The 72,089-nt window shown below is 37.7% G+C and overlaps 1 protein-coding gene across 1 annotated transcript; it reads right to left on the bottom strand.

Annotated features, from left to right (window-relative positions):
- Positions 1-15,221: 15,221 nt before the first annotated feature.
- On the bottom strand, positions 15,222-71,486 carry TTC21B (tetratricopeptide repeat domain 21B). Its single transcript, XM_081141880.1, has 29 exons — positions 71,312-71,486; positions 68,208-68,337; positions 68,007-68,117; positions 66,642-66,808; positions 64,463-64,585; positions 63,752-63,909; positions 61,687-61,771; positions 60,536-60,634; positions 58,798-58,990; positions 58,267-58,364; positions 57,734-57,934; positions 54,570-54,699; positions 50,483-50,640; positions 47,645-47,869; positions 46,468-46,706; positions 44,383-44,455; positions 43,662-43,772; positions 42,764-42,902; positions 40,006-40,112; positions 38,219-38,407; positions 37,024-37,134; positions 35,953-36,034; positions 30,925-31,075; positions 30,568-30,729; positions 28,461-28,656; positions 24,694-24,918; positions 20,764-20,884; positions 16,956-17,023; positions 15,222-15,755 (listed from the first exon to the last, which is right to left on the bottom strand). Exons 1-29 carry the CDS (start codon positions 71,330-71,332, stop codon positions 15,678-15,680), a joined length of 3,951 nt encoding a protein of 1,316 aa, XP_080998006.1. The 5' UTR covers positions 71,333-71,486; the 3' UTR covers positions 15,222-15,677.
- Between the last annotated feature and the right edge of the window lie 603 nt (positions 71,487-72,089).

Genomic DNA, 72,089 nt, shown 5'->3' with positions numbered 1-72,089 from the left:
CAGTCAAGTGAGACAAAGGTCAAACCCAGATACCAACAGTTCCCATGCACTCTCCTGATTGAAATTCCTAATCACTGACTGAAATCAGGCTCTCTGATTTCTAGGAAGTAAGCCTCTGATGATGTCAGACCCTGTGGCAGACAGAATAATGGCCCCCAAACCTGTCTATATCTTAACCCCAGAACCTATGAATATGTTAACTTACATGGCAAAAAAGGACTTTACAGATGTGATTAAGTTAAGGATCTCGAGATGGGAAGATTATATTGAATTTCTAGGCCTGCCCAATATAATCACAGGGGTCCTTATTTTAGGGAAGGAGGGAGACAGGAAAGTCTGAGACTAGGTGATGATGGAAGCAGAGGTTAGAGTCATGTGGCCAAGAGCCAGAGTGCAGGCAGCCTCTAGAAAGCGGAAAAGTTAAGGAATAGATGCCCCCTAGAGCCTCCAGAAGGAATACAGCTCTACTGACACCTTGATTTTAGCCCTGTAAGACCTGTTTAGGACTTCTCACCTCCAGCAGTATAAGAAAATAAATCTGGAGAATAAAGTCTACAAAATCGAGATAATAAGGGTATGGGGCCAGATGGGTGGTTGGGGCAGCGGGGGGCCACTCTGTAGAGTACATGATTTTCTGGCCATTTTGCTGTACATCTGCAACTGGTGCAGAATGGTACTGAATGTAAACTGTGGTTGAAATAAACAAATTAATTAATTAATTAATTAGTGTTGTTTTAAGCCGCTCAGTTCATCGTAATTGGTTACCTGGGTAATAGGAAACAAATGCAGACCCCTAAGGCAGAGTTTTTGCCCTGACCTCATGTCATCACTCACATCACTCTGAGTTGTAATGGATCCCTAATGAAAGTCAGGCAGATCCATCAGAGGAATTTAAAAATGACTTCTTCTCAGTTGTATTATATATATATTTTTTACAAGTTTAAAAGATCTTGGATCTGTGGAAGGATTGATGATTTGTTCTGACTCCAGATGGTTGTGTTCTCCCAAGGACAGATGGAAGCCCAGGATAGGTGGGGCCCTTCTACATGAAAAAAGAGAGAAATGATTGATATAGAAAGGCCAGGAAGATCCAGTAACTCTTCAAAGCCCACTTTTTACTCTTCTGATTCTTCAGTAATGGCCTTTGAATTATGGATATTACATTGCTATTAATATGGAACCAACTGTTCTGTTTTTCCTCTCTTTTACTTGCTGCACTTGAAGAATTTGGAGCTTAGTTCTTCCCGCATTTGAGCAAAAATAGACTTTTTTTTTGGTTCTTTTTGTTGATTAGACATTTTGCTCTCATGGGCCCTCAAGGTTTAGCATAAAACAACGTGAATATCTGAGTTTTTTTAAAGATTAGTTAAAAGGAGCAGGACAAGATACTTTGGCTAGAAGCCAGAGCACGAGAATTTGGGACATTAAGAAAATATCTTGAATAGAAACAGAAGAGAGTTGGGCTTCACTCCAGGCAAGGAAGGGTTTCTGACATGAGGACAGATAAAAAGAGAGAAGGAAATAACTGTCATGAGCAAGGGAGCATCCCCAAAAGTAGTCACTTGCACATGTTTGTGTCTTTCCACAATGCCAGGTTTATTAAGGGGAAACCTCCCCAATACGCCGATAGAGTCCCAGGCAGGTTACACACAGAGAGGGGGCGTCTACTCAATAGAAGTGAGCAGAGTATGTGTCCGGCAGGGAGTTCAATAGGTAGAGAGGCGGGCATGGGTCTCGAGCCTGGAAGTTACAGTGGTGGTAGGCATCCGGTTGCTGAAAGCCCAGCAGGGCTTCAAGTGTGACCCATGGTATAGCCAGGCTTGAGCACTGGGTGGTCAGAGTTCTGAGTTCTTCTAGTCCAGCAGAGGTGGCGGTCCCACTCATAGAGGTGTCCAGATGGAGTCCTTACTCAAGTATCCAGACTTGTAGTTTTGGGTGTTCCCGGCCCCTCCTGAGGGTGTTCCGATTACACCCATTATCTCCATTTTGACATAACACTTGACATAACTGTCATGGCTGACAGTGATTCCATATTGGATTGTCAAAGGTGTCCAGAAAGTCCACTCTGCACTTGCTCTTATGGTATGGTGTGTATGAGTAGGCAGGTGAGGGAAAAGGGGAAAGAGAGGGTGGTTATAGCTAAGCAGCTAAACCTTTAGCAACCTGGCAATGATATTCTTGCCCCAAGCACGTAACAGAAAGATGTGGTTCTACAGTCAGTAACCTCATAGGAGTGCAGTTGTCACCGGGAAGCCTTAGTTTCTATCTGAATGAACATCTCCTGTCCCTGGGGCCTCAGTTAATTGTCATTGCTTCTGCTTCTTCCTTTTTCTTTCTTTCTTTTTTTATTAATATATCCTTATTGATTTCAGAGAGGGAGAGGGAGAGAGAGAGATAGAAACATCGATGATGAGTCATTGATCGGCTGCCTCCTGCACGGCCCGCACTGGAGATCGAGCCCGCAACCCGGGCATGTGCCCTGACCAGGAATGGAACCGCGATCTCCTGGATCATAGGCCGGTGCTCAATCGCTGAGCCACGCCCGGCCGGGTGCTTCTGCTTCTTCTGAAGATTCCGCTCCATCAGCTAGCATCTTGTTTGGGGCCTCCCTGAAGAAACAGTGCCTATGCACTTCCTTAAGTTTTGCTTGCTTCTTGTCTGACTTACTCTCACCTCACTATGCCCCAGGACATATGTGAGCTCAAAGAAGGAGGGTGGAGTCCTGGACACTTAATGGGGTGGCCTAACAAGGAATCCTTTGAAGTCAGATGAACCTGGCTTGATTTGTTCCCCCTCCCAGGATCTCCCAGTCTTTCATATGAGCTGGGATAGTGGTTTATGGCTTTCTTTTACATGACAACCAAATAATGGGTAAATATAAAAGCCATCCTGCACAGAGGAAGGAATATGAAGGCCAAAGGTCTTGTCAGCTATCAACATACTCTTTGAAATAGCTTACTAATTCACACAGAGAAGCACTGGTCTTCATGGAGAAGTGCGGGCCTGGGCAGCAATCAAGTTGTTGAGATTCTCAGCAATACAGGCCCCACTAAACTCTTAATTAACACTAAAGTGGTGTAGCCCTTGATATGTCCTGGTTTGGGTTTTTTAGACATCTGGTAGAAAGAAAACAGAAGAATTATGATTTTGAACAAATAATTTACAACGTTGAAAATTATTTTATCAATGAAAGTAGAGCAACTTTCTCCATTATTTAACTGAAATTTGTGCTTTTTCAATGTAGTAGGTCAGCTATGCTAGTGTCTGAGTGCCTTTTTTAAAATTTTTATTTTTTTACAATGCTGGATTAAGCACTGAGGAGAGAGGGGTGCAAAGGATTAGACAGCATGCTTGTTGTAGATTTGGGACTATCTGCTCAGCAACTTTCTATTCCACAGAGGTAGACCTGAGTAACCTGTTTCACTGGGTGGCCTCCCTCCACACCAGAGTTGGGGGGAGTTGGAACTAAGGGGCTGCAGGTAGGTCTCCGCATGTGGCTAAACCTGTAGCAGAGGAGCAGTGAAAGGTCTGTGAGAACTGGAGACTAGCATGTCTACCCAGTGTGAGGGTTCTCCCTTCCTCTGGCATGGAATAGGTCTTCAGTGAGTATTTGTTGAATGACTTGAACTAGTAAATGGGTGGATAGATGAGTACAGACATGCAGAAAGCAGCTGAGGAAAGGAGTAGAGTCCTGTCTACATTCCAGTCCCTGGTTCCAGTTGCTTCCTGCCTGTTATCTCCAGTGCTGATCTTGGTAGGCTTGAGATCCTTGGAACCTTACATATAACCCAGGCTGTCCTATGTTGGTTACTTGCAAATTGTAATCACTAGTAATAATGGGGAACTTGGAGTCTTCTTTGAGACAAACATGAAAAAAATCTATAGGATGTGTTCTATTTTTTATACATATATACCACATGAGTGTATATTTGTGCATGTATATGTATGTATAAATAAGGATATCCAAATGAACTGGATAAATTAATCAGCACCCCTGAACTCCTTTGCTTATACTATATCTAAAGTGAAGGGGTTAGGCAAAATGATCCAAATGTTTAAGAGGTAATGCTTTCTAGGAATTATGTCAATGATTTGTTAGTAAATCACCAGAAGGTATACTGTTGCCAGCAAAGAGAGCCCAAGATAGGCTCTTTGGGAATTCATATACTTTCCATGATATACCATCGAGGAAGCTAGTTTGGCAGCTCTTTTGGGAAGTGCATTCAGAGGTGGTGGCACATTATTTTAACTCCACCAGCGGGGGCAGCTCTCCAGCCTGAGCAATAGGGTAACTAAGGGTGTTGGTAATACAAGTTCAGGAAGAAAAGCAAAATTAGTTGGAAAATAGCAGTGGGCCTTCCCCATGAATTGGCCCTGAAGGCAGACCCACGAGGAATGCTCCGTCAGTATGGGTGGAATATTGGTGAGAGTAACACACCAAACTGAAGTGTCTAAAAGGTAAACAACCGGCAGTAGGCATCCCTCCCACATCAAGAACAATGCTGGGCACGCCCCAGGTAGGTATTCAGTGAGCACTGGTGATTGATTAAACCGAATCCATCATAACAGCTTCATTGTCTGAACCTTTATTAGTGCCGGGTGCTTTATATATATTTCTCATTGTCAACACGCCTCTTTTTAGTCCCACGTTAAATGCTAGGAAACCGGGACTTAGAGAGCTTAAGGAACTTGCCCCAAATCACACTGCTATGACCCCAAAGCCACTATGCTTTACTGCCTCTCTTTTTTCAGCCATAAATGGAGGCCAGTGAGAACAGCACAAAACATTTTGCCCTCTACCTGATTTAACTACCAATTATAATGACTCTCCATAAAATAATATTGATCTGAATCATAATGTTCTCCCGAATAGCATCAGCTGCCTAAAAGACAAGGTTAGGGGAATCATAAATGATTCAAAAAATTACACCTAAGTGTTTTACAATGTGGAAACACATGGGTTTCTAGCTGTTACTTTCACTCTGTGTTTTCAGGATGTCTGAAAGGGCAGCCTATCTTCTACAGCGCTCTTCTCTCCATGGCCCAGCTTTCAAGTGGGCTTCACTGGCATGTGTCATGCTTCTATATGCCCTAGGGGAGGGCACTTTTGCCTCCCACTGAAGTTCACTACTGAAAAGCTAATAGCTTTGGGGGAATAGCAGAGGGATTCGTTATTTATTCCAGTTAGCGTGGAGAAAAAGAAATAGAGCAGGTTCTTCGCAGATGCCTGATTTCTAGTCGGCATGCTGCTGGAGTCCCTGGTTGAACACATTTCAGCCATCCTGTGCCTAAGAAGGAAAACACCGCTCCTGCCTCACGTCGCTATGGTAACTAATGCTCAGCAGGCAGTTGCCGTTTCATAAAAGCACATAACTGGCTTTTAGAACTTGAGGGGATCATAAGTGCCTTATGACCCGGCAATTCCACCTCTGGGAATATATGCGAAGAAACCTGAAACACTATTTGAAAGAATATATGCACCCCTCTGTTCACTGCAGTGTTATTTACAATAGCCAAGATTTGGAAGCAGCCCAAGTGCCCAACAGATAAGTGGGTTAAAAAGTTGTGCTACATTTACACATGGAATAGTACTCACCTGTAAAAAAGACGGAACTCTTACCTTTTGTGACAGCGTGGATGGACCCGGAGAGCATTACGCTAAGTGAAATAAGTCAGTCAGAGAAAGGCAAGGACCATATGATTTCACTTGTATGTGGAATCTAATGAACAAAATAAACTAACAAACAAAACAGAAACAGGCTCATAGATACAGAAAACAGACTGAAAGCTGTCGAAAGGGAGGGAGGTTGGGGGGCTGAGTGAAAAGGGTGAAGGGATTAAGCAAAGAAAAAAAACACCAGACAGACAACTGTATAGTGCCTGCCAGAGGGAAAGGGGCGGGGGGAGGTGGACGAGGGCAGACGTGGGAGTAAATGGTGGTCGCAGCAGGAGACTTGCCTTTGGGTGGTGAGCGCTCAGTGCCACGTGCAGATCATGTACTATAGAAACGGACCCTTGAAACCTGTATGTTTTTATTAACCAATGTCACGCCAATAAATTCCATTTTAAAAAAAGAACTTGAGTGGAAGCTATGCTTTCATGTGAGAGAAAGAGAAATACGAGTACTGTCGTTTAATTCATGCGTCTGAATTTAAGGTAGGGACACAGGTCACTTCCAGTGTTTGACCACAGCGTGTGTAGTTCCGTTTCATATCTGGGTCAGATCTAAGGCCTCAAAGGATGAAGCATTTCTCTCATCATGTGTGAAGTGCACAAAGTTGGCAGAAAGGGAGAGACGGGGTCGGGCTGGACCCTTTGCGAAAGGTTTTCACTTTATAAAACCATCTCTGCTTGAGAATTTATAAAAGAATTGCCTCCTCGCATCCACAAAGGAGGCCTGAGAGCTGGGTTGCTAGGCAACCTGGCAGAAGGCTGGGGCTCCGAGATTAACATAGCTGACCTCCCTCTCCTGTCTCAGCTCCGCTATTCAAAAGCATTTTGTGAGGCCGCAGGACTCAAGAAAATAGATATAAAATGTAAATACAAAAATAAAGCATAGGGGAAACAAATCTAACTTTTTCAAGCAAGATCAGGATTCACTCGATAAAAAAAGGCAGCAATTTGAAAAAGCAGGTTGAGGGGGAAATGGTGCTAGTTGCTACAAACCAGAAACCTGTATTTTAAATAATCTAGGAAGGGAGAAATTTTTCCTATGTTTTTAGAAATGTTTATAACTGTCACATAAACTATCACAGCAAGGGTCGGAAAATACTTAAGGGCAAACAAAAAAGAAATCCACTTATGATAATATAGATCTCCCACGTATTTTTAACAGGCTCAGCCGCGACTCCTCAGCACAGGATGTTTGTCTTCAGTTCCAGTCTCCTCCTCTCTTTCCTGCCACTACATCACGAACGTGACTGGTCGGTGTGGGAAGGGATGGCATTTATACTGCAAGTAGATGGGTATTTGGGAGGAAACTGCAAAGCTGGCCTGTGAAGCAGAGCGTACACTTCTGTCAGCAATAAATTACTTAGTCTGATCTTTAAAATACCTCATACCACTGGAAAATGCCTATAGTAACATTTTAAGATAGGTTGTTCAATTTATCATTAAAATCAATCAAAATTGATGCCGGGGGAGGTAGGAGACAGCAAACAAATCCTGAGCTCTCTTCAGTAGGTTTGGTTTTTGTTATGAGTGTTTGGGTGAAGTGATTCTGAAGCTATTTTAGATGGACTCCAGGACTGAAGAATTGAACAAACACGCTGTGGGACTCGAGGTCTCACTGTGGAAGAGGGGACAAATGAAAACTGGGGGAAAGCAAGAAAGAACCCTATGGTGATAAATTGGAATTGGCATAATTTTGATTTCTAAAATGTGTCAGTGTGTGGGTATTTATACGCGTGTATCATGTATCTGTGCACACACGTATGTATGTGTATATGTATGTATATGTCTATTTGTTGAAAGGGTTTAGAAGCAATAACTCTAGTAGCAATGAGCACTAGGTCTTAGCACTAAGGTCTTGATCTCTAATACCATTCCCCCACTAAAGGGGACCAGGGCTCCTCGGAGAAATGGCTGATTCCAGGGCTGAAGCAGGATATTTAGAAGCCGAACCTGGCACAGTTTGTTATGCTAGAAAGTAGAAAAGTGCTTTAAAAAAATGATGGGGGCTGTCATAAGGACACCAACAGCCAGCTTGAGGCAACTCCTGTTGGCCAAATCTGAAACAATTTGAGCACCAAAATAATTAAGGACATTAATGAATTATGAGCCATTAAAAAAAGGAATTTATGAACACATCTGATATTAAATAATAAATAAATGAAATATATAAAAAGTAAATCATGATAACTAAGCAAGGGAAGGGCTCTTGCTTACAGTAAAATGCTGAGGGGCTGGCTGGTTGGTACATATGAAGAAAATGTTGATGTTAGAATATCATCCTTTATAACCATCATGGTAAAGATGAGATCAGAAAAGAATCATGTTAAGCTAGTGGCCATTTTTGAAGAGAAGTAGAATATTTGTATGATCTTAAAGTGTCTCCTCACAGATTGGTTATTACTTGCAAGGGAGAAAATAGCAACTGTATAGTGGAAAAATTGACTGAGTAATCAAAATTAATATCACCAGCGAGGCCAGATGGACACTGTGCTTCAAGATGGGATACTATGAGGATAAAACATCACTTCTGTAATGTTATGGCCAGGAATGCTCAATTCAAATCGAACCATGAGGAAATAGCAGGCAAACCCAAAATGATGAAACACTACTAAAAATAAAAAGGTGGGGCTGGAAAACTGTATTCTTCAAAAATAGCCATGTTATAAAAGACAGAGAAAGGCCGTGGAAACGCTCCAGATTAAACAAGACGAGACACACATGACAAGTAAATGCAATCCCTGATCCCAGAGCAGAACCTGACTGGAAGAGATGATATAAAGGAGATTATTGGATCAATTGGTGGTAAAGAGTGATAGATTTAAAGTATTGCATCTATGGTAAATGTACTGAAGTTCATACGGTACTGTGACTGTATTGGAGAACATCTCTATTCTTAGGAACTACACACTGAAGTACTCAGGAGTGTAGACACGTATGATGTATGCAACTTACTCTCAAATGTTCAGAAAAATATTTTATATATAGGTGCATGTATATATGTGTGTGCATGTATAAATGTATATAACAAAATTTGTGTATATATATATACAGAGAAGGCACAAATGAGGTAAAGTATTAGCAACAGTTTAGTATGTATCTGGGTAAATGGCATATGGGTGCGCTTTATACTTTCCTGTTCATGCAACTTCTGTTAAGTGTGAAATGATTTCCAAACGAAACTTTTTAAAAATCAACTAGAAAAGAAATTTTTTCTCTTTTTGTAGAAAATTTTTTTATTGGAATTAGAATAATGTTCACATTTTAAGAAATCTATGAAAACAATACCAACACATACAAAAAGATATTACATTTTATAAGGGACAGTAGAATTATGTGTTTAGCAGAGATGTGACGTCAGGATCTAGATTCAGCTCAGTCCCATTTCTTCCCCTTGCCCCTTTGTGTGGTATGTTTTCTATCATTTTAACTTTGCTCTTAGGTGTTCTCAATATCCTGAATTTTCCTATATCCCCACATCCCCTCAAGCCATCCTCTGCAGTTTGTGACTTTAGTCAATGTGAAAAAATTGGCCAGAAATTTTTCAAGAAATTACATATCAGGGAGAAGCTTTCATTCATTGACTAGAAAACTGTTTGAAAGGAGCATTTATATAACTACTTAGCATTTTAGCATATTTTTTCCCTTTCAGTGTTCTTAAACTTGGTGGTTTGTTGTTGTTGTTGTTTTTCCAAAGAAAGTATAGTCTCAATCTGTGAAACAAGACCTATCACCCTGACCCATTATAAGTGAGACTACTACAAAACACTTCACAGCACTGCTCTTCCTGTTTCGTGTATTATTTTTAAGGTTCTTACATCATTTACCCATTAAAAATAAAACTAGCCTGCCTTTGGCAGAAACTGAAATAGTAATTACCGTCTTAAAATATCCTTCTGTTTGTTTAAAACAGAGTTTCTTTTACATTGCCAAAAGAATTTGTTTGAAGAAAGATAAAAATAACATACACACTATTTGAAAACAGCCTGGTTTAAAGATTGCCATAGAGTCTAAGGTTATACCACTCGGAAGGAAGACATTTAGAACTCGCTCATTACTCAGCTTTCCTCATTTATGGGATCAAATTGCTTTTTTGGGCATTGTGCCAGATTCATTTTATGTGCACTGTAAGGCAGATTGTAGAGTGAAGCATTTGTCTAGAAAACATCTGGTTCTTAAGAAGAGTATTAAAAGTGGGTAGCACTTTTTTTTCTCTCTCATAACTATGATTTATTATGTTACAGTAACCCCCCTCTAATCTGGCAGGCAGACTTCCAGCAACCACAACCAGGAACCTGGCAGGTAAGTGAAAAATACTTCGGAGACCAAGGCAAATACAGGCCCCAAAATTCCATGCATATGAAGGAGCGGTACTGCCCTCGGGTCAAAGTCCGTTTTATTTACTATAAAACTACTGGAGCCCATTAGCATAAGGGCTCCTGAGGCTACCTTTATATGTATTACCTCTTTCTGCACTTTTGTTCCTTTACTCCCTTGACAAAAATCACACATCCCCCTGAACTCGAGTTCTTCTAAACCACCTGGGTCCCGCCCCTTTCCTACCCAGGTTTTCCTCTCTTCTATTTCTTATATCTTCAGTTTCTATTGGCTTTTACATAAATATTCCAAGATGCTCAAGTAGCCTCTATCTCAAAAAAGAAAAGAAACTTAAATCTCTCCGCTGCCATCACTCTATTGCTCCCTTACCCTCAGCCCTGGATTTAACTGAACATTTTTTTACAGTCTCTGGTTCCTCACCTTCCACTCACAGGGCTCTCACTAACCTACAAGGAAACCTCAAATTAGAAAAGGGGGTCCACTTCCCCTGGGGGGAGGCAGTTTGCAGGGTAAGACTGGAGTGTTGGATTTCAGCTTCCCTCTCCTCCCCCTCTCCTGGGTCACTGTTCAAGACACACCGTGCAACTCCACGTTGCAGCCCTGTGTGATTTGTTATTTCTACTGGCTTATTAAATTTGGCAGGATCATCATTAAAACTGTTACTAGAATAATGAACTAAAAGTGGAGAGAACCGGTTTTGCTCACTCATTTTGACAAGCGGTGCCAGTATCTCTCCTTAGCAATCTTACGTTCTCCTGTTACGATTGCTATTACCACTCCTATTACCGTTTTCTGGCACAGTCTATGTCTACTTTCTGAATCTTTATCTCTGACAATTGAAATAAACAAGATTACATTTTGTTTAAATAATTAGTAAAGTGTGGGGGTTAGGAGTTGAAAGAATGTTACCTTTTATTTTTTCTATTCATTTTTGCTCAGCAAAACAGCTTTAAAAAGTTAGCAAAAAGCAAGCTTGAGAAGCCTAATATGTAAAGAAAAAAAGAAAAAACTTATTTTTTGTGCATATTTTCATTGCAGTTAACTTGCAAAATGGCAAAGAAATAAAAATTCTCAGATATTTCATCACTCAGATATAACTGCTATTAAAAATTGGGTTAATTTTATGTAGTTTTGTGTGTCTGTATCTATGCATTTATTCACATTTTTTGCAAATATGTGAAGCAATATTTCCTGCTTTTTCATTTTTTTAGGTGAGAATTTTAGCAGTTCAGTCTTTGAAACCTTTTGAAAAATAGTTTCTCATGAGTACCTAGTACTCCATTGGGTAAACTTTAATATATTTCACCACTTCATTTACATTGAATGTTTGGGTAACAACCAAAAAACCAAGCTTTTTGTTGTTCATTTGTTTCTAAAATAAAAACCTCTACATTTCTCTAAGTGGGATTGCTTAATGAAGGGACAAATTCTTGATTCATACCGCCAGACTGCCCCTCATGCCGCACTAGGCTACCCCAGTATGGGAATGTGACGTTTCCTTCCACCTTTGCCAACCTTTCATTAAAAACAAACAAAACAGCCCGGCCGGGGTGGCTCAGCGGTTGAGCCTCCACCTGGGATCTGGATCACGGCGGGATCCCCGCCAGGGCACAGCCCGGGTCGCGGGCTCCATCCCCAGCCGGGGCGCAGGGGGCAGCTGATCCATGACTCTCGTCATTGATGTCTCTCTCTCTCTCCCTCTCCTTTCCTCTCTCTGAGATCAATAAAGATATATTTAAAAAAAAAAATTTGCTACCTTACCATGTCAACTGATGGTCACTGGCACCAATCCAATGCCAACAGAAATCCCCAATTGGGGGTGCAGTGCCCAGGGAGCCTTTATGAAGTGCGAACGCTTGGCAGGGGGGCAGCCGGCTGGGGAAACAGCGCGGCCGTGGGACAGCCGGGCCAGGCCGTCCGGGGCCAGGCCCTCGCGAGGCGGCTCCGCTCCCTGACCGCCCGATGGGCCCGAGCTCAGCCCCGCCCCGCTCCCGGGACGTCCTCGGGTCTCAGCTCCGCGGGCAGAGCCTTCCACCTTCCGCAAAGTGCCGCCCGGCGCCGGGGCAGCTGGCTTACGCACAGAACCCCCCCGGTGCCCGGTTGGTCCACCCTAAGGCAAAGGAGGGCCCAAACCTTCCGCCTGACTGGCCCAGGGGCAGTCCTGGCTGGTCAGCAGTGTCCCTCGGGTTGCCGGGAGCTGCGCAGCTCCGGCCGGGGGGCGGCCTCGGCCCTGCTGGTTGGAGCAGGGCCCGGAGCTGCTCCATAGACAGGCCGCGCGGGCGCGGTGCGCACAGGCCGGTCCCTGCGGCGGCGCGGCCTGCGCCAGGCGACCCTGTGCAGAACCGGCCGCAGGGCTCTGCTTTTTTGGGGGCCCAGTTAGCCACCCCGTGTGTTTTTTAAGTGTCTTTAGTTTCAGGGTTTACAATCAGCACTAGTACTGCTACATAATCCTGTTTTAAGGCTATTCACTTGTGGTCTCTAGACGCAAACTAGAATATAGTTCCTATCAGTCTTTATTGGTCTTTTGGTTTCATGATTCCATTATCTACTTGTTCAGCCTAGCTTCCTCAGCTGTCCACGCATAAAACCCTTCCAGAATTCCTCCAGGTTCTTGACTTCTGGGAAAGAAAGCTATTTCCTCTTAGCACCCAGTTCACCATACCAAGGTCAAAGTGCGGTAAACTTGTAACTGCTTCCTTAGCATGAGCGGGATGGTAGCCAAGTCAGATCCCACATATATGGGAAATTCATTCATTCATGCTGTGTCCCTCCCCTGTAGGTCCGAGTCTCAGTTAACTTGAACTACTTGATTCCTTCAAGTAGCAGTTCAGAGCAGTTTGAGTTCCAGCTTTCCTGGATGTGCAATCTTGGGCATGTCATAAAGTGTGGTCATAAACCAGGCCTTAGAGAACAGGAAAAACATTAGAGATAAGTTAAGTGCTGAACAGAATGTTTAAAAAGGTGGTATGACACAGAATGATAGGATGGTTACTGTAGATTGTGGGCCTGGATATGAACGTGGCCTCTGAGGCGATAAACTGATACCTGAATGGAAGAGTAGAGAAGTCCAAATGGAGGGCAGTGCAAAAGTATGTCTGAGACGGATGGAACGAGATCATGCATGTGGAGTGCAGCACGTTTGGTGGAGGGAGCGGAGACGGGGAGGCATGTACAGAGAAAAAGGAAAGGAGAACAGTGTGGAAGGAGGGAAAATGGAGAGAATCCCGAACCATGTAGGCTGTGCTCTCTAGGGGAACTTACCTGTCCTCTTCAGCTCACCTTGGCCTGCATTTTCTCTTCTTCCTGAAGGTTCTCAGTTGCAATTACTAGTTGGTCCTGTCCCCCTTATAATAATATATAAGTAGAGCTGCTACTTATTAAGAGTGCAAGGGAATCAGATTCATTGGCGGTTTTATGTATGGTCTCTCATTTAATCCTTACAAGCCAAGGCAGGTTATTATCCTTACATGCTTCCCTATGGATGAGAAAACCGAGAGCCTCTGTAACTAGAGAAAAATGAAACGTCTAGTGGTGGCAGAGCCCAGATTCAAACCTAGGCTTGTCCGACTTCAGATCATGTTCTGAACAGCTGTGCCTCGCTGCTCTGCACTGACTTCTCTTTGACAGTTTCTACATCTGTAGGAACTGTTCACGCCATTCCGCTCGCCTTGTTCCTCATAGCTATCTCTGTGACAGAACACTCAGTTTCATCTGCTAGCCAGATGCAGACAAAAAAGGACTGTTTCCTACAGACACAGTCTCTCTTGCTTAGGAAAGTATCTTAATATAAGGAATAAGAGCGTGGGCTTTGAAGTTGTCTGGGCCAGTATGGAATCAAGGTTCCGACACTTTCTCTGTGACCTTGGGCAAATTTTAGTTTGAGCCTCATCTTCCTCAGTGGAAAACTAAGAATATTATTTCTCTGGAGAGTTGAGTGAGAATTAAAAGACAAAGAATAAAAAAAGAGAGAGAGGGAGAACTCATGGACATGGACAACAGTGTGGTGATGGTAGGGAGGGGGCAGAGGGATGGGTAGAGGCGGAAGAGGGCATAGAGGAGATAAATCGTAATGGAAAAAAATAAAACAAAATAAAAACGTCAAAAAAAAAAAAGAGACACACAATGGAGGGAAAGTTCCTAGAATAGTATGTAACAAAGAGCAGGAGCTAAATAAATGGTTGCTTAAAAAATAAAAACAAAGTCTTCATTTTACAGATAGGGAAACTGATTTGTAAATGTCTTGCTGGGAGAACAGATGTTCTACTTTGTCCATCCAATTTCCATGATTCTAGTATTCCATGATGCAAGTTCATTGGAACTGCTAAAGCTATTTTGTTACACGATGTCCTTAACAATGTCTATTCGGGCAGAAAGCTAATTTCCCCCCTGAATTACAGAGAAAGACTGTCACAGTTCTAGAACTGCAAACATCAAATATAATAAGACATATGAGAGCATTTTAACAAATTCGAAATGCTTTATAAATGCTCTTATTATTAAACATTTCCACAAAATGCCATAAACAAAAAGGTGAAAAAGAAGAATGATAGAATTTTATAAGTTAGAGCTGAAATTAAAAGGACTTTGGAAAATTGTAACTCAAAAGAAATAAATGTAAGACGTTTAAAGAAAAGCAGCAGTGACTTAAAATTAGTGTTTACTAAAAATGCAAATGAAATGGAAGACTGCTTATTGTATTTTTAAAGACAACTGAAAAAGATGTAGACAACAAACTTTTTAAAAATGCTAAGAACCGAGTTTACTAAGATTAGGTTAAATTTATCACGAAGGGTAAAAACTGCTCTGCCGAGTAGTATTAGGATGGTGGGCTGAGCAGTGGCCTCCTACTGTGTGCTTTGTGAGTCCCTGCTGACCCAACTACTTTGTCCCCTTTTCCACCAGATGTTATGGTGGCTGGAATTACACCAGAAGGCCTAGTCTTTGGAATAAAGTTAAATATTGCTATAACGGTTTACCTATTTAAACTGATTTGATGTACTAATTATTTCTTAAGATCACATTAGCAGTGAGAGTAGAAAGAATGAGTTCAGTAAAGGGACGGGAACTCCCTCTTCATTTTTATCCAAAATGACTTTCCCTAGGAAAGTCACACTTTCTGCAATACTGCTCATTAACATTATTTAATAGGAGATGCTCACCCTAATTTTGCAAAACTTACCATGTCTTTTGAGTGCCAAGAGGAATACAAACCATACATTTCTAAAATCTTTATTAAAATATATTTTTTCTTTTTCATAAGTTATTTACAAGAAAATTTGTTCATATCTTTGAAACAACAAGGTTACAAAAAATTTTTAACAGAGAACAGTTGCATTTTATATATATTCCTTAAAATAAAAAACTTATATTACTTAGAAAAGATATAGGATAATTACCTAGATTTTAATAAAATATTCTTTATCTAAATGGGTTATAATCTTTACCACAGAGACAACAAATCTGCATCTACCCAAGTCAAGTCAACCAACTCTCATTCACCTTCTCCATTGAAAACATCCGTTTGATACAGTATTTCTCCTTACATACAGCAGCAGCCTCTGCTGGAGAAAGAGTGTGCTTGCATTACAAAACCTAGCCCAAACCTATGTTGAACTGGAAGAACTCAGATTTGTTTACCATGTAACCAACACATTACGTTAAAATAATTTTCAAGGTCTTAAAGATGTGCGAGCCTTATCAAGTATATCCTTCCTGATTTTGGGGTAAGTGGGATGTGCTTCTAGAACCTGCAGAAACAGAGAGTAAAAAATAAAAATAAAAAAAGAAGCACAAGAACTTGCAGTTATCAAGAACTGGAGAACTACAAAATTTACATGTAATGAACATTACAGTTGAGGTTTCGTTGTATTAATCTGCAAATATAACTGCAGTTTTAAAAATGATTTCATGCATATTACTAGTAATTAGATGAAAACAGTAGTATATGAATACTACAAGTAGAAAATACAACAAGTACAATTACTTCCTTAATAGGTCGGTTGCAGAAAACAATTATGTACCAATAATCTAAAACATTTTTAAAATATAGCTATTTATACATGATATTTAATGAATCTTTAGAGAATTATTTTTAACGAGGAGCGCACACCAGATTTACCTGGAGTGATTTTGAAACATACAAATTTCCAGAACTGAGTCTAGAAGTGGGGAGATATTCATTAAAAAAAGACAAAACTCCACAAATGATTCTATGTATAACCTTACATTAATGTACAACCTTAATCTTAATGTGAAATACTGGTTTACAGAGAGACTCAATAATCAACCGCAATAGCAGTGACCAAGTATTTACTATAAGGATGCTGACACAGCTATCTGGGATAAGGGACATTATGCAGCTCTTTTCTAAGGAGCTTTCCTTGGAACTTGTAACAATGCTTAATATAATGTTTTTATATGGAATATCAATGGGACAATGTTTATATAAAGAAACTCCAAATTCTAAAACTGCAACACATTTGTCATTTTAGTAAGGGATCATTTAGTAGGGGATCAATCACAGAAATGTAATCAGATGACTTCTACATTACAGAAATACCTTTTATGTCTAATTTATAAAGTCTGAATTCTCTAATAACCACACTTAAGACAGTCACAGAACTTCTATTCAGAACAATGAAATGACCTGGAGAATCTGTAACAGTACTCAAATATCTTCCAACTTAAAGACTGTTTTATTTCACTTGCTTCTCCTCTAGCCTCTGTCTTTAAAAGGAAAATGAACACTTTATTATTTGAGATCTAACTAAAAACATGTTTTATTTAAGTAAACTTTATTATTTCCTAAACTGACAACCTCTCCCGAATGTATTTGATAAGTCATTCAACTAAAATATTACACATCTATTCATGTATAGCTTGAAATTAACTAAAAGTAGGAAACTGTGCCTCTGAAAAATTTTAAGAAATATAAATTTAAGTGTTACCTGGTGACACACGTCAATTGCATCCACATATCTTTTTGCTTTTAAGTAATTAAATGCCAGTTTGTACCCTGTTAAGACAAAAATAACACCATGATGATATAGTACTACTTGCAGAGCACACCGCTAGTATTACCTTTTTCGCCTCCTCCGTGAGCTTACTATGACAGAAGTGATAACAGAAGGCGGAGTGACATGACAGGAGAACAAGTAGGAAGGAAAAGGGAGTTGGACAAAAGGACCACAGTGAATATACTATTGGGTTAGGAGACTGCTGTCCCAGCAGTGTGGCTCTGTAACTTACAGGTTACAGTAAAAACTCATCCTAGGGCAGTAAATGAAACAGCCATTCATTTATACTGTATAAATTTACTCAGCACTTACTACCCCAGGCAGACTGGGTCCTACAGCCATGAGGTTTATATCCTATGTGGGAAGAAAGTAACCTATTTAAATAATTGTGTAAGTAAATGAATTCAAAAGTGGAGATAAATGCCATAAAATAAAGGTGCAGGTCAAACAAGCTATAACAAGAAACCGGGTAGGGTAGAGGGAGGTCAGGCAACGTTTGAAATCTGAAGAAGGCATAAGCTGAGTCAAGAGGCATGAAGCAAGAACACTTTCAGGAAGAGGGAACTGGACATGTAAAGGACACAGAGGAACCAAAGGGACCTAGAGGACACGGTGAGAGGGCATAACAGGTGGGAGAGTGGCCCAGAATAGAGTGGATTAGTCATCAGATATTCCGCATCAGTGATGAGTTACAATTATCACAATTACTGATATAGAAATGTCATGTTTCAAATGGCAGCAATTTAGAAAAAAGTGTTAGAACAGGCATTTTTAAAAAAAAGACATTCTTAAATGATTGCTGTTCTGTAAAAATAATGTAAGAATGAGCAAACTAAGGGTAAGACAAAAAAGTAATAGTGGCAGGGTATGCAATAAATAAGATATGAAATGATGTAAAAGACTATGTAATTAATAAATTAAATACTTCACCTTATCACTAAGAAACATGAAGGGAAATGTGAATACTGCTCTTGGGCTCTAATCAAAGTACCAAAACAAATTTTTAGAATTTCAAACAAATATTTGAAAAAACCCACAACTGGCTAATGTACTCATATGGAAGTACACACACAGACACACACACAGACACAGGCGTGCACCCACCCACCCATACGCATAACTGTTCTAGATGAAAACAGTTAAGTTACAGAGAGGAATACTTGATATCATTAAAAAGAAATTCTAAAATGGGCTAATAGTTTGTGACACTTACATGGAAATTAGAGCCAAAAATCCCCTAGATTTAAGTTTTGGTTTCTGACTTCCTGACAAGCTTTGTGACCTTAGGCAAGTCACTGGAGCTATCAACTTCAATCTTCCTCATCTAAAAAATGGGGATAATAACTCTTTTTTATTAGTATAATTTTAAAGATGAAATGCTTGTGAAAAGCTTTTAAAAATTTTAGAGCACTACACAAATACCAGCAATTTTTTTCTGTGAAAACACTAAATTAGAAGTGCTAAATCGACCTAGGATCCAGGAGATCACAGTTCGATTCCCGGTCAGGGAACATGCCCAGGTTGCAGGCTTGATCCCCAGTAGGGGGCATGCAGGTGGCAGCCAATCAATGATGACTCTCTCATCACTGATGTTTCTCTCTGAAATCAATAAAGATATATTAAAAAAAAAGAATTACAAAGTTTTAATGTTGAAAGAAACTTGACATGTCACCTTTAAAAAAAATTTAGAAAGGAAATAAAGGGCTAGAAATGGCAAAAAAAAACACACCCCAACAATGGCAGCTGCATTACACCTGTCAAACTTATAAGAATCCAACTTATATAATCAGCGAAAACATGGGAGAGGGAGGGAAGGAAGGAGGAAGTGAGGGGAACACAAACGATGTGAACAGCCTAGTGACTGTCCTGTAGCCTGAGAATGGTGTGAAGGGAATTAACATGAATATGTTCCTTTTTCACTGGATCTCAGTTCCACGTGCGCTTCACAGTGACAATACTGAAGCCTGAATCCCATGGAAAGAAAACGAGCATATTAAGGATATCCTGGCAAACGTGGATGCATTATTAACATGGCAGGCAGGGTGGGGGTGTTAGACACATGACAATGTTAAGGAAGAAACTGAAGAATTAACTGAGAGCCTCAGAGATATGCTTACTCAAGGAGTCAAAAGAACTGATAAAATCATCTATAAAATATAAGATGACACAATGAAAGAAGTAGCGAGTTGTAATTTCTTTATTTGCTGAAGTCTTCCAAGGAAGAGTATATTTAAATAATTTAGCTTCTAAATGCTTTCCTTCTGTGGAATAAAGTATCAAAATTACGTACATTTTAAAGACTTTATGGAATTTTCATTTTACAAGGTGACTTTATTTTGTAAGATATAAAATGCCCAAAAAGGAAAATATTACTGGCAAACATTAGTTTTGTGCTCTCTATGAGCCTAGTAAAATATCAGGCCCCAGAAAAATATAAGGTAAAGGAAGTCGCTGCTCTTGGGCTCTAATCAAAGTACCAAAACAAATTTTTAGAATTTCAAACAAATATTTGAAAAAAACCACAACTGGCTAATGTACTCATATGGAAGTACACACACATACACACACACAGACACAGGCACGCACCCACCCTTTAGTGTAAAGATTACCTATCTGATTGCAAATTAAATCAATCCATACTGTGATATGGCTGTTAAAATGACAGATGTCATTCTAGGCTGAATTAACAACTACTAAATGCCTAATTTAAAAAATAGCTTCATTATAAATCATACTTAAGGACTGGTTAATTTCTGGTACAACAGGTCAGGAGGGACATGGACAAATTAAAGACTCTTTTCCAAACTCAACTGGCCATGGAACCTAATCTCTTCACATTCATCTCTCTCTCTTTTTTAATAACTATAAATATCTTACCAAGTAGTCCAAAGCACAGCTGGGAAAACACTACTTTAGAGTTTCCAGGAAACAGCAACAAGGAGGGTCAAAGACTCAGAAGCAAATTTCAGGAGGAATGGACAAATAAGTGAGGACAGTTTGAAGAGAAACCTTAGGAGAGACGTGACAGAAGTTTGGAACTAGAGGGCAAGCATGTGTAGAGGAAAAGGACTCCGGATTGCTCCAGAACACAGACCTGGGCAGTTTCAATGAAGCGGGCATCCACTCTGTGTAAGGAGAGAGAAGAGCTTGGGGATGAGCCCTCCCACAGGGTGGAGAGACAGAGTCACTAAGTGTATCCTAGATGCCTCTCATCTGTTAGCGTAGCTTGAGACTGGCGGTCCTCAAACTAATAGTCTACCACTGGAATAAGATGATGTTTCTAGATGCTCAGGGGGAAAGAATATGTTCCGTGGTGAAATTATTGTGGGAAACATGTTGCTTCTGTGACAGCTGTCACAATATACAGTTGGGTTGAAAGGCTTTGAGAAGTTCTACAGTAAGGAAATCTGTAGAACTTGATTTAATGCAGTGTTTTTCTAACTTCCTTGACAATGGAACACTTCTGCTCACAGGATGCCCATTTTGGAAATAGCAGAGGGTGAAAGGGGCAGAATTGATTAGATGTCCTCTAAGGTTACTGAGGACAAGTTTGAATCTCAGGAAATGACACTTAATAATTATCAGTAGCTAGTAATTTATTGTAAATATAAAATTTATTTCTTCAGAGGGACTGACAAAAGAAGTGGGCTCTTAATGTGTACTTTGTTCTTTAAAAAAGTCAAATGCATTTAAATGAAGGTTTATAAATAAAACCTAGTGTCTAATTTGTTAAACTCACCTACTGCTGGATTTGTCTGATTGCCGTGTTTCCATGCCATCTCATAGTTCAAGGCAGCGTCTGTATATGTCTGCTCTTTTTCCATAATGTAGCCCATATATTCATAAGCTTTGCAGCAAGACTGAAGAAAAATGGAAGAGGTATCAATAGATTAAACGCAATACCACTAAGATTTTATGGGATGCTTATGACCATAGAGGTCAACCATATTAATTAATGTAAATGGCACATAAAACAGTGGTTTTCAACTTTGGCTATGCAATCAAATCATCTAAAGGACTTAATAAAAGATTCTGAGGCCAAGCCCCCACCCCAAACCTATGAATCAGAATTTTTGGGTGAGAAGGGAATTTGTATTTTATACATATACATGAATACATTTGATTATGACTAATTCCAACACAAATATAGAAGTGAAAGTGTAATGAACACTATGTACCCATATCTTCAACAATTAACTCACAGCTAAGTTTCACCTCTATTCCCACACTAGTCCCTCTGAATTATCAGATAAAAACTCAGAACTCAGGTATTGTCATTTCACCATAAATATTTTATCATGCTCCTTTAAAAATAAGAACTTTCTTTAAACATAACCACAAACCACAATTTGTCACACCTTAATGTAACAACTCCTTGACATCACTAAATATCCAGTCACTACTGAAATTTCAAATGGTCTCCATATAACATTTGTTTGTTTGTTTGTTAGGGTGAGAATCAAAATAAGGCTCACTCATTGTGACTTGCTGAAATGTCTCTCAGCTTTTTCTGATCTAGAGGTTTCCCTTCCATCTCTCTCTTTCTCCATGTCTTTTTTCTTGCAATTAAATGGAACAGAAACAAGAATGTTTGTCCTAGAGTTTCTCACAGTCCATACTGAGTTGAGTGCATCCTTGTGGTGCATATGTAATATATTCCTATGTCAATGATATTTTCTGGAAATTGTAATTAGACCTAGAGGTTTGGATTTGATTTTGATTTGGGAGGAAAAGAGGTGAAAAGCCTTAATAGAACAGTACCCTGCCAAGCCACTTTGAAGCCTGAAGCAAAAGAAAAAATGTGTAGCCTGGCCAGGCGTGGCTCAGCGGTTGAGCGTTGACCTGGGATCCAGGCGATAGGGGTTCAATTCCCAGTCAAGGCACATGCCCAGGTTGCAGGCTTGATCAATGACTCTCTCATCATTGATGTTTCTCTCTCTCTCTCTCTCTCTCTTTCTCTCTCTCTCTCTCTCTCCCTCCCTCCCTCCCTCTCCTTTCTTTTCTCTGAAATCAATAAAGATATATTTAAAAAAAAAAGTGTGACCCAGTATATATATTTTTTGGTATTTTATAATTGTTGATTTTTTCTAGAATGCTTAATTAAAAATTGACAAGTAGATATACTAAAACTCACAATATTTTAAAAGTTTGAATATTTTACTGATACCCAAACAAAATTTATTATAATTATACTCTTCTACCTTAATGCAAGAAAATATATCAATAATATTTTTATTAAAACCATTACCCATTAAAAATACATACACACACATATTGGAACACACATTTCCTCTTTTGCTTCAGGCTCCAATGTAGCTCAACACAGCACTTTCAGATCCTATTTAAAATTTTGATATTTTAATTTTTTAAAAATAATAATGCATCAAATTATTATTTATCTTGACTACAATGGACTGAGTGCTTGTGTCCCCTCCAAATTCATGTTGAAATCCTAACCTCCAATGTGACGGTACAGGAGGTGAGGTCTTTAGGAGGTGATTAGGTCATGAGGGTGTAGCTCCCATGAGCGAATTAGTGCCCTTACAGAAGGAACCCTAAAGGGTACTCTGGTCCTCTCTTTCCACCATGTGAGGATGCAACAAGAAGTTGTCAGTCTGCAATCTGGAAGACGGCCCTCACCAGATGCAACCATACTGGCACCCTGATCTCATGCTACCAGCTTCCAGAACCATAAATAATAAATTTATGTTATTTATAAGCCACACAGCCTATGGTACTGTGTTACAGCGGCATCAATTGACTAAGCTCATTACTGAGATTTTAAGAGCCCCTTTAGTTTAGACCCCAAATGGGTGCTTCACTTGTTCCACCCCAACCCAGCCCTGTCACAGATATGTGTTCTTTCGTCAAGAGGCACATATATCTGATTTCCTTTTGGTAATGTTATACTCATTGATTAATTCATCAGGGTTGAAAAATATTCTATCATACTTTCTTCATTTATTAGCTGAAAAACACCTATAATGAGAAATGTCTCATTTTCCACTATTTTGTTACCCAGTAGTACAGTTTATACAGAAAACATGGGATAAATGCTTAATTCTTTATCTTGCCAGCTTTAGAAATACTTCATCAGCATATATCAGGGGTGACCAATTTTTTTTAATCCTTGTAAACTCATGGATTTAAACTTATTTTAGTATGTTTCAATTCACTGCACTTTTTATACTTAATGATATTTAAAGTATCCTAACTTTGGCCAGTGGGAGTGTTTTCACATTGGCTCCCAAGTCTCTGACATGACTCTTATCTTCTTTGAGAGCTTCCTTGCCATCCAACATGACAAGATGGTCTGGAGTAATTTTGCACATTTCCTGCCCCAGATCTGGATGGTCTCCATTTTTTTAAATTACATATTTCAAGATTTCTAAGCTCTACCTCCATAATCTTATTCCTCCAATACTGACAAGCCCAATCAGCAGGCTGACGCCTCTACAGCAGGCATCACATTCAAACCTGCAACGCACTGCTGTCAGTGTTCTCGGAATGAAAGGGTCAACCACTTGGCAGTTCTGATTTTTCAAAGCCTCTTAATGAGTACTCTGTTTTTCAAGGACGATTTAACTAAAATTTTTGATGTATAAACTATAAATTGATAAATGGCTTGATGCTTTAGGTTTTTAAAGTTCCTAGGAAAGTAACTTAATAGTATCAGCTGATCTCTTTAAAAAACAAATAATACATTTTATAATCTAATCTGCTTGAAGAGAATAAAACATCAATTTTCTGTAATTAAGATTTGAAGTAACTGATATGAATCCATAAAGATAAATATCCTCAAATTTCTATGTTTGGTACAATTATGTCTCAACAAATAGTAACAAATGCTGAACTTTAAGAAATGTTTTATTTAGCCCGGCCGGGCGTGGCTCAGTGGTTGAGCGTCGACCTAGGATCCAGGCGATCGGAGTTCGATTCCTGGTCAGGGCACATGCCCGGGTTGCGGGCTCGATCCCCAGTTGGGGGCATGCAGGAGGCAGCTGATCAATGAATCTCATCATTGATGTTTCTATCTCCCTCTCCTTTCCTCTCTCTGAAATCAATAAAGATGTATTTAAGAAAAAAAAAATGTTTTATTTAGTAAGGCATCCTTTTTTTGTGTGATTAAACACCAAAATGCACAGTTAAGTAAAGAGCCTTAAATTCTAAGGACTGTAAGATTTTCAATTTCATACCTAAAGGACTTATTAAACAAATCAAATCAAATGCTGAAAAGACTTTTCCCACAAACTATGTTGTGCACAGTGGATTTTGATACTGTGAATGGCGTGCAGCGCCGCAGCAAAGCCACCAAGTGTTTCCTAAAAGGAGGGACAGACATCAGCAAATTAATGCTCTTCTTCAATTTTCATTAGTTCTGAGATGAGATGGGTAATCACAGGCAAATACTTGACAAAACACTTTTTGTAAGTAGGGCATACCATGGCTGAAACTTGAAACTGCATAAATCTGTGTGTTTTTTTTAATTCTCTAAGGTAATGGCTTCTTTCTTATTATTGTTTGTTTCCTGAGTATGGTAAGAATAAACACTGAATTTTCAAAACACACAGAGGAAGCTTCAGAAATGCACCAACACTCCCTAATAACCCATTATAGAAAGCTTATAAAATAAAGGTTAACAATTATTTCTTCATCTTCAATTGCCTACCCTATTATGGCTCAGGCACCGCTTTAACAGTTCTTCTGCCATGTCGTATTTGGCTGATTGAATATAAATATCGGCGAGTAGCAGCCAGCTCCTCTCAAAGTCCTCAGCATCAACAGGATTCCAGTTCATTTTCGCAATCCGCTTCAGCTGGTTTCTGGCTCTTGGAGTCTGTTTCAGGATCATGTAAGCTGTGGCCATTCCCAAAAGTGCTGGAATATGATCCTTCTGTAAGAAAACAAAATTTGAGAACCTCAGATACATAAACATAAATAAATGTTCTACGTTTAAAAGGAAAACACATGGAAAGTAGCAGGTGCTACAGAATATGAGAACTGACCTATGGTTTCTACTTCTGGCTCCATATATGTTAACTGTGATATGGTCATTATTTAGCCCATCAAATAAGCTCAATCTACCATGTAGAAGTTTGGTGAGGTGCTGTGTGGTTAAGATAATTCAATAAACTTGCAGATGCCACAACCACACAACTCCAGACAATTCAGGTGACTCAGTCTTTAATGGAATTGATTGGCTGTTTGGTTTTGTACAAATACCGAAAAATTAACAAAATTCTATTTCAGTGCAATTCTGGTTGAACATTTGCATTCATTCTTTCATCTTTAAAAACGAATAACAATGATTTACCCAAAATAATATTCCTTATTTATACTGACTCTTTTTCTCTCCCTTCTCACTTTATTCAACAGTTTCTTCTCCCAATACGGACAAACCAATGTAATGTTACAGATAAGGCATGCAATTAATTAATCAATTGGAAATTATATGAAATAAACTCATGTCTTAAAATATGCTTTTAAAGCTGGAGTCTGCAGCTTCTTGATAATGTCTATAAAACCTGATGTTCTTCTAGAAAGAGTTCACAGAAGGAAATGTCACTCTCTGAAACCAACACCCTAATAAGAATTGGTGTGAAATGGAGGCCATTAGTGACCTCTCCAGAAAACCAACTTAAGTAAGCATTCATGTGTATGTCCCTGATAAAGCTAGGCGGCTGTTTAAATTTCAGCAGAGGGCTTGTGATGCTTTTTATCAAGAGGAAGGCTTCAGGTTAAAATAGAAATAAAAGATGAGAAACTGTGATTTAGCGATAATAGAGATGCACTGTGAGATGGTAAGTTTAGGTAACTAGTAAGGACCAGAAGGACAGAGGGTAGTAAAATGTTCAATGTCCAACATGGACCACGGTGGGAAGTCAGAAATAACCTGGATTAGAGAAGGCAATTCATCAGAGCTTGATGAACACAGCTTTTAGGAACAGAAAATCTCCCTGGCTCTAATTTTTATCTATCATTAAACTTCCAAAACCTAATTTGTTCTCATTAAGGAGTGGCAAAAAGGTTTTGAGTGTCAAAGCCACCCAATTGTCAGTAAATTCTGAAGATGTGTGTGGGACATTATCAGTTACTCAGCCCCACCCTCATCCTTTGCTAGAGAGGAAAGAAAATAGAGGCCGGCTATGTATTTGTCAGTCAGATCCCAGAACAGTCCACAAAGAGAACGGTCCTATAAGAATGTCCAGATCTTTTCACATACTAAAAATATCCCCCACTACACATTTAAAAATAATCCCTCTGATTTTAAAATCATACATCTCAAGTTTGATTAGAATGAATCAATTCCTCACAGCTTGATTACTCCTGTGTGAACCCCAAAATAGTTTCCAAAACTGCAAATCTGAGTTCTAACCCCTGCCTCAGACCCACGATGTCTCCTCTGGAGCAGACATCCTGAGGCATTGGCCAGCTTCCCCCTCTCACGCTAGTCAGGCTAAGCTGCACCACTTTGAATCACAAAGGATGATACAGCTATGTTACAAACAACATACTCTTATGGTTCAGGGTGATGGACTAAAAGCACATGGAAACACTGTTTTGCTTAATGTGTTTTCCACCATTTCTTCCATGACTTCCTGTCACATACCTCTTTTTAATCCATCTGAATGCCACATAGTGCTGTGAATATACAATTTCCCTGCCTCCCTGCCTCTGTTCCTATCGCCCCTTCACCTGGAATGCACTTTCTCCATCTCTGCCTATGAAAATGCAATTTATGCTGGTTCTTCTTAAATCGTGCCTTGTTCCACAGAAGGGTCTCCCAACTCTCCTTATACTGTTTCCTACAGCACTTTTATTTGCAACTCTAGGACAGAATGTCATAAATTTTGCTTTGTACTACAGTCAGTCTGCTTCTCTCATCATCCCTAGATTAAGAGGAACTTGAAGAAAAGGGGCTACACCTCATTTAACTTTGTGATTCCCACAGTGCTTAGCACCCACTGGCTGCTTAATCAATATGCATTATAGTTAATATATGCAGCCTATGAGTTAAAAGAAAAAACTGCAAAGTAAAATTAGTTGTTTATAAAACTTCAGTTCACACACCAGTCTTTGGACAGTTAGTATAATCACTTATGTAAGAATGATAAAAAAAATAATAGAGTCTCACCAACACAAAACCTGATAGTCTTTCTAGGAAATAGCTGTTATGTCACTCGCTGCTTCTGGAGTTCTCCCCCAAACTCCAGTTTAAACTCTGTTACATGATAGAATGTTCCTTCACAACCTTCGGTGGCTATGACACCTTACTTGAAACGGTGCTTCATCGTGTTCTTACACATTTTCTTGGTCTTACATGACAGTCCTATTTCTGGTCTCCATTCAGTCAGCCACTGTCATCCATCTGCTGCCTCACAGCCAATTTGACTAAGCACAACCCCGGGGAACATTACTCAACGTCAGCAGAAGGCTCTGCTCCAGATGGGACTGCTGCTGATGCTACCTAGCTGTTTGTTCCAAGGGTGGCTTACAGCGGTAACACAGCGCCATCTAGGACACTTGGACCCAAACAGCAAAGGGGGCTGTAGGTTTCCTCAATTCCTGCCAGGGCCTGGGGGGCAGTGGGAAGGGGTTACAGTAGGGGTTTTTTGTAGTTTATTGCTACCACTGTGACCTCTGAACCACAAGAAAACACAGCAAAGCTCTAAATCTTCTGAGAGACACAAAATTGTGACTTTCTGTGGCCTACAACATTGTTGAATGGAAGAACACGAAACCCAACGAGTATGTTCAGAATTAGCTATTACCAGCTGCTAATGGGGTGGGTGCCTAGAATTCCTTCCCTAATATCGAGTAACTGAAGAAACACAGCACCATGTAGGGGAACAAAAAGTAGAACACCAGAGAACGAGAAGGAAGGTGGATCTAAAAGGGGTAAAGAGAAAGCCTTTCATCTAATAATAATAATAATAATAATAATAATACTGCAGGGGTTATTTCAGTGTTGCTAATGAACAATATCATTATTTGCATGACTGAATTATAGGTTGTCAGTACTGATCTCTTTTAGCCTTAGAGTTGGAAAAATTTCAAATGCATGTAAGTGAAAAGGTGAGCAACGAAGGTAGACAGGTGTTTATTTTCCCTCGCATTAACCTAAGCTACATCTACAACACAGGCCTTCTCCAGGGATAAAGCTGTTCCCTTGAGAATTAACTTAAGCCCCTTCAAAGAATTTCCTTTCTCCAGAATTCTCCATCCTAACAGTGACAAATATATCAAGAGCACATAAAAACAGTGACAGTGCCTCTCTGGAGAAAAGGTATACTGTGCAAAACTATACCAAACTGTATACCAAATTATTAATACTAGTAAGTAATTAAGTCAAATTTCAGAAAACTAATCAAAATACGTATTTCTATACCTCCAAAGAAAGATAACATATGAAGCTGAAAAAGGGAATCCCCAAACCTCAGACGTTGCTATTTCAGTGAAGGCATTCAAAGCTTGCTCGACGTGCGACTTCTGCTTGGTGGCCATCAGGCAATAGCTCTCCAGGACGCGAAGCTGTACATGACCCTCAGCAGTCTGAGGTTTTAGTTCTTTAAGGAGTTTTTCTGCCGTTCTCACTGCTAATTGCACCGACTCTTGCTTCTCAGTTGAATTACTATATTCAATAAAAAATAAACTTATTTCTGTTACTCATGATGTAGGATTCATTGAGACTGGAATGCACTCTAGGGGACACAGGTTTCTTTTTGTCACCAATTTAAAAGTAAACCTTTTCGAGAATGTCACTCATTCTCTTTTAGCACAAAGCACAGGTTTGTGTGTTTTAAACAAAATTAACATAGCTTCAATAAAATACCATTAAACATTTATTCACTCTAGACTGAAGACAAAATTTGGACAATGTCTACTCGTGGCAAGTGTTTTCATTTCAGCTAATAGAATACTAGAATTCAGAATAAGTAGAATCATCCAATTATTCAGAAAATGAAGAAAAAAAAAAGAGAACAAAAAATAACTAAAATCATTGAAGTACCTACTATGTGCCAAGCACTGGATTATTTCATTCAATCTATGTTGAATCCATTTTATATGTGAGAAAACTAAGGTTCAAACAGGTAAAATAATTTGCCAAATGTTGCACAGCTAATAAACAGTAAATTTGGAATTTGAATCTAAGTTTGTCAGACATATAAAGTCCACTTTAATTTCCTTACCCAGTTGCCTATAAGTTGCTCAGAAATTATACTGTCAAAAGGTTGTAAATTTCAAGTGCAATGACAGTTTAAATATATTACTAGCATTTTTCTTTTTTTAAAACATACACCCACATCCAGATATATAGAAATTAATAAAAGAAAATTAAATTCTCAAAGCCCAATAACTAAAGTCATTGGTCTTTTTCTCGGGCCTTAAGCTTTTATCTTCTCTAAAACATTTCACACTGCTGGCTACCTTCTTCGAAGTTCCCCTCTTTCTCTTCTGTAACTACACATTTTGGTGCTCTATCACACTGATTGTTCTTTTCTGAACCCCTTTCTCCTCCACTCCCCTTAAATGTTAGCATGCCCCAAATTTAGTTCTTAGACTTCTCTTACTACATTCTACTTGCAAAGAGGCCATTCATGGGGTTCCCACTATTCACTCTGTGCACATGTCCACCAAATCTGCATCTCCAGCTGTGGCCTCCTTTCCGAGTTCTAGTTTTGCATTTTCAACTACTTGCTGAATAATTCCACAGGGATAGCCTACAGACATGTAACAGTAGGCTGCCTTAACCTTTCTAAAACAAACATGTCTCCGCCTGCTCTAAAACTTGCAACGCACTTCAAATCTATCACTGAAATGTCTCAGCAGTCTGGTTCTAACTTACTCCCGCTCCGTGGTACACCTTCCCCTGACTGCTCTGCACTGCTATGATTTCTGGGAATTCCTGCAACACTAGAGATTTGAGTGGTTTCAGACACTGTCTTGTCTCCCAGGTAAATTACATGCTCCTGAAGGCAGAAACTACCCCTATACCTTATACACGTACACACGTATGCACCCCTCACCATACTTTGCCTGATTTGAGGAGAGGACAAGCAAAAAGTACAGATTCATAGAAATATAACCACTTACCAGCAGTGAAAACAGTGGCTTTGATGTCAGGAAGAACCCAGTCCAGATCCTGCCCCCACCACTTACTAACTTTACCACATTAGACAAGTTAACTTTGAGCTTATTTCTCAATACTATTGTTGGGAATAAATAAGAAATGCATATAAAGTACACAGCACAGGGCATGGCATATAATCACCATTTACTATTACTGTGTGAACAATTCTGTGAAAGTAATCAAATTCTATAATGTATCCTATTTTTTACACATTTATTCTGATTTAGGAATCCTACTAAAAGCATTTCATGCTTGTTACAGAGAACAGTTACTCTACCTATGACTTTTTTCATTATACCTTTCATTAGTGCTATCCTAGAATTTAGCTCACTTTTGTAAGGTATCCTTGCTTATTTATCCTCAATAAGTAAGTGTTTTTTTAAAAAAGGTAATTTGTCAAACACTACTCACCCCAGATCTCTATCCAGATTTTCAAATACTTCGCCTCCAACAGTTTCATTATCTGGATTCAAACAGATTTCTATCATATTATAAAGGGCATTTTGGCCCCATTCACTATCTTTCCGAGCTTTGTTAAAATGTCGAAGGGCATCATTTGGTTCTCCAGTATACCTTGTTAGATGTTAAAAAAAAATGACTTACTTCAATCACTGACTACAAACTTTAAGTAGTTTATCATTTGTTTGGTAAATAAAACTATTAACATATTTTAAAATGTAGATATTTTTTAAAACACAGAAATGCATATTCTACTTTATTCACAATGAGACAAAAAAATTATTATGTAGGATTTGCCAATAGATTTACCAAAGATATAGTCCTTTACAATACTGATATCCTGGCTCCAATTTTGCTCTGGAGTTACGTTTCTCAGCCATTAAGAAAAATCTTGGAACATCCTCAAGTTTTCCATATCTTCTTAGGAAATCAATTAAACGAGATAATGTCATATAATTATCTAGAAATGAAGAATATTTCAGATATCGATAAATCTGTATCTTCTGTTTTGCTGGTTATAATCCTACTTTATTAAAGTATAGTTTACTTCAAATGAAATACAATTTAAATGTAAATAAAGGAATGCATTAAGAGTTATAAGTCCCTAAAAAGACTGTGTGGACAACTGGATGGTTTATCAAATGATAAAGGGTGGGTTGGTCTGATCACAGTGAGAGGTTCTATACAGGCAAACATACAAAAATGTACATTTGCTGTACATTATTTTTCAGTCATTCTTACGACCAAAATATTCTAGAAATAGTCTCTGTGTAGATAAACTAAACTCCAACTGTAAAGTTTAGGAAGACTGATGCAACTGCACAGGGCAAGTCTGTCTGCGAGGCCTCCTTTTACACTTACTGCAGCAAGCAAGGGGCTGGAACAGCACATTCTGATGACAATGTTTGCGGTGGGCGAATAGAAATTTACTCCAGTCCTTCCTGAAGATGTGTATGTTCATACGTATTAGACACTAGCTCACCATAATATAGCCGTATCATACCAGTCCTAGTATTTTAATCCTATTTCACCTTCTTCTAAGGAAAAATAATTTAGTTATTTGGTCTCAGGTATAATTTCCTGGCACACTCCTAGAAAGCTTTCTTCTTCCAATTCTACCCAGTTTTGAGAATAATCTGATAAATATTTTATAAGATTGGAAAAATAATGTATGGAAACTATAAAAAATTTGGGAAAAAACAGAAAGGTATAAAGATGGAAAAAATCCCACTCATTTTCCCACAATCTAGCGATGACATTTTGGTTTCTTTTCATATATTTATGAGTGAAAATCATTCTATAAATATTTAAATGTAAGGAAATTAATATGTTTCTTTGCTTACATACATAGAGAAATAAAGTCACATTTGGGGTTTTGATTTGACATTATACAGTAAACATTTCTCAACTGTCCTTAAATGGTCTTCAAAACATAATTTTAATATGGATGCATAATTGTTGATGGCTCACATTTCATTTCTTTGTAGTTGTGTTTTTTAGGTGTTTGGGCTCTCAAGTTTCAGTTAGCACAGGACTCATAGTAGGAAATTTGTAAAAATTCCATATTATACAAGCTATTCTGATCATTTTCATAGGGTGAGTTAGGATTAAAATAAACAAAAACTTTTAGACAATTTATCAATTGTCTAAACAAAGACAATTTATCCTTGATCATATGTTCCAAGAAAAGAGAAGATACCATATGGTCTAGCAATTCCACTTCTGGGTATGTACTCAAAAGAACTGAAAGTAGGGACTTGAACAAATGCTCGTATACCAGGGTTTATAGCAGTATTATTGACAATAGCCCCACGTGAAACAATCCAAATGCCCATCAACAGATAAATGAATAAACAAAATGTGGTACCGACATGCAATGGAATATTACTCAACCTTAAAAACAAAAGGATATTCTGACACATGCCAGAATACGGATGAACCTTGAAGATATTATACTAACTGAAATAAGCCAGTCACAAAAGGACATACTGTATGATTCTACTTATATGAGATACCTAGAGTAGCCAGAGTCATAAACAGAGAGTACAGCGGTGGTTGCCAAAGGATGTGGGAAGAAAGGGTGAGAAGCTGTTTACTAGGTACAGAATTTCAGTTTGGAGTGATGAAAAGTTCTGGAGATGACTGATGATGGTGGTTACACAACAATGTGAATGTATTTAATGCCACTGAACTGTACACTTTTTTTCCCCAATATGTCTTTATTGATTTCAGAGAGAGGAAGGGAGAGGAGAGGGAGAGAAATAGAAACATCGATGAGAGTCATTGGTTGGCTGCCTCCTGCACGCCCCCGACTGGGGATTGAGCCCGCAACCTGGACATGTGCCCTGACCGGGACTCGAACCTTGATCTCCTGGAATCCCAGGTCGATGCTCAACCACTGAGCCACCCCGGCTGGGCTGAACTGGATACTTAAAAATGGCTACAATGGCAAATTTTATGTTATGTATGTGTGACCACAATGAAAAAATATTATTAGGAAAAAAACAATATGTATGCTTTGCATCTACTCTATTACATGATATCAAAATAATCCAGGTTGACAATATTATCATTTGCCTTCTTTGACTCATAATCTTGGGTCTCAAGATTTAGTTCCTCTCGCCTTTTGCAATCACTAAAAAGCAGAGCATGGTAAGAATATGGTTTCAGAAAAAGAGGATTAGAATACTGGTCTTATCTTTTAGTTATGTGGATTCAAGCGAATTACTAAAATCCTCTCAGTCTAGGATTACTTTTTTTTTTTTTAATAGTATGATAGTATTTATATTCTGTGTCGTGGAAAGCAAACAAAATAAAGGTATGAGAGATCTTTAAAACTGCAAATACCATTAGTAATATTTACAGCTCCCAAAAGTTTTGTTAAGACCTGGGATGGCTACCCTCCAATAAAGCCAAGAAGCTGTATTGGGTTAAATAGGAATTAATATTAAAATTTCTTCCCAAAGTTTTTCCTATGATATTACTAATATGTGTGACGTATGATATTGATAGTAACATTTAAAGTCAACCTTGGGAGACAAGTTTTTTGAATAATTATCACTATTCAATATTACTGAAAGCTATTCATTATTAGTTCAGGTTATAATTCCAGTGATAGATTAAATCACATTAACTGGTATTTTGGTTAAACATGAAATTTGACAGAAGGCAAATTTCTGTACTTAAGCAATCTACTGAAAACTGAAATGTATTACATTCTGAAAAAACATAGTCCATATTCATTGATGGATAGTGAGAAGATATCAAAATAGTGATGGTGTGATGTGACAAGGCATGAATGAAGTGTTATGGAATTACAATGCACGAAATTTCTAACTTTGCCTGGGGGAAGCTGGAGAGATTTCTCGGAGGACCAAACCTTTGAGCAACCTGAAGGAGAGGAGGATCTTGCTAGACAAAGGCACTCTGAGAGGCTGATGGCACACGCACAGCTGGAACAGAGCAGAGCATGCAGAGTGCTGGTTAAGCCTGATGTTACTGGACATTAAAGGGAGGAAGAAGGATAAGAAATACGAATGGAAATATAATCTGGAACCACATTATTATCAAAATAATGCTATGATATTAGACTTTACCCTGGACAACCATCCTAAATTTTAAGCAGAGGAATAGTTTATTTAATTTTAGAATTAATATGGCAGTCCTATGATGGCCTAGAGCTGCAAGAACCCAGAGGCTGGAAGATCAGTAGGGAAACTGCACTAGTCCCAGTGAGAAGTGATGAAGGTCTTAATGAGAGCCATGGGCTAAGAGAAGATACACTGGATGTGATAGCTATTAAACAGGCAGAATCAATGGGGCTTATTAACCAACTGGTGTGAGGGCAGGTGAGAACTTAGGAGAATTTGGAGATTTTGAGAGTGAAAAGGTGTAATCTGTAATTAGATCTATAAGGAGAATTTTTAACCAGCTAGGTTAAGTCAAATTGGACGGAACATTTCTCAAGTAAGCTAAAACACAGTCTTAAAGTATAAAATGTGCTACTGAGGATGAGCAATAATGCACACATAAAATAAATGTAGATCACAGGTTTTCTTTAGAATAACTCTGACAAAACAGATCAATGGATAAGTTTGCAAAGTCCTATCAGAAATAGGACACAAGACTAAAAACAAAATACCGCAGACAGTAAAAACTTAAAGTTTTGTATTTTTAAATGACAGTATTTCACAGCCATTCATTGATTCATTTGACCAATAAACATTTACTTTGCACCATCTGCGTGCCTTTCACCACAATGTGTCTGAGACATAAGATAAATATGAGATGATCTCTGCAAACCTGAGGAGTTTTCGGTTTAATGGAGATGACAAATACATGCATAAATACTTTCAGCAAAATAATAGAATGATATGATAAAGAGGCACGGATGAAGTGATTCATTATTAGGGTGACCAACTCATCCTAATTTGCTGAGACTTTCTTAGTTTTAGCATTGAAAGCCCTGCCTTCCAAGAGATCCTTCATTCTCAGGCCAATCAAGGTAGAAGAAGGTCATCCTACTTAGCATCACATAAGCTATTTTATAATGTAGGTGGTAGCACTGGGGTCAGCTTTTTTATTTTGGTGAAGGGTGTATATTTTGGATTATGTTTAGGGAAAAACAGTGGGAGAATAAGGAAGGCAAAGTGCATTATGGGCAAAAGGAAAAAAATCATGCAGAGACTTGGAGGCATGGCTGTGTGTCACTTGGTATTTCTGGAGTACAAGGTTCTTGTACTGAATTTATAAATAATTCATTTTATATTTGCTTAAGTTGCCAGTCTACTAATTCTATTTTGCTATTGCCTATTTGGAAAAGATGCTGATGCAAAATAACCTCGATGAGACAAAATTCATCTGCTAGAAGAGAGCTTCTTCAAATCTTTTATGTGAGGGCACTATTATCATCGATGGCTTAAAAATATTCATAAGGAGCTCTGGTCGGATGGCTCAGGTGGTTGGAGCTTCATCCCATACACTGAAAAGGCTGCAGGTTCCATCCCCAGTCCAGGCACATACGGGAGGCAACTGATCGATGTTTCTCTCTCATATCGATGTTTCTCTGTCTCTCTAAAATCAATAAAAACATCCTTGGGTGGTTAAAAAAACATTCACAAGGGAGAGGTCTGTTTTCGAAAGAAACCAGGTTGGATTATTTGCTCAAAGGGAAATGCTACAATACTGGAACAGCTTGGGATAGACTGAAAATACTATGTACACCATCTTAAGGAGAAAGGCACAAAACAGAGTTTAGAACCCAAGAGAGAAAAGCATAAGAGCCAAGAGGAGAAAAGGGGTTGATTTCATTAGCAAATATAATCAATGGATATTTACCTGGCTTGCGTTCTAAAAGCTGTTGTAAATGAAACACTGCTTGTTCATAGTCCTGTTTCCTGAACATGATATCTGCCATCATCTATAAAGGTAAAAGTTGGTTCTAAAAATATTGCCATATATTTTACAAAGCATATTCCTCCTATCACGAGTTAGCACTATTGAAAACACATTTGAAAAACACAAAGGGGGAAGTTTTATAAAAAGGAGAGACTTAAAATTCAAGTGCACCCTGCGCAGATTAGGATCAGTATAACAGGAGATGATTGAGGACGTGAAACGAACACTGTGTTCGCAAACTATTATTTTTAGCAGAAAATATGTTTCAAGTGGTTATTTTAAAAGCAGAAATTTGAAGGGAATTGCACACCCTATGTGCCATCATAGAAAGATACCTCACTGGGCTTGCTAAAATGACAAGGAGAATATTTAAAAAAACCACACTCTTAAATTCTAAATATTTCAAAGGAATTTCAAATAAGCAAGACCTACTGAGATTTTCCTGTTACATGTTTTAAAAGGGAGACTTCTTATATTTCTTCAGTTACAACAATAACTGAATGAACCTCACAAACTGTCATCTACAGAGCTGTTTGAAAAGCTAACAAATACCTCAGCCCCAGTAAAATTGAGAAAGAAAAACAAAAGTCTATTTAAAACACACCATCTTAGAACAACAAAAGAAGTTTTTTTCTATAACCCCAAAAGTCCCACTGCGACTTAAAAATTAGTCCAGCATGTCTGAGTAAGTACTTAAAAGTTAGTCTTCAGCGAATTATGGCTTTACTACATGACCAGGCATCCCCTTAGGCATAAAGAAAAGTTAACTAGGCCCAAGGCGGCAAGTCAGGCCTTATTTGGAAAAATAGGTTTATCATTCTTATAAAATAAAAAAGATTCCTACTCCTCTTGGGTAAAATGTACTCATAATGTAAAAAATGTTATTTCTTCCAAAAGCCAACATGAGGAAGGCCTCTCATCTAGTATTACTTTGATGAAGTAAAAGGTGAAACACGCCCATGGAATGTAAAATACAGCCGCCTTTACAGCAATGAAGCCTCTTGGACTAACCGTGGTGGCAGCTTCATTGTCCTGGTCAGTCTGGAGAAGTAGAGCACAGTGACGCAGGCAGGCCTCAGGGTCATCGTGTGCCAGGTATAATCGTGCCAACTCCAACATTATCTACAGACAAAAAGGGCAAGATTAGTGAGAGACTGTTTGGAATAAACAGTGACTGAGGAAATTGGACACAGATTAAACTACAGTTGATCAAAGTTACTGAAATAAAAATGCCAAGCTTGACAGGTAGGAAAACTATAGGCATGCTTATCTTTCTCTTCTCTTATACTAGGAAAAGCAGGAGAAACAGGTGATGACTCACTTGAAAAGTAGAGACACAAAGCGCTGTGTAAAGAACACTGGTCTGAAGTCGGGAGATTAGATCCTTTCCCATGGTGGGGCCAACTCCCTCTTACCTCTCCAAACATGTTTCCTCGTTTGTAAAATAAAAACCTTGAAGCAGACAATTCCCAAGGTATGCTTTATACTGAACACTAGAATTTACAGCTCCTTTAGTCATCACTGAACAAGGGAATATTTGGTTATACCTTAACAAAGGTTAGTTTTGCCTTACCTCTAAAAGAGTTGTATTAATTACAAAATGCTCACTCCTAAACTTTAAATTCTAGAATATGGTTATCTTCTGTTCTATAGCCCTTATTTACATATTTAGCTATTTATTAGAGATTTTTAAGAAAAATTTTAGTCACCTATCAACATCTGAGAAATAACATTTTAGTTTATATAACCAGCCATATATGTTTTCTACACCAACATTATCTTTACATTTACTCCCAAATGGTGCCACTTGAGGCAAGAGACTTAATCTAGTCGTTTCTGCATATACAGCAATTGTAAGAGGCGTACAAGAGCTGTATAGTAAGCTGAGTTGAATCATCTAGAGCCAGATATTTGAGACTGAGCAATTGTTTTAAAGTGATTATTAAAACACAAATGAATAATAAAAATCAAAGAGCTTGCAGATTTACTTTATATCACTTATTCCATAATAATTTTTAGATTTTAACATTATTAAAGGCATAAGTATTTTGAAGGATCTCTAGAAACAATATTAATTTTTAACTTGTATTTTTGTTATATTTCTTTTCGAATCTCCTTTCTTAATAAGCTGGTAAGAATTTTACATTTGGGGAAATTAGATGACATCTGGAATAAAAGGTGCTTAAAATTTTATAAGGGTACTGACCTTATTATCTGTTTCACAATGAACAAGTGCTTCTCTATAAAACTTAATGGCTTTTTCATAGTCTCGCTGAGCAACAGAATGTTTTGCAATCTCTGCACAAATTTCAGCTGCTAAATGTTTCTGTGCAGGAACTGCGTCTGGTTGTTCCATCTGAACACGTTTTAGTACCCGAGCTTGTAATTCTCGAGCCTAGAATAAAGTAAAGATAAAAAGGAATTAAAAAAAGAAAGAAGTAGAAATGAATAATTCTCAATAATGAACACATAGCATAAATTTTACAGAAGATTTATTTAAGCATTATTGGCCCTTAAGCTAAAAAAGCCTGATCCAAAGAAAATGTCTCAATTCAGGCCTTAAGCATGCACTTGTTTGCAAATGAGCCAGCATGCTCATTCTTTCCAACCGAGGTACTAAAAATTACTGAGTCTTTCCCACTGTTACAAGGACATGTACAGGAAGCTCACTAAGGAGGAAATGCAACCATAAAACAAGTATTTGGAAAAAATGTTGTTTCATTCTTGGAAAAGTATTGAGGAAATTACTTAGAAAAAAAAGAAGCATGCTATTTATTATAAAGAAAAAACATTCTGTTATTTGTTGCAAAAACAAAGAAACAACAAAAACGAAACAAAAACAAAAAATCTGAAAACAACCCAATATCTAATGGAAAATGGCTAATCAATTGATGGTGTGTGTGCAGTGTGTATATACTATATACATATGTATGTATATATAAATATATATATATATATTCCTACATTATGCACAACACCTGGAAGGAAGGTAGGGGTCTTCCTCAGGGTAAGAATGTAGCTAAATTAGAAGAACATTAGCCTTTCCACCCACAGATCTGTTTTCTGACACAGTGAGATCTTCCTTTAATAAGTGACAGAGAACTCCTATGCTTTAAGCCTGCACAATAACATTTAACTTTGAGTTAACCATTCACTAAGGCATTCATGCATTCATGTAACACACAGTGAATGTTCACCATCTGCCACACATTATGCTACACACAGGGAGCCCTTTTTGAGACCCCTGTCAAAATGTTGGTTGACAACTGGTATTTAAAGAAGATAGTGTAAAGCTGGGTATTTTTTGGAACCACGGGTCATAACATTAACTTAGGGCATCATAATAAGAATTCTTCTGGAAATGAAAGAGAAAGGATTAGAAAATATCAGTATATACAGCATGTGGTAAAGGTTAATGCTATTTCATGAAATTTTATATGATGAAGATGGAGCTTTACAGATATGCTGGAAAAATCCACACAAATGAATATTAAGTGAAAGAAGCAAAAACAAATATAGTCTGCATTTAGCAATTATAACTTTATAAAGTTACAAAATTATTAAGTGTTTTATGGAGTATAGGTTCTTTATTTCTGATTTAGTTAGATGTTTTTCACAGAAAAGATAATTTACTAAAAAGTGATTTTCCCCACAATTTTTCCTTTAAATAAGGATTAGAATAATCTATGACTTCATTTCAGGAGATATAAATAAAGGGAGAAAAAAACTGAGTTTAAATCCCACCTATGAAACCAGTTTTTAAATCAGCTTCCTCAGCTGTAAAACAGGATTAAAAATATCAACTTCCCTAATTGTTATAACAATTAGCAAAAACATATTTAAACCATACAATCCATAGGCATTCAATCATTTCTGCTTTGACTTATTTTCTGTGACTGATGGGTCAAGAGATTGGTTTACTCTCACGTGTGGCATATTTCCTTTTGCACCCATCTCCTACCCACAACCACACTCACAAACAAATGCATTTACCTGCTGTAATGAAGAGACTGCATCACCAGGTCTTTCCATTTTACTATAAACTTTTGCTAGAAGAACTTGAGAACGTCCATCTTCCATGAGAGCTGACAGTTCATTAACTATGAAAGAATTGAATACGTTGGGGAAAAATATTAATTTTAAACAAATGTTTACATTTTTCTACCAGTTTTAAAACTAGTCTTTAGAAAGAATGGTTTTGAAAAATAATAAAGTTAAAAATTTTTCAGTCAGTTATCTGAATAGCCAAATTTTATTAAAAAGGATAGAAACTGGCCTGGCCAGGCATGGCTCAGCGGTTGAGCATCAACCTAGGACGCAAGCGATTGGGGTTTGATTCCTGGTCAGGGCACATGCCCGGGTTGCAGGCTCAATCAATGACTTTCTCATCATTCATGTTTCTCTCTCTCTCTCCCCCTCTCCTTTCCTCTCTCTGAAATCAATAAAGATATATTTAAAAAAAAAGAAAAGAAAAAAGGATAGAAACTGGATGGAAGAAAAGCTGAAGAACTGGATAAAACTGGAAGTTTTTCTTCAACATATATTTAGAAATAACAGTGTAATAACTCAGTAGTTAATTTCAATTTTCATTCTTAAGTATATAAAAATCTGTTTATTGAAGTCATTAAAAGATAAGATAGTGTAGTTGCTACATGCAATGAAGAAGTAACTGCCGTTTTTTAAAATAATAGATATTTAATTGGCAATGAAGCATAGTCATTAAGAGCACTGACTTTGATGCCAACCAGTCTGGTTTCAAATTTAGGCTTCGTGGCTTACCAGCTATTTAACCTTGAACAAGGTACTTAACCCTTCTGTGCCTCCCTTCCATTTGTAAACGGGGAAATAACAGTACCTATCTCATAGGGTTGTTGTAAAATTATTTAAAGTTTATAAATACAAAATAAGTTAACATTAATGCAAAGCAATTAAAATAAAGTCTGGTATGTGGTTAAGTGCAATTTAAATATTTGGTATTATTGTGATCTAAGAGTGGTAAAAGAACCCTAGACAATAACAGAAATATGTTTCTTCCACCATTTATCAAGTGCATGGTCTGTGCCACAATCTGTTCAAAGTGGTTTCTATAAATTATTTCTTTAATTTTACATTATGTTATGACACTTATAGCCTTAAGAAAGAACAATGCGGCAAGATTCAATTCTAGGAAGAACACAGTGGTATATAAACAAGAATTCTGTCTCTATTGTTTCCAATTTTTCTTCAATTTAAATGTGTATCTATAATGGACTCATTAAATAAATTATGTCAATGTACAATAGAATACCTATGCTAAAAAAATAAAGAACAGCTATATTTGACAACATGAATAGAAGCTATTAAATGAAAAAATGCATACTACAGACCTATAGGTGTAATATGATTCCATTTTGGTAGGAAAAAAGTGGCATGTAACTGGGTTTGAGAAAGACAAGGAGAGATAGCAGCAGGGAGATTGATCGATCAGGACAGTACACAAATTGCTAAATGTAGTTTTCTCCAGAGACTGGGAGATGACACGACTTTCATTCACTTCTCTAAGCTTTCAATTTTGGCAATGAGCAAACACTAGATTTTAGTAAAAATAAAGATTTTTAAAAAGTAAATTTCTATTTATGGACATAGAAAATAGTATGGGGAAGGCCTGGGGGTGGGGAAGATACAGGGTGGAGGGGATCAATGGGTGGAAAAAAGGGGACATCTGTTAAAGATAAATTTTTAAAAAAAGTAAATTTATACCAACTTGTAAGAAGGCAATTTGACAGTATCCAATTAAAATTTAAATGCATATACCCTTTGACTTAGCATCTTGCTCTTAAGAACTACAAGCAAGTGTACATCAACAAATGAGATACAAGGACATTCATTGTAACATGGTTATAATATCAAAAGAATTGAAACATTAAATGTGCGATAACTGGGGGAAAGTTAAATAATTTACAGAGTTATATAATATTATGATGCCAGTAGACAGAATGATATGAATATCCTAACATCAAACTATCTCTGGGACATACTGTATGTAAAAAAAATAATTAATCACAGAATAAGAAGAACAATATATTCTGAAAATGAAAATTATGCCTATTACATTTATATACTTACATACAGATAAAATATATATTAAAACACAAAAATGGTTACTTTTAGGGAGTTAGTTTGAGAACAGGACAAGTAGAATTCCTAGGAGACACTGGAGCCTTACACATAATGTACTTCTACAGTAATTTTTTTTTTAATATGTCTTTATTGATTTCAGAGAGAGAAAGGGAGAGGGAGAGATGGAAACATCAATGATGAGAAAGTCATTGATCCACTGGCTCCTGCAAGCCCCATACTGGGGATCAAGCCTGCAACACGAGCACGTGCCCTGACCAAGAATCAAAGCGCGATCTCCTGGATCATAGGTTGATGCTGAACCACTGAGCCATGCTGGCCAGGCTATAGTAAATTTTTTTTAAAAAACTTATAAAAATGTTTACTTGTTTAAACGCCAGAAGTATTTGGAATTTTAAAGAATCTTCCATTACATCATTTAGGTAGTATCCTTCTATAAAACAATTAACTGTTTCATAAATCTGTCCTAGATTTTTCAAATATTTTATTTTAGTAGAGTGACATTCTGATCAATGAAATAATCAACTTCACATATAAAATACTGGAAATACAAATACGCATTTCTATAATATAAAAATAAAAAAGGTAAGGTGTATCAGGTATACTTTTTTTCAAATCAGGAAGACTTTCATACCAGGTTCATGAGCTAGAGCATGTTGAAGAACTTTTTCTGCTTTGTCATACCATTTCAATTTTAATAAAAGCTCGGCCAGGTCATAGCAAAGATGATTTTGTTGTCCACTTTTCAGTGCGGCTTCATAGTAAGTGATTGCCTACACAAAATCCATTTTAGTTAGGGAAAAAAAGCAATGAGAATGGCATTCAAGCATCGGTACTTTACACACAGATTTAGAACATATATAATTGAAAATAACCAAGGAGAAGCTTAGGCATGTACCTGCACCATCAGTTAGGTATGCCATTTTCCTTAGAGAATCAGACATCACACAAGACAACTAGCATTTTTTGAAGTGAATAGCTTAAAAAAAGTCCTTGGTGAACTTTTTTTTACTGGTTTTATTCCAGAAGCCAGTCAACTTTATTGAATGCAAATACTTTGCTAGCTGTTGCTTATAAGTTCAATAGTTACCAGGAACAGAACAAAAATATAACAAAGAAAAATCCATTATCCCTACTAGGCAAAAACAAACAAAAAAACCAGACCAAACCAAACCAAAAAACTAACCCTCAACGCACACGGCTTACTAAGATTCGTTCAACAGAAAGGAGATCTAGTATGCTCTGTCACTTAATGAAAGAGATGTTAACAACAGCAAGTTTGCTAACTGATTTAGTGGTAAGAATTTAGGTGCAAAATAAAGCCTGAAGTAAACATTAGTCTAAATAGTCTTTGCAAAAGAGTGAACAAGAATGTGATTCATAAGAAAGCCTTTAGCACAAATTCCAATTTGTGAACACAAACTTGGAGTTTTACAACCATCAAGATACAAATGGTGCTTGCTGAAGGCCTCTCATAGAGCAGTTTGAAAAATTTGACCCAACTGATATATTTTACACTATAAAGTACTTGCCTTTGAATAGTTATGAGTTTTCACAAGCGCCTTCCCAATTTTGCTTGCCAGTGTTCCATCTTTTGGGTTTTGATTTAATGCTTGCTCATATGCTACTATGGCTTCTTCAGGCTAATGTTGACAAACACAAAAAATAGGAAATAAATCAACAGTTTGGCTGGATCCCACTAATGGAAACAGTTATATAATTAAGTTCTTCATTTGCAATACTTAATAAGACTACTAAAGCATATATTTAAGTCCAGAAACCTTAATAATTTCAGAGAGGTGATAGTCACTAGCATAGGTATAACTAGTTAGTATAATCCCAACCATATTAATTGTTCCCTTTTCGTCATAAATAATAATGTGAGAACTAAGAGACAGCTTCTTGACTATTTCTGGCAGTCATCATAAAAGCCGGATAGTCAGAGGACTGCTTCCCTTTTGAAGAAAACACCATCATAGCCCATAATTCTCTTTATGCTTCTGTTTAAAGGAGGCTCTTAACTTGCTTCTGATATCATCTCTATTTTAAATAATGACAGTGTTGAATTACTGGATCTCAATTTGAAAAAAAACCCAAACTTTTATTGTAATGGTTGTCTCCTTTCATTGTGATGACTGAATATTTGAATATTAAGTAAACATTATTTAAAAAATCAAATTCCTTTTAATAGAGTGTTATACTAATCACAAAGAACTTTTTTAAATCTAAGTTTAGTAGCATCAGAAACTTTACCTCTTGAATATTCATGTATGCATCTCCAAGGAGAAGGAAAGAACGAGGGCTGGGCATTCTCTCAGCAATTTCTCTGGAAATCAAACCAATTCTATTCAGTATATTGAATACAAGTATCTTCTTCTAAGCCAATAAAAGGTAAGCTCATTTATTTCAATTAACCAGGAGCCTTCAGAATACCCTCTACATATCCAATAGTGTAACATTATGAAAAACAACACCCATATCCATACCCAGACTGTTTTTGCTAAATCAATCATTTTTCATTAAATCTTTGCATTTTCAGAAATGCAGGAAACAGAGTTCAGGTGGATAAGTTCTATCCAGAAATATATGTTCTGTCATGTTTAATGCTAAAATGACATAGAAGTAAAGTACACTTCTTGAACTCTAATATTCATGGCATTAATCATGTCCTGAAATGTTACCTTAAAAAACATACAACCTTGCCTGGCCAGGAGTGGCTCAGTGGTTAAGCATCGACGTAGGATCCAGGGGATTGCAGTTTGATTCCCAGTCAGGGCACATGCCCAGGTTGCGGGCTTGATCCCCAGTTGGGGGTATGCAGGAGGCAGCCGATCAATGACTTTCTCATCATTGATGTTTCTCTCTCTCTCCCTCTCCCTCTCCCTTCCTCTCTCTGAAATCAATAAAGACATATTTAAATATATATATATACATATATATATATATATATATATATATATACACACAATCTTCTGCTTCAGTATTTCCTATTTTTTACCTGCAAAATTTAACTACTAAAGGTCAAAATCCCAATACTCAATTAATTTACTCAAATAATAATGTGACAAGTCTTTAACATTTAACATATAGTATCTAATTTAACTGATAAAAAGCTTTATGAGAAAATTATTCTGATTTTACAGATGACACTCAGTTTGTCTACAGCTAGTGTGTCAGATCTGCCTGAAACAGAAACCTATGCTTTTAACTGCTATATTACACTGCGTCCAAACAAATCAACCCTATTTGGAAATACTTTCATTAGAGATGAAAGTGCTCATTCTTAGGAAACACCCTCAGAAATATGATGTAAGAATTCCAGTTCATCCTTCTATACAGGGGGTGTTGCTCAGTTTCTTTGAATCACTAAGCACCTACAAAAATCTGAGCAGAGTTCTGAGCTTTGATATTTTACATATTGGATGAACCAATCTGACTTGGTTTGATGACTTAATCCATCAGCATTTTACTATGTTCTCAAGAGATAAAAAAACACGGTAATTTTATCTTACGTAGAGTGTGTACTTGTATGTTTATTTTTTTGTTCAGGGAGAAGAGTAAGAGCAACCTCTGTGTGTGCACGTGTGTGTGTGTGTGTGTATCCATGTGTGTATTGTGTATCCCAATAACTCCGAAGGATATCAGAATATAACCTTTATTTACATAATTTATTTTGTACTGATTTTAGAGAAACATGAATGGGAGAGGAAAACATCAATCGGTTGCCTCCCGCACACACCCCAACTGGGATTGAACCCAAAACCTGGGTATGTGCCCTGACTGGGAATCGAATCCACCACTTTTAGTGTACGGCATAACACTCCAACCGAGTGACACAGGCCAGGGCTATAATAAACCTGTTAAAGCCCCTGTCCTTTCACTAAGGAAAATTTGTAACCCATACCTTCATGTAGTATATACTAAGCCATAATATTTTTCTATATCTATTACATTAAAAATTAAACATGACCACCTAGCCCCTGAATTGATGTTACATTACATACTTTTCTTAAATTTATTAAAATATATGTAACTGTTGTTCTTTCCATTCCCAAACAGGAAGATTCAGTGTCGAAAAATAACATCTGATGAGGGAGGAGAACTGAGAAACTAGAGGAAGCCACAGGTTGAGTAATCATAATTACTACGCTTTATGTTTTCGGGAGAGTGAGTGACTGGGCTAGGCTGACTGTGGTTGGTGGCAGGGGAAGGAAGTGAGAACACGAAGGCGAGGATCTATAAAGAATCCATAAAGCAGTTAAAAGAAAAGTAAAACAAATTTGGGGAATTTTAAGAGGTAAATGCATCAAAACATAATGGGCTGAAATAGCCATTTACCTATAACATGTGATATATAACATTTTCTCTTTTCTATGCTTCAGATATATATCTGCCATTTTTTCTTTGGCCTCTATGAAATAAGGCTGTTCAGATGTAACATTCCGAAGCATGCTTAGAGCCCGCTCCACGTCTCCTTGGGCCAGAGCTAGGTCTGCATTAGCAATGGTAACACGTAATTCTTCAGATGTCCCAGAAAACTCATGGATGGCATCTTGTAGCACTTTTGCTGCCTCATGCTGTAAGAATGAAATTAAAATAACATTCAAAATATTAAACAAATTACACTAGAAATGAAGATTTTCTATTAAAACAATAAATGCTAGCAGTCAGTGCAGTCACGGACTATACCCAATGGCTCCTCATTAAATAACAGACTACTTTACTCCCTATGCTAAGACATTATTTTTGTTATAACTCAGGTGAATATATTACCTCATTTTGAAATTTGTACCTCAATGAATCTAAAATATCACTTAAGGTTAATCTCAACTGTCATAAAATCCATCTCAACTTTAGAGATCATAAAACATTTGGATTTCAGAAATGTTAAAATGTGAAAAAAGTAGCACATCTTAGTATCAATTATTTATGGTAGAACTGGTTCATATTAAGTGTATTTTATGTTTACTTACTACTGAAATAGAAATTGAGATTTGCAAAGTAACTAGACCCAGCCTTCTTAACTCCCACTGAAATATGAAAATAAATGACTGGCAACTGCTGCAATCCAAAAAACAGTATCAATGACATTAAGTTCTTTATTTTCTTGAATTCTCTCAGAATTAGCGATCCGTCCATCCATCCATCCACCCATCCACTCACCTATCCATCCATCTGTATTATTATGTTTTAAAGTATTTGATTTTATGACTGTCCTATGAGTTTATCAAAGCCATTATTCATCCAGTGGTTCCTCTGTTTTCTCAACTATTAGAATTGTAGGTTGGCACTTTCATTTTTTTTCAGTAGTACTTGTGTGTATGTGTGTGTGTTGCAAAAAGTACATGATGTGGTGAACAGTAACGAGAAATAAATTTTCTAAATTTTACCATCTGGTCAAGGGAACAATTTTAGCTTTTTCATTTCCTACTTAGAGATATGTTTTATTAGTATGTATCATATATATTTGAATAAAAAGTTCAGATCTAAGCCATTGAATTAAAACTTGACCTACCTGCTCTCCATTTAAGCGGTGAACCTCCACCAACTCAAGGAAGACTGATAAACGATGGCTTGCATCGACGTCAGTGTTTTTACATTTTGATTTTGAGGGGGCTCCAATTTTCCTCATTCCTGGTAAACTCATTGCCATATGCAGAGTTTTAATGGCCTCTCCTATTTCTCCCATTTTCTTTTGTGACTGAGCTTTTATCAAATGATATAAAGGATATTCTCTCACCTGAAAAAATAATATTCAGAAATACTTCCTTGGAGTGCTTACAACATCAAGACATAATTTACAAGATTATTGAAGATAATTAAACATTAAAATTACAAGATTTTTGAAGATAGTCTGTGATTGTACACATAAAGTCTATTTCTGTCCTTTTATTAACTTTCTGATGTGTTATTGTTTTAAATCAAGGAACCTTCCACTACCTTGGGTCCCCCTGGACAACAAACCAGTCAATTAAATGCTTCTACCACGACAGAAGAGAAAATGCAAGCAAAGTATGCAAGACTAGCAAATATATTCTAAGAAATTATTTGAGTTCTCAGGAAAAGGATTTCTGGTACTGATATAGAGTTACCAGATTTTTAAAAACAAAGTTTTTCCCCTTTTCTTTATTTTTTAGTTTTAAGATGAAAAATTTGGGGATATGTTCATCAAACGTTGGTTTTACCCTTTGGTACTACTCAGAAACATGAAACAAAGCTTCTGCCTTTCTTGTGGCTAGCAACAGAGTATACAGGAAAATAGAATGACAAAAATGAGTGAGGAAGGAGTTGAAGAGAAAATGATAATCCAGGAGGGCGTAAAGTAGCAGCTACCTACCACCTGGGACAGCTACAATTCTCCATGAGGCTGTGGTTCTAAGCCTCAATTACCTATGAGCTTTGTGTAAATACTCCTGCTTAGCTCTTCTGGAGATTCTCATTGACTGGGGTGGAGTACCTACACTGGGGTTCCGATGCACCACCAGTCTTGAGAACTACTATCCTATGAAGCAGGTGTCTGCAAACCTTGATTAGAACTTGAATTCTGCAGTCCATCGATGGTTCTCATACAACAGGGCTCAAGACACTGTGAACCCAAGTAAAAATTTGAGGCAGTCCTCCATGACTCCAGGTGGCTCAGGAAGCACCTGAACTCAGGATTTTCCCTAATGCTGAGGGATATGGGATTTATCACAGAATATCCTGGATAGAGATCTAGTGTGTTTATACCTCCAAACCACATACTAAGTTTCAAAATGACTAAGCATTCTTTGATGATGAATCTAAAGAAAAATTAAAAACCGAGATTCAAGGCCCTGGCCGGGTGGCTCATTTGGTTGGAGCACCAAAAGACTGCAGGTTTGATTCCCAGTCCAGGCATATACCTAGGTGGCCGATTCTATCCCTGGTTGGGGTGTGTATGGGAGGCAACCAATTGATGTTTCTCTCTCTCTCTCTCTCTCAAAATCAATAAAAACATATCCTTGGGTGAGGATTTAAAAAACAAACAACCCAGGTCCAAGAAGGAAACAGGCAATAAAATAAAATTCTAATACATAAAAATATTTGGCATTCTTTTTAGTTTATAATTATTTTTTATATACTTTCATTATTAAATTTAACACTCACTATAATTATGAGTTGTGTAGAAAACAAAACTGAGGTTCAGAGAGAGGTAGGTGGAAACACCAGACACTGAGCCCAGGTCTTTGTTGCCAAGTCCATATAGTTTTTTAACTACACAGTCGGTTCCACTTGTTCTCCTACTAATACCACTGTAATTAGCGTTATTTTTAAAAAAATATGTTTTTATTGATTTCAGAGAGAGGGAGGGAGGGATAGAAACATCAATGATGAGAGAGAATCATTGATGTGCTACCTCCTGCATGCCCCCTACTGGGGATCAAGCCCAAAACCCGGGCATGTGCCCTGATCAGGAATCAAACTGTGACTGCCTGGCCCATGGGTCAACGCTCAACCACTGAGCCAACACCGGCTGCGCAATTAGCTAGTTATTAACGATAGTAAAGGAACAAAGGGAAGGCCAGATATTATAGGCATATCATTTAGATAGCTTCACCAGGAAGCTACAATTTTACACTCCTTAGGGGTCCAACAAAGGGAAGACTGATATATGCCCAGTAAAGTTGGGATAACATAGGGAAGGTACTTGCCTGTAAATCCCATCTGGGAGCAGAGGTCATTGGCCAGGATGGGCAAATGGGAGTGGTCATTGCAAGCATGTGGAAATTTGGGATACTTAATTACCTGAACAAAAAAAACTCGCTGTCCTATACTCTTATGCTCTCTTGTGCTCTTGTGCTCTCTTGGTTTCTCTTGGCACACTTGGCTCACAGCTCACACTTGGCTTTCTTGGCATTCTCCTGTGTGGTGGAAGGCCATGCGGACCCCCATACACAATGAACTAATGGGCTATAACTATACTGATGCTGAACTGGACCTGTCTCCAACATGGAAAAGAAACTCTGGACACTGGGTTTGCTTCTAGCTTTACTAAAACCCCAGCTACACTTCCTCTATGACTGCACTAAGGGAAACTGGACTTTAGAAATGCAGAGATGTAATTCCATGCAAAGAAAAATCACTCGTTCTCATGTGCAAGTCTCAGAAAATTCTTTTTTTCAGGATATTGTAAGAAGTCCACCCTCAGCAGCATCCAGCGGGAAGAGGGTCCCAGACTTTGTCCCATATCACTACTACTTTTGGATCCAAAACCTTTTCCATTAAAAAATGCACTTATTAGCAAAATAGTAAAGGCCAAAATTTTTTTAAGTTTATATGTAAATATTTGCTAGAGGTTCAAGGAGAGTGATATGTCTTCTGGAATACGTACCTTAAAGTTATAGCTCAAACAAAGTTCAAGAGACTGAGAACACAATTTAAATTTTTCCTGAGACAAATAAACCTGAGCCATCAGGAGGTAAGCATCTGCATAAGAAGAACTGTGTTCTAGGCAATGCTGCAGGTTATTATAAGCTGCTTCAATATCACCTAATGAGGGAAACAAAGCACTGTTATAATTTAAATGACTAAGAGCTGGAGATCTGAGGGATAAGAGGGAGAAAAGTAGTCAGTCTATGGTTCCAGTGTTTGACCTTAAAATCCTCTGTTCATAGGCCATGGTTTAATCTCTTCTTTGTAGTCCTCATGAAAGAATATACTTGTGAATCAGAGTGCCCTTGTAAGACCATACTTTGCTCATAAGAAGCCAACCAGAGAAAGTGTGTGAAAATATCAGAATTGATCACCACTGTTACTGAGATATCTATACATGTACCTTTATTTTTCTTGTGAAAAGAATTTTTTTATTTACAATGTCATTAAAATAAGTTCTGTAAAACATAGAAATTTAAATAGGCAGAATGCTACAGTGTCACTTTAACAAAGAGGATTTAGTCTAGTTATCATTCTTGGCTAGAAATTTTATTACTGTCCATAAATTAAAAAAAGGTATAAGGATACATTCTAGAGATTTAGAAATACGCATTTTAGATTTAAAATGCCTTTAAATACCAAATGAAATATCAAAGGTTTTAGAAACACATGTACTGTGAGTCTTAAAATAAAAGCAAATGATCAAGATTAAAGAGACTGGAAGAGTGGAGTCTACCCTGGGTTGGTGGATGGGGTACGAAGAGGCTCTTCCTCTGAACAGCAAAGAGACACTAGGTACTAGTGGTCTCTCATGATATAACCTGCGCTCGTCTGCATTAGCCATCTCGTAAATTGGTAATACAGCTAGGCCAAATCCCCATTCAGCTTTGCTAGGAGAATGGAGGAAGAAGAGATCCTAAACTATTTTCTGTTCAATTACTCTCCTTAACCTTACCTGACATCTAGACAGACAAAATAAGGCTACAGACAGGGCTTCCAGTTCCCAAAGGCTCAACCTACTTATAATACAAATCCACTTAAACAGGACACTTTTTTCTTAGAGACAGAGAATTAATGGACAAAAATTTGGCTGAGAGAGCACAAAACTTATTAAATAGAGTGTCAATATCTGTCCATTAACCATCGAACATAATAAATACTGGATTCTTCATTGTGATACAATCCAATACTCAGAACAGATGGAAAAGGAAATGGGAAGGTCAAGCCAATGCATCTGCACGGGACTTACCATGCCCATGCTCTTTCAGGAAGGAGGCAGACTAAGCAGGTAACTTGAAAAAAAGAGGTTATTACTAAGGGGAGACAGTACATGGAACAGAATCAGGATTTGCAAATAGTGACTGAAGAAAATGAGGAATGTACGAATAATTGAGATGAGAATCTTGTTTCTTTTAAAGCAAGGGGAAGGATATGTGTAGTTAGCTCCAGGAGGCCACTAAGTATTTAAAAATAAGAGAAACGGGTCATCACTGTTGGGGAAAAAAAGACCATATAAACGAAGATCACATCAACATCACATTCAAGGGCAGTCCAATTTCTCTTGAAGGAAAAACGGAAGCCATCACTGTCAAGATGATCTGTATTTGTCAGGGTCCCATACAATAAAGAATATAGCTGGCCTTCGTCCAAGGGTCCTGAGAGGGAGTCTCTAAATCTTGGAATTTCACAAATAATAGCAATGTCTGTTGTTTGTGTGGGCCCTCATAGTTTATGACAATCGTATGACTCAGGATGGGGGCTGGCCATCTCCCAAAAACCTACATGATTAGAGGGTTGGTGCTTTGAGCCATGTGATACCAACCTGACCTGGGGATGGGGGAGCTGGAAACTGAGTTCAATCACGGGGCCAGTGATTTGATCCATACTTAGATGATGAAACCCTACGAAGACCAAGCCTTGCGTGAGCTTCCGTGGCTGCCAACGTGCTTCTGGTACTGTCACACATCGCTGTGTCGGGAGGTTGATGTGTGCCAGCTCACAGGGAGAGGACAATGGGGGCTTCACATTTGGGACCCACCCAGAACCACCCTGTGCCTCTCTTCCTTTTGCTGGTTCAGATTAACACCCTGTTACAATAAAACTCTAATTCAAAGTACAGTGCTTTCCTGAGTTCTGTGAGTCATTCTAGTAAATTCTCAAACTTGAAGGGGTCACAGGAAGCCTGACATTTGTAGCCAGCTAGTTGGAAGTGCAGAGAGTCCTGAACTGTGAGGCTGGTGTCTAAAGTGAGGACATTCTGATGGAGGATTATGGCCTTCACTTGTAAAGTTTGGTCCAGATCCAGGTAGTCAGTCTAGCTGGCAAATTAGCAAGAATACTGCTATTTAGACACATGCCAGTGTAGTCAGACCCCAACTGCTCTGCCTACCCAGCACCCTTTGTTTTCACAATATAATTGTGAGCTGCTGATGTACTGTTTCTTTGCAAGTAACAGGAGATAAATCCATTGTCACAAGGAGAATTTGAGTCTGTTTTGCAGAAGGAATGAATGAATACCTTTAAGAAAGTTTCGACCACCTGCTGCCTCTCAAAAGTCTGGTTACAAAAGGTGTTATGTGAGACTAAAGAAACAGAATTCTCCCTTGGTTCCCTAACCCCCCCTCCCCCCAATACACAAACTCAGTTACTCCCTTGCTGCATAGAAAGTCCCTACTTTTGCTTTTGGGGGAAGATAGATTTGAGGGAACATACTCTCCCATCCTCTCGCTCTGGCCAAATCATTAAACCTTTCTGAGTCCAAGCACAAGTGTCTCAGTATTTGGCTTATCTGCACATAAGACACAGATACCTGAATTCTGACAATTTTAGCAACATCAGCACCATTTCAAATTATTTCAGGCTGTTCTCTTTAAAAATGGGTTAACATACGAGACTTTTCATTCCTAGAGACTTTGGCAATTAACATTACTATAATGAGACTATTTATATCAAATTTCAAAATAAATAATGAATGTTTAAGAAATTAACCTGAACTCAAAGTCCTAGTCTGATTAACTAGTAGGTGATACCCATTCCAACTGGAAAGAAAAGAGAAATATCATGCAACAGGGATGGGGGGAGGTAGAAGAATGTGGGGATAAATGGTGATAGAAGGAGACATGACTTGGGATAGTAAACACACAATAAATATACAGATGATATATTGTAGAATTGTGCACCTAAAACCTATATAATTTTATTAACCAATGTCACCCCAATAAATTCAACTTAAAAAAACCAAATTGTATGTTGTTCAATAGTAGAACTCAATTAGAAGGTCACTTCTCACAAACTAGAGTACTTTAGAGGTGAAACAAGCTTTTGAGATTATCTAGGTCTTTTTTTTAAACAGTTAAAACGGTCATCCAAAAATTTTATGATGTCAATTTCTTAACTCTTTCCATTATGTATAAGATATAACTGTTTATGAGAATACCTCTAAGTTGGTTTCTGCCCATTAGGACTTCATAAACTTAATTTATTTAGCATAGCATTCAGCTAGCAAAGGTACATATAAAGACACCATATTACAGTCTATTTTTATGTATATATCATACATAAGTGTGTGTCCTAAAAAGCTAAGGTTATAATGGAGGTTGGTTGGTTATCTATCTATCTATAATCTATTATTTTTGGCTATATGTAACCAGTCACAGAAACTAAATAGGAATTAAGAAATTCCGTTAGGGCCTGAAACCTGGCAAATATCACACATTTTATTATACCAATGAGTCAATAACTATGGATTAAAGACTGTAAATTATCATTGAGGGTCCCCAGTACTATCTGATGGATTTTTTTAAAGTGGTAAAATGTATTTTCCCAAATATTCACTTGAACAACAAAAGATTATAGTAAATGTAAAAGAATCAAATAGTAAGGCAAGTTATGCAATTTTATTTTGGATAAAAATTAGTTATTTATGCACATGTAAAATGTGCATTTTGTGACTATTCTTCATACATGTGAAATTCTTAGTTTATTTATATTGTTTTTATCAACATCAGAATATACAGGTTCTTTTAAGCTTTTCAGGTATACCTTACCTGACAAGTATTTCACTTTTGCTATTAGGAAGACAGCTTGCAGAAGACCTGGTACAGTTCTTACTATAGCCTCCAGGACTGAGGTACAACGTCTGAGATGTGGAGAAAGAGGCTGCCCAGGACTTGCAGGCTAAACAAAACAAATGAGCAGGTCATTTTATATGTGTACAATGGCAGATAAAATTAAATACATATTAATTGTGATGTGAATACAGAAACCTTATATTTTTCTAAAATTTTTCTTATTCTATTTATTGCCCAGTATCTTTGCTATGACTAGATAGATACTAATTTATTTCCCTGAGAGCTATGAACAGACTATAAAAATACTGGTTTTGTTCAGGAAAACAATTATGAAACTATTATACAATTATTCATTCAATAACATATGAAGGGAAGATATTTGTTCAAAAAACTTATGAAAGCATATCCATTCAAAGGAAAGATAACCAAGGGGTAGAGTTTCTTGTTGGAACTGAAAGTCACAAAAATGTGAGTTCTTATTTTAAAGTTTTCTAAAGGGACAAAGAGCAAACACATGCCCTTCCAAGGAGAGGCAGTACTCATGCCAGTACATGTCAGAGATGCATGACCTCCCCAATGGGGACACATATTGTGAACACTGGGAAGACAGCACTGTCATAATCAGACTGGCAGGCGTCTGGTTTGGTGGCAACCAGCCCTGGGGACAAAGTGAGGCTGCAGAGGCCCCATCAGATCCCTTGGAGAGAAGGGGAAAAGGCCCTGCCTCCAGGAGAACCATGTGCAGGACCTGTCAAAATTCCACAGATGCCCCCTTCACCTGGCAGTGCTCACTCTAGGAGGTTACCCCACAGAAATTCTTACACAATTGTTCAAAGATGTATTTTCAAGACTACCCATCAGATCTGGGAATTGGAAAAAACACTCATGCCCATAGAGAGGGGATGGGATCCACTAATCCTGGTCACTTGGATGAGGGAAGCTGAGCAGCTGCTAAAGTGGGTGCAGGGGTCTCTATGTGCTGATAGATGAAGACCTCAGGGGTCCTCACACGTGAGACATGTGCACCATCTGCATGGATCCCATCAGCTCAACAACATACGTGTAATTTCAACAGGCAGACACACATATGTGGAAATGACATATTATATCGACAGAACCCTAAAGATTCCACCAAAAGCCTACTAAACCTGATAACTGAATATAGTCTAGGAGCAGGATACAAAATAAATATTCAGAAATCAGTTGCATTTATACACATCAATAATGAACTATCTGAAAGGGAAACTAAGAAAACAATACCATTTACAATTGCATCAAAATAAATAAAATACCTAGTAATAAATTAACCAAAGATGTAGGATACCTCTACTTGAAAAATTATAAGACACTGAAGAAAGAAACTGAAGAAGATACAAGTAAGTGGAAGCATATACCACGTTCACAGATAGGAAGAATTAACATCATTAAGATGTCCATACTACCCAAAGCAATCTACAGATTCAATGCAATTCCTATTAAAATACAAATGACATATTTCACAGAACCAGAACAAATATTTCAAAAATTTATATGGAACCACAAAAGACCCCGAATAGCCACAGCAATCTTGAGAAAGAAGAACAAAGTTGGAGATAGCATACTACCTTATACTACTAGGCCATAGTAATCAAAACAGCATGGTGCTGGCATAAAAACAGCATATAGATCAATGGAACAGGACAGAGAGCCAAGAAATAAACCCATACCTATATGGTAACTAATATTTGACAAAGGAAGCAAGAACATATAATGGGGTAAAGAAGGTTTATTCAATAAATGGTGTTGGAAAATTTGGACGGATACATGCAATACATAAGAATAAACTCAAAATCGAGTAAGGACTTAAAAGCAAGACTTGAAACCATAAAAATCCTAGAAGAAAATATAGGCAGTAAAATGTGGGTCATTTTCCGTAGCAGTATTTTTTTGTGATATATCTCCTTGGGCAAAGGAAAAATTTAAAAATGAACAAATGGGACTACATGAAACTAAAAAGTTTTTGCACAGCAAAGAAACTATTAAGAAAATGAAAGACAACCCACTGTACGGGGGAACATACTTTCCAATGATACATCTGATAAGGGGTTAATATCCAAAATATATAAGAAACTCATACAACTTAACATCAATCCAATTAAAAAATGGGCAGAGGACCTGAACAGACATTTCTCTCAAGAGGTCATAGAGATGGCCAATAGAAATGTGAATAGATGCTCAATATCACTAATCATCAGGGAAATAGAAATTAAAACCACGAGAGAACATCTGATGACAGTAAAAATGGCTATCATTAGTGAATCAACAAACACTAAGTGTTGGTGAAGATGTGGGGAAAAGGGAACCCTCGTACACTATTGGTGGGAATGCAGACTGGTGCAGGCACTGTGGAAAACAGTATGGAATTTCCTCAAAAAATTAAAAATGGAACTGCCTTGTCACCCAGTGATTCCACTTCTGGGAATATATCAGAAAAACCCCAAAACTCTGATTTGAAAGAATGTATGTACCCTTACGTTCACTGCAGCACAATTTACAACAGCCAATATTTGGAAGCAGAACAAATGCCCATCAGTGAGTAAGTGGGTAAAAAAGCTGTGTTACATTTACCCAATGGACTACAGTCCATTTTTACTCAGTCGTAAAAAAAAGAAAATCTTACCTTTTGCGGCAGCATGGATGGGCCAGGAGAGTATTATGCTAAGTGAAATAAGCCAGTCAGAGAAAGAGAAATACCATATGATTTCACTTTTTTGGGAATCTAATGAACAAAATAAACAAACAAAATAGAAACAAATTCACAGATACAGAGAATGAACTGACAGCCATCAGAGAAAGTATTGGGGGGTTGGGTGAAATAGGTAAGGGATTAAGCAAAAAAAAACAACACAAACAATAAAACTCATAGACACAGACATTGGTATGGTGATTACCAGAGGGAAAGGAGGTGGGGGCAGGAAGAAGAGGGTAAAGGGGATAAATGTGACAGAAAGAGACTTGACTTTGGGTGGTGAACACACATGCAGATGATGTGTTACAGAACTGTACAGCTGAAACCTACATCATTTTATTAACCAATGTGATCACAATAAAGGCAATAACCACCCCTCTCTGTCCCCCCAAAAAGTCTCAAAATTACTTACCTGCATTGGACAGAAATTCAGATATTTTGTAATAATTTCTAGCAAGAAATCAGGATTTAACTTCTCAAAATACTGTATTCCAAGAGGTAAATCTTGTAACTGTGAAAAATGAGTGTCCAAGGCATCATTTAGCAAGTTAATAATTTCTTCTTGTCGTTTATTTTTCTTCATAGCAAGAATTGCATGTAAATAGGTTAATTCCTGAAAAATCAGTAGTTTTTATAAATTACCCTATTCAGTTATAAAGCCATTTATTTCTATTTAGATCTCAAAGGTATATAAAGTGCTATTTATCTGAAATACTTGTTCAAACTTAAGTTTTGGCTTAGACAGGTTTTTAGAATCTTGTGGAAGAATATTAAAGACTAATTTTGCATGAAGGTAAACTAATAAATGAAGTTACATATTTAAATTAGTGTACATTAGTCCTTTAAAGTCATTATTAAATAAGACGACATTTTAAAATTTCATATTTTACAAACAGCAGCTGGGACCTAGTATCTAATAAAATAAAATAAAATAAAATACTGTACCGCATATTTTCCAAAAGACTGCTGAATTTCACTAAGGAATTCTAGCTGTTGATCTGCTTCCTCTAACTGTCCTTCTATTAATTGACATCGGATACATCCTAAAGCCAAACAGAACAAAAACAAAGTCCACATATTGGTTTTAGGCATGCAATCTTTAAGCTAACACAAACAGCATTAATAAAACAGGTTTCCGCTCTTCCCCCATAATACATGAAAATTTTAAATTAAAAAAATAACAAAAAGAAAGAAAAGGGTGAAAGAAAATAAAACGGGTAGCTTGGTACCCATATAAAAATCTGTTATGATGGAATTCATAATATATAGGAACTATCTCATAAAAACCTATTCTCTCAAGATATTAATTATAAAATAAAAATTTTATTTTTAAAGATATATGATTTTTTTCTATTGTAGATGGTGGAGAACAGTTTAATTTTAGAAAACCACAAAATACATTTTTTAATGGCAGATATGAAAAGCAATTATGACTTGTGCCTATGTGAAGAACATTTATAGAAACAGCAGTCATACCAATCACAGCAGTGATGTTAGTTTCTTCAAGATTTATGGCAAGCTGATACCACTTCCATGCTTCTTTAACTTTTTCTTGTAAAAGCATTTGGTATCCAAGTTCTGTAGCATATTCTGACCGCTGAGGGGTCAAATTGAAAGCTCTTTCTAGTAATGTTTGAATTTTTTGAAGAATGAGTTGATTACGTCCACACTAAAAAGAAGAAAAGATTAAGTTAGACTAGAACACTTCTTTTCAGTCAAAAGGATTATTTTTCTAAATATACATATTATCTGTACTTCACGGAAGCAAAATGCAAAAAAATAAAATGATTTAATAACCAAGAAAAGTAAAACTTCTCTATTTACTATCTAGACAGTGCAGCAAGAAAGAGTTTATATTCTATCAGAAATTATATATCCTGCCTGGCCGAGCATGGCTTAGCAGCTGAGCATTGACCTAGGATCCAGGAGATGGCAGTTCAATTCCTGGTCAGGGCACATGCCCGGGTTGCAGGCTCCATCCCCCAGTCGGGTGCATGCAGGAGGCAGCCGATCAATGACGACTCATCATTGATGTTTCTATCTCTCTCCCTCCCTCTCCCTTCCTCTCTCTGAATCAATAAAGATATATTTTAAAATAATTAAAAAAAAATTATATATCCTGAGTTTTTAAAAATAGCTATCTTGAAAAGTATACTCCTAATGATGCTGCTATACAAGCATATTTTTAGACCTCTTTTCAAACTGTCTTATGGTTGTTTTACAAAATAAAAGCAATAAGCTTATTGCTTTAAGTTTATATATATATTTTTAATGAAATAAAAAACTAGGGCTTCCCCCTAAAGAAAAGGGTGCCACCACTGAGGCTATTTTAAAAGATTATGCCTTAGAATCTTCTTTTTAAAAAGCTTCAAAAATGTTTCTAGAAATGGCAATGCTGCTAGAATAAGTATGTAACTTTTGAACAACTTTTGCAAGTAAAATACTAAACTGTTTGAATTTTTGTAAACAAATCAGGTGTCTGGCAACAGGCAAATAAAAAGGGTAAGTATACCCTCGTTAACTCAAATGTTTGTTTTTCTCTAAACTTCACACAATCCAACCATCTTTGTAAATGAGAAAATTCAGTTTATTCATGTCATTTAACAATTAACATCCTTGAAATTTTCTTTCAACTTTATATTTACTAATTATTTTACTTACTCATGGATACCTTTTTCCTTTCTTTTTTCCTTGGTTAATTAAATAACTTTTCAATCCACTCATTTCAGGTATTGATTTCAAAATTCTGATTTTTCTATTTCATTCCCTATTACCTTTTTTTAATTAGGTACTTGTAATGCAAACATTTCTTTAATATTATAAAAAAAGATACCAACCATTTCCCCATCAAAATAGTCTATTACCCTCATTAAAACTTTTTTCAAATAGTTTTAAAAAACAAAGAACAGCCCTATTCATAAATGCTATGGGCTCTTATTAAAATAAACCAGTTTCTATTTTCTTTGCCTAGAAGGCACTTCCTTCTCCTTAAAGGTTCAACAAGTGCCACTTCCTCCATGAAGCCTCCACGATGGCTTCTTATAGCTGCAACCCATATCTGCTCTGGACTGCCTTCCTTAGGAATGTATCACATATTTATATACATATATTTCACTCTCGGCGCCATATGCTCTTTTGTGCTTCAACCATTGTGATTTATTTTCTATTCCCAACTGTAGAATAAAGAGCTCTGGTACATAGTGAGCACTCTTACAGTTCTGCTGAAGGCTATTGTGATCTTATACAAAAGTTGAGCATTCTGTGGTTCCATGGCATCCAATGCATTTCCTAAATTTTCCAGCGTGGTTGTAGCCTAAAACAAAAGTATCCAGTATAATTTTAAAATAAACTAAGAAAGAAAAAACATAATATATGACATATAGACTAATAAATACTATTATTATTTAACAAGGTATTTGCTTTTACTAATTCCCCCTTCCAATGAAATTTTGTATGTTGCACAATGTATTAAAATGTCTTTAAAAAAGCTCAATAATTATCAATAAAGAACTGAGCTTTAGACTGTGTTTTTTATATTTGTTATTTTATATTTGTTATTGAATGGAAACCTCTGGGTGGGTAAAGATACCTATAATTTTCAATTAACTGTATATGCCAAGCTCCTTCTAAAATAATTAACCCATGATACAAATAAATATGAATAACAACATATTTATAAACATTAACATCAACCATTGGATTACCTATATAGCCTGGTTTATATTTAAAATATTATCTAGAATAGAAAAATCATTAAGATACTTAGTATAAATAATTGCAATGCCTGGAAAATTTACTGAAGAGTTGCTTCTACTAAAATTATTTTAATATTTACTAAAGTACCTATTAGGTACTGTCATATTAACTAATTTAACCAGACTAAACACAATCCAAATCTACTACTTGTTATAATACTATTTGCTTCAAATGGATGTCGGTATTCTAGAATCCAGTATATAGTCAATGTGGTCACTACTAGAGAAACATGTACTTTACTATAAGATCCAATGGGATTTTATCCTAAGGCCATTTAGCTTATGCAAACTCAATTAAATTCTAAAAATACTATAAATTGTATTTTGTATATGGACTCTTCCATACCGAGGATCACCAGTTACATTAATCAAACATATTCCTGCATGGGAGTTTTACATAGAAAGCTACATATACTGTAATTAATGATCAAAGGAATTTTCAGGGTTGATGTTCACTATATAATGTTTTTACTTTACTAGTTGATTTAAGAAGCTCACCTCTTTCTTAAGGTGTATTTTCAAGAATCAGCTGAAAACTACGGTGACATATATTCTACAAGAGCACTTCCCATATTACTAATATAGGAAACTTAAACACAATGCAACTTACCTTCTCTATATCCCCTTCCCTACACAAATAGTAAAGAGCCAGCATTCTTAGTGCTTCCACATTTTGTTTATCTTGAAGCATTAACCTGAAGAAAAACATTTCACTGAAATAAATTTATGTTTTTTTATTTGAAGGCTTAAAAAATTAGTTTGCTGGACTGACTATTCCACTGTTTAAATAACTTTACTTAGTAAAATGACAACGCCTTTATGAAAACTATCAGCCTCATTATTTAAACTAAAATAATTCTGAATCCTGCCCGGCCGGGCGTGGCTCAGCAGTTGAGCGTCGACCTAGGATCCAGGCAATTGGGGTTCGGTTCCCGGTCAGGGCACATGCCTGGGTTGTGGGCACCCGATCAATAACTTGCTCATCATTGATGTTTCTATCTCTCTCTCCCTCTCCTTTCCTCTCTCTGAAATCCATAAAGATATATTTAAAAATAAAATAAAATAATTCTGAATCCTAATTTTTAATAAGTTCAAAAAATATATGAATAGATTGCATAAGCCTCATGAATCCTTCTGGCAATTGTACATAACATATTAGCTAACCATATAAAACACCATATTAAAAGAATAATTCACCCTGACCAGGCAAATTTATTATAAGAATTCCAGGAATGGAAAGATGGGTTGAATATTTTTAAAAATCTGTTAGTGTAAGTAACAACATTAAAATAGATTCCTATGTAATAAAAACAAATCAGAAAATATTATGAAAAAATAGTCTAGTAATAATAGGATCAACCCCCCTCCAATAAAAAAGATATAAAAAGCCTGCAAAAGCTACAAAAATTCATATTAACTCAAGGGCACTTAGAAAAGGAACTAAATAAATGAAGTAACACACTAGTGTTCTTATCATGGATGGTGCAGTACATTGAATTGCTATCTCCAGTTTTCCCACCCTCCTTGAATACATGCCTTCTGCTATGTGACTGAGCAGTTCCTCCTACAAAAGCCGCAGTGTACTCTACTGCTCCTTGACTATGGACTGGGACACTTTTCTTATATTGGCCAACGAGATGCCTACAAGAGTGCCAGTGTGCCATGCCTGTTTCAGGAGCATCACATATTTCTGCTTGTCCTCTTGCATCTCTGAGATCACCGTGAGAAGTTCCCGCTGGTTAGCTGCTGCTCTTTGACCTGAGCCCAGGGGAGAATACACTTAGAGCTGACCAGAGCCCAAACTACCAGCTGGATCTGAAATTTGAAGCAGAGCCCCAGGCAAGCCTGGTCTAAATAAGCTGCCCCTAGATGGCCCACATAAAAGTGAGAAATGAGTCCTTCTTTATCATATGCCCTGAGATTTGTAGTTGTTTCCTATGCACTAATAGCTGCCTGATAATACTCATTTTGGACTGAGAAAAAATTCTCCCCAAATAATCTACAGATTTAATGCAATTAAAATCAAAATCTTAAAAGGTTTCTTTTTCACTTGTCAATTCTGATAGTCAACTGCAAAAGAAGAGCAAAGAAAACTACCAAGAAACAACATAATGGAGAACTTACCCTAAAAAACAGCAAAATCCATTAGGAATATAGGAAAAAATAGAACCAGTTAAAAAGAAAAAGGGCCGGGCCGGGCGTGGCTCAGCACTTGAGCATCAACCTAGGATCCAGGAGATCGCAGTTCGATTCCCAGTCAGGGCACATTCCTGGGTTGCGGGCTCAATCCTCAGTCAGGGGCATGCAGGAGGCAGCCGATCAATGACTCTCTCATCATTGATGTTTCTCTCTTTCTCTCTCTCTCCCCCTTCCTCTCTCTCAAAATTTCTTATTTGTTCTGTTTATTATATGGTTCCTCTCATCTGAATATAAGCTTCATAAGAGCAGGAGTATTTGCAAAAAAGAGAGCCTGTCTTAGAACAGCTAGTCAGATATTTACGTAAACCATAAAATTTAGTTTTAAACAATGCAGTGTTAAATTTTTCCTCAATTCCGTATTTTTGAAAAAATCAAATTTAAAAAAATCTTATGATAAAAAAATACATGCAGATTTTTTTTTCTCTCAAAATTAAAACCAGAACCAAAGGTACTGGTGTCATCTTTTTTTACCTTACCTCTGTGCGATCTCAATTGTCTGGTCCCAATCTTGCAAGGCTAGTTGTAGCTTCATTTTCTGTACAAAAGCAGGAAGGAAACTTGGAAAGTTCACGATTATTTGGTTGACAGTCTCCAGAGCACTTGAATAATTCTGACGCATCTCAAGGCACTGAGCCTAATAGGAGAAAAAAGAAGTGACATCAAAACTGTGATCATATATATCAAGGTTCTCACAACAGTTATCCCGGAGTAGGTAGAAAACTAGTGTTGATCATATCTATATTTTCAGTATCTTACTTTTCCATAAAGAACAGTTATCACTTCCTTATTTTGTTTATGGTATCTCCACCAGTGGATTACAAACTCCGTAAAAGCAAGAGGTTTTATTTTGTTCTGGGTATCCCCAGTATCTAGAGTGACGCCTCACACATAGTAGACTGCCTATAAGTATTTGGTGAATAAATATAACATAGGAACCACAACCACCAACGCCAATAACAATAACAACATAAACAATTAAAATTGATCCAGGATTCAGGAATTTGGTAGGGAGTACATTTCTCAAGTTTACTGTTCACTGTCCTATACATACAAATGCAAGTCCCTCCTACAATTGAGAGTTGATAAAAGTAACATAAAAATTATTTTCGAGCTACTTAATTTTTGTTGGGTTTCAACTATATTATGAATAAATATTTAAAAATTAATTTACCTTAACTCCAACTCACCTTACCCAGCAGAGCAAAAATATCATTTCCATTTTGTAATACCTCTTCAAAAGATCTTAGTGCTTTTTTAGTATAAGGTTCTTTTCCTCTTGTAATATCAAGCCATGCTCTCAAAATCTGTCCCTGTGAAATGAAAAATTCTAATCATACTTCCATTTCTTTAGGGGAAAAAAATGGAAAGAAGAAGTAAACCTAATGTCTTTTTGGTCATTAGTAACAAAAATCACTCTTTCAAATATGAACAATAAAACTGTGCAGTAAAATTGCTTTGCAACACTTGTCAGCCTAGAATGTGGGAAAGTATTATGAATTTCAGCCTTTCTATGCTCAATATTAATATGAAGCTTATGAAATACTCATTAATGCTAAAGAAATAATATTCTTATCTGGGTCTTTGCCAGTAAGTTATTATTAATAATAAACATGTAATTTGAGACAAAAATAAGAATTTGTGACCTCTTTTTGGGCAAAGAGACTAAATGAACTAAGATGGAAAAACAGAAGTGCCTTGCTTCACCTACATTGAAAATTAAGATAATTTGGCGACAATCTTCTTAATCTCTGTGACTAGTCCAGAGAGTTTCAGATGGAAGGATAAGTGTCCTAATAAATTAAAAGCTGAAGAAGCCATGGATGTTTGCCTTCAGAATGTGTGTTTTAAGATTTAAAGCATTACAAAGATGGACACAGGTAGAATATTTTTCTTTTAATGTCAAATAAAAATTATGAAATCTGCTCTTCTATCAAAAAATAGAGGTTAATTTGTAAATTTATAGATATTTAACTGAGATTATATTTAGCTCCCTGTATTTCACCTGAAAAGTCAGCTAATACTATTAAAATTGTGTTATTTCTACTCACTAGATCAGTGTCCTTATTTGAATTGTTTCAACTACTATCTATGTGTGGATAATTTGCAAGCTTTATTTGTAGTCCAATACTTCATCTAAACTTTTCTTTTAACAGCTCATCTACTATCTCTATCTCACTCTTCTCCAGAGCCTGAAATATAGCATGTCTTCAGGCAAACACATCACCTGTCTTTAAGATTACCTTCTTAATTCAACTTAGTTTCCATTCATGTTAACTGGTCTCTGAATTGTTCAGGCTTAAAACCTCAGAGATACCCTTAATATCTTTCTCCCATTATTTGTAATCAGTTGACAAGCCTTGTGGGTATTTAATAATTCTCAAATTTGTACCCACTGTACATTTTAATGTAGGCCCTCAAAACCTTCTGCCAGAAGGCAATCCCTTTCTTTGCTGCATTCTAGTTTCTCCCCAGGTCAGATCATCCTATAAACCCACTGTTAAATTAATCTTCTGAATTTGTACTCTAATAACATCGATGTGGTGATTAAGACCCTTCAATGGTCTTTCAATGCCTATCAAATTAGATACGAATACTATACATAGGTGTCAAGATCCTTCAATTTACCCCAACCCATCTCTCCATGCTTTTCTTCCACCCTCTTCATCTATGTACCCTGTGTTCCCATCAAATGTGAGTCTCACTGTACCCAGAACCATGCCTCCTTGTTTTTCTCATTTCCGTCTATTGGGATTATCTACTTCTTTTTTCCATAATCTTTGCCTATGGAAACTATCCATCTTTTAGGTTTTAGTTCAAATACTACTTCAAGAAATTCTTCCTCATTCTCCTAACACTTATAGATGTGATCCCTCCTTAAGTAGCTAAAATAGTGCCTAGCACAAAGTAAGCAATAAATGTCAACTATTCTTTGCCTGCGTACTTTAATCACACTTCTCTCATATTAGCTGGGTATGTGATCTATGACACTACTACACCATCCATTCATGACAATAAAACTTATGCATTCCTTATCTTTGTATTCTTAATGCAAACAATAGTGCTTTCTATCTAGAGCAGTTCAATAAGGGGAGTGGGAGGGAAGGAAGGAAAGAAACAGGAAGGTAAGGGAAGGAAGAAAGGGAGGGAGGGAACCAAGGAGAGATCTTTTCAAGAGTTAATAAATAGCATAAAAATAAACAACCTCGGAGAACTACAACTTTACAAAATAAGAAAATATTAAAATAAAGCTATTAATTTATAAAGTGAGAATAGAGTGAGCAATAAAGAGTTAAACAGCAGATACCACTGAATATATAAATAATGTTTCCTTTAATGTTACTATTTCAAAATAAGAAAACCAGCTACCTCTTTACCACCATTTGACATTTTGATCATTCTGTCAATATACTCTCTCGCCTTATCATGACGACCAATGTGCCATAAAAACAAGCCTGCGTGGTACAAAGCTTTCGGCTCTGCTCCTTTACGCAGCTCCTTCAGTTTGGTATCCGATTCCAGAATAGCTTCTCTGTCTAGAAGGGGGGAAAAAAGATACAAATAAAACTTAAATTCTAGGTCAAGTATTTCTAATAGGTCAGATGACTATAGCAGAACTGTCTAACAGAATTAAAATGTCTAATAGAATTAAATTTCTCTAGTGGCCACATTAAAAAGGTAAAAAGAAACAAGTAAAGTTAATTTTAACAATATATTTTCTTTAGTCCAGTATAACTAAATTATAATTTCAACACATACTTGGTAAGAAAATCATTGAGATACTTTGCATTTTTGTCTTACTAAATCTTTAAAATGTAACATGCATTTTAAACACACCACATTTAATTAAGTTGCTAAATTTTCTTTTGTACTTACATAAAATTTATGAAAAAGGATAGTCATTTACTTGTTGTTCTAAACATAACTTTTCGAATAACTGAATCAAGCATCAGTTTTAAATTTAAAAGCAAAGTAATTAGAATTCAATTAAAAATGGATTAATAGTACATACTATTTTCCATTAATTATGGACTCATTTGTTTTATTTATCATTTTATTTAATAATTACATTAGAATTTAATCTTGGTGGTTTTTACATTTTCTTTTGCCAACCAGGTCATAAACTGGATGTTATGGATCACTTCTTACATTATATATATGATATTTATATATATTATATATACAGTATATATTAAGACAGTTCACACAATTTTAATTGCTGGTTTTGCGTAAAGTTCTTTCTATAAATGTAGTCATATTTCCCAAACTACTACCTGATAAAAATTTACTGAATATCTTCCAAGAGTTAGTCCTCTTGGGGGATGCAAAGGCCTTTAAGAAGCTTAAGATATAGTAGAAGACAGACATATAGCTCTATATTTGAATATAACTAGTTGTAAAGTTGGCTGCTGCAGAACAATTTATGTACATACCATTTTCTGGCTATTCTTTTTGTTTGTTTGTTTAACAATTGCTAACATACATTCACCTTTGTGTTAACTCAAACAATTCCTATGTACAAATGAAAATTCTGCGAAAGGATATAAGGAATATGAAAATAATATGAGATATATATTTCTTGTGCTTGATGAATTTATAATCTCAAGATGATAAAACATACATGATATAAACATTACCTATAGACAATATGTAATACAGATTTGATCAGACTGAATGCTATGATAATTGAGAAAAATCAAAATAAATTGAGCAGGAAAAATTGTCCTACTATACCTGGACTAAGACTCATTTTATGGGCGTATATCAGTGCAAGTAGAGAACAAAGTGATACATCTGGTTTATTTTTAATAGCCTCAAATTCCCGAAGAGCTTCTTGAGTTTTACCTGAAAATCAAAATTATGATGTGAAAAATTATTCTCACTGCAAAACAAGAATTTAAAACTTACGCAGCATGGTTAATAATTTGCACATACCTTCCATTAATGTACCATAGGCATGATAAAACCTGAAGACTGGGTCATTACCATATCTCTTCATTCCTTCACTGGCAACAAGTAACACGTGATGGAAATACCTCTCTTGACAATAGTAATTAATTAAAGTCTAAAAGGAAATAAGAATTAAATGTTACAAGGAGACTCTGAAATATCTAAGCAGATAATAACAAAATTGTGAAACTAAAAATTGTTAAAGCATAGCACTGAATACTAAGGAATGCAGAACACAAAATTATTTAAATATCTCAGAGTTTCCTAATAATTTCAATCTTTTCTTCTAAATTGTTAAGCAAATATTCTCTGTAACTTTTACTTTGCTTCCCTCCTGCTCTCTAGTCCCCTTCTGGGCTATATTTCTTGAAAGTGTGATCCATACTCCATCTCCAAGACCCCCCCCCCACCCCCGAGAACATCTCAATAAAATGCAGTGCCCCCTCTCTACGGTCGCAAATGACCTCTTAGTTTCCCAAAACTAAGGACACTTTTAATATCATTTTACTTGACTTCTGTCTAGCATTTAGTATCACTAAGAATCTAGAACTCTCTGGAAAAGCAGCGGCATGGTATTATAAAAAGGGCATAGCTTAAAGGCAAAAAGACCTGGTTTCAAATTTCTGATCCATCTTATTTTTTAAATATCTTTATTAATTTCAGAGAAAGGAAAGGAGAGGGAGACAGAGAGATAGAAACATCAATGACGAGAGAGTTGTCAATGATGAGAGAGTCCTCACTGATGTGCTGCCTCCTGCACACCCCAGACTGGGGATTGAACCCGCCACCCGGGCATATGCCTTGACCAGGAATCAAACTGCAGTCTCTGGATCCTAGATCGATGCTCAACTGCTGAGCCACGCCCAGCCGGGTTCTGGCCCATCTCACTGCTCCCGAGTTTGCTCTTTTGTAAAATGCTGTTAGTTGTTTACAGGTCATCGAGAGGATTAATATATCATACTGTAAAAATCCTACTCTGAAAAAAAGTTCCTCCTAACCCTATATGCGGATAAAATAAAAAACCACGCATCCAGCCAAGACCTCTCATCTAAGTTCCAGATTCATCTTTCCATTTGCCCCACCACCCAAGCCAGGCGTGGAGTCCTGGAGCCCTCCCTCCCAGTTTGCCCAGTCCCCTGTGTAAGCAGTAGGTAGCTTCTTCTGTTTCTCCAGCCCACTGCCCACTCTCTATACCCATTACCAGTACCTTGGTTCAGGTTGGGTTGCTTGGTCCAACATTTACTGACCACCTAGTCAGGCACTGGACTAGGTACTGTGAACGTGAAGATGAGTAAGACGTGGCATCCCATGCCCAGAAATGCTTAAGTTTTTCAAATGAAACTAGAATCTAAGAAAGCTGAAATACAATGTAGTAAATGCAAGGAAAGAGCTCACAAGTTGCTTTGAGAATACAGGATGAGGGTTCAGTGTAGGTTGTAAGGAAGAGTAAAAGTAAGGGAAAGATTCTTGGGGGGGACTTCAGGACTGATTCTTGATTTGGAAGCTCTTATTCCCCTCCACACACATATACACACTTCCTATTTCCCTTTCATGTGTCTTGAGGAAGGTAAAGGAGTTAGCCAGGCAGAGGAACTGCAACAACACAGAGATAAAAATTAGCAATGAAAACACAGGGATGGGGTGGGATGCAGAGGACTAAAAGTCATTCCTTATTTTAGAGCAGGGATCGGCAAACTATGGCACATGTCTATATCTAACCTATGCCTGCTTTTCTACGGCCAGTAAGCTAAGGATGGTTTGTACACTTTCGAATTGTAAGAAAAAGAAGCAAAATATTCCACAGCATGTGAAAATTATATGAAATGCAAATTTCAGCATCCGTAAACAAGGTTTTATTGGAACAAAGCCATGGTCCTTTATAGAGACAGTTTGACATTCCCTGTTCTAAAGCCTTAAGTAAGACAGGGATTATTGGATGATGAAGCTGGAGGGACGGGTAGGGTCAAGAAGTGTCTCATATTAAACTGATCCTATCTATAGTCCAAGCGATGATGAGGAGCCACGTAACAGATTAAGCATGAAAGTATTTTTATTAAAAAATTCATCTGGGTGGTAGTACAAGGGATACAATTCAGGTGATGACAAAAATGTAAGGGGATGGGGGAAGGCTTCACAGGAAGATACAGTAATGTAAAATGCAGGCAAAAGATCAAGACACTCCAGCATTCCCTGTCACTGCCAAACTCTCCTCCCTCCCCTTACCACCACCTCCTGGGGCACACATTTTATTTACCTGCTTACTGTCTGATGCCTCCTAGTCAAATATAACCTCCCAGAGTGGGAGGGTTTTATTTAATTATTGCAGGGCTCATGGCGAATAATGCCAGACACACGGGAAGCATTCGAGATTTAATGCCTTCACTCAAGTTTTCCCCGGCACTAGCCTATGAAACGTGGGAGGGCAGGCGCTGCTGGATTCTACCGCCGCCGCGCCCCCCACACCCTGCGGGGCGCACGCATTCGTGCACAATGGACGGGGAGCGCCACCGTCCCGAAAGCAAACTTACTGTCAAGCCTCAGGCGTTTGTTTTCACATCATCATGTCTTGAGTGGACAGTCATTTAATATTTGCTAAACGGATGAATCGGTGATAGAGAAGGCCATCCCCCTAAAATAAAGGCTCCTCCATGTTCCAACCTATGTCTTGGATTGTTTTCATACAACCTTTCCGTGCTCCTTTGACTCCCCAGCGGGGGAGGTGACGCTAGTTGGCTGTTTAAGTTACTAAAAATCGCACCCGGGGGGCGCAGTAGGTGTCACACGCTGACCAAGCTTTCGGAGCAAACAGGACACAAAAGTAAAAGTACACACAACGAACAGGGCGGGCGGCACACCAACGGCTATTCGGAGCAGCGCCCTGGGGAGGGGGCCCCGCCTCAAGGTTCCGAAGCAGTGCCCGCGGGGGTGCCGGCGGCGGGGCCACGGGCGCGCCCGCCGGCCAGGCCGCGGCTCCCGCACCGCGGGGCGGTAACGCCCTGCCGCAGGCCGCCGCTCTCCCACGCCCCCCGCTCCCCACCCTCCCGGCAACCCCGGAGCCGCCCGCCCACGCCCAGGCTCGGCCGGCTCACCGTCAGCCCCTGCGAGTCCATGGCTCCCCGAGGCCGGGCCGCAGGCCTCCGGGAGTGCGCTCGCTGCGGGCCCGCCGGGGGCCAGGGGTCTCGGCGCGGCCGCGGAGGCCCGAACCCTGCTCGCGCTCCGGGACCCGCGGAGGCCCGAACCCTGCTCGCGCTCCCGGACCCGACGGGAGGCGCTGGAGGGCGGGGCGAGGGGCTGGAGGGGCGGGGCGAGGCAGGGCCGCGTCGCCATTGGCTGCTGAGGGGAGGGGGCGGTCCTCTCTGCGCGGCCGGCTCGGAGGAGGGGGCGGGGCGGGGCTCGTGGGCGGGCCGCGCTGCAGGAGGGGGTGTGGCTGACGGTGGGAAAGACAAAGAAGGTCAACCGGGGACGCCCCGGAGTTCAGGGGGTGGGCGGGCGCGGGGGGGGGGGCGGAGGGTTAGGGAATCGGGGGAACGGGGCGGGCGGCCACCCACTGAGCTCTAAAAATCAATAAAATTTAAAAAAAGAAGAAAGAAAATAGGGGAGGGAGTAGGAAAATGGGCACGTCTCTGTCTCATCTCTGGTTCCGAGGAAGGAGACACCATTTTCGGCAAATTTGTGCTGCGGGCCGATTCCCGCAATGCGGCTACTGTGAAGGCTCGCCCGGAGCAGGGGAAAAACCCTTTAAATGTCGCTTGTCGTTGTTGTGTTACGGCCACAAGGTGGCACAGAAAACTCACCGATTTCTAGCAGAAAGGGATGCGCTCGGTGGGCTCCTCTTTGCAGGCATGTTGCAATGCGTGGTTGCCGCTA

This window comes from Miniopterus schreibersii, assembly GCF_964146895.1.
Source record: "Miniopterus schreibersii genome assembly, chromosome: 7".
Taxonomy (NCBI): Eukaryota; Metazoa; Chordata; class Mammalia; order Chiroptera; family Miniopteridae; genus Miniopterus; species Miniopterus schreibersii.
Note: the sequence above shows the minus strand (reverse complement) of the source record. Positions and strands in the feature narration are given on the sequence as shown.

What these genes read in the sequence shown, in the direction of transcription:
- TTC21B (XM_081141880.1), bottom strand. Translation starts at nt 71,332, where the DNA reads ATGGACTCGCAGGGGCTGACG. An exon ending in GGGAAGGGGATATAGAGAAG is followed by an intron (nt 60,635 to 61,686) that starts GTAAGTTGCATT and finishes CTTTTGTTTTAG; the next exon opens with GCTACAACCACGCTGGAAAA. An exon ending in AGTCTTTTGGAAAATATGCG is followed by an intron (nt 57,935 to 58,266) that starts GTACAGTATTTT and finishes CTGATTTTTCAG; the next exon opens with GAATTAACCTATTTACATGC.